The sequence below is a fragment of the Hemitrygon akajei genome, unplaced genomic scaffold (genome assembly GCF_048418815.1).
Source record: "Hemitrygon akajei unplaced genomic scaffold, sHemAka1.3 Scf000086, whole genome shotgun sequence".
Classification (NCBI taxonomy): domain Eukaryota; kingdom Metazoa; phylum Chordata; class Chondrichthyes; order Myliobatiformes; family Dasyatidae; genus Hemitrygon; species Hemitrygon akajei.
This window is the reverse complement of record NW_027331972.1, coordinates 2,544,658-2,616,746: the sequence shown is the minus strand read 5'-3', so window position 1 is coordinate 2,616,746 and position 72,089 is coordinate 2,544,658. Positions and strand designations below refer to the sequence as shown.

The 72,089-nt window shown below is 42.5% G+C and overlaps 1 non-coding gene across 1 annotated transcript; it reads right to left on the bottom strand.

Annotated features, from left to right (window-relative positions):
- Nucleotides 1-25,388: 25,388 nt before the first annotated feature.
- Nucleotides 25,389-25,461, bottom strand: trnav-cac (transfer RNA valine (anticodon CAC)). Its single transcript has one exon. It is a non-coding gene; the product is annotated as a tRNA-Val (tRNA).
- Between the last annotated feature and the right edge of the window lie 46,628 nt (nt 25,462-72,089).

Here is a 72,089-nt window from a genome sequence, read left to right as displayed (position 1 = left end):
TTCTCAATTCCCTTTGTAATAAAGGCCAACATTCCATTAGCCTTCTTCACTGCCTGCTGCACTTGCTCATTCACCTCCAGTGACTGATGAACAAGGACTCCGAGATCTCTTTGTATTACTCCCTTACCCAACTCTATACCGTTCAGATAATAATCTGCCTTCCTGTTCTTACTCCCAAAGTGGATAACCTCACAGTTATTCACATTAAACGCCATTTGCCAAGTATCTGCCCACTCACCCAGCCTATCCAATCACCCTGAATTCTCCTAACATCCTTATCACATGTCACACTGCCACCCAGCTTAGTATCATCAGCAAATTTGCTGATGTTATTTTCTATGCCTTCATCCAAATCGTTAACGTAAATGTTAACGTTGCTCTTTGAAATATCTGTGCAAATGCCAAGTGTTTTAGAGTCATAAAACACTATTGCATATAACTATACACTTTATCTTACCTAGAACCTGCCAAAATATTAATCTGTCAATTCTTATCAACTGGAGCCTAACCAACAATCTCTGAAATGTTGGAATAATATCGCAATTCACCACTTCCTTTGGCAGCTTGCTCCAGAATCTCGCCACCCTCTGATTAAAGAATATACCTCTCATGTTGCATTTAAATATTTCACCTTTTTCTCTCAAACTCTAGCTCTAGACTCACGCTTCTTCAATGGAGATGTGCGAATGCATTTTCCCTTCGTACACCAGTCATAAATTTGAGTAGCTCCATCAAATCTCCTCTTGTTCTCCTGTGTTCTAGGGAATCGTCACAAGACATTAAACTTTTCCTATAAATCAGGTTCTCAAGTCCTGGCATCATCTTTGTAAATTGTGTTTGCAATCGTTAAATCTTCTTGATATATTTCTTGTATATAGTTGACTATAAATGGTCATGAGACCTTAAATTAGACCTCAGCAATGTCTCATAAAATGTCAAAGCAAAACCAACTCCCCAAGTCCCTCACTAAATACTTTGATTGATCAAGTCTTAAGTACTAAAAGTTATCTTTAAAACTTCTTCTTCCTCTTATGATATTATGGATCGTATTCCCAAATACCTCTTGTCTTCCACACGTTTCAGTGCCCTACGGTGCACGTTGCAAGTTCTATCCATGATTGTCTATCCAAACACCACACGCATTTCTATATTAAATTCCACCTGCATGTTTACAGCTGGTCCAGATCCCATTACAAGCTTTGATAACCTTTCTTTCTGTCCACCATACGCCCATTCTTGGTGTCATCCACAAATACGTTAATGAAAAATATCGATTTGTCATCCAAATCATTGACACAGCTGCCAAAGAACAGCAGACCAATGATCGATTCCTCGAGTCAGAGAGACACTTCTACTGACAGTGTGCGGCTTATTCAGTAAAGCCAATGTCTATTTCAACTTACTACCTCATCTTGAATTGTCAATTGTCTTGATAATGTTCATGTAGAGAACATAATTAGCTACCCTTCATTCATATTATCTACGTCCAAGCAAATGCTCCCCTTTTTATTCGTAGGTAGATCTACACTCTAGTAATCTTCTTGCTCTTAATGTATGTATAGATAATCATGAGGTTTTCATAGCCCGTTTTGGCATTCATAGTTCCCTTCGTTAGTTCTTTGTGGCTTCTTTATAAGACTTACACTTATTTGATCCTAACTTCAGAAATTTGACATACTTCCTTTTTTTTTATTGGCTGAATTCATTGATGGACTTGTGGACATTGTTGCTCAACTGCTCACACACAGAAATTCACATTATGCAACCCCATGTAGCAGTAGTACATCTCATCAGTTTGAATGGACCTATCGCATTCTTGAGTTTCACTCAAATGTCTCAGTAACTGAACCCTGTATTATGTTGTCCCTGACTTTAGCTCTGATAGTCTCCAGGATTAGTTGTGTCACCATCCCGCTCCCCACTTTACGTTCGTCTTTATCTCTTCTGGAATTCGCAGACGTAATGCTGCATTTTCACACTTTATCACAGATTGACAGGTGTAGAATGAAACCCACACATAATATTGCATCATAGACACACAAGTACAAAATGACCCCGCCTTTCGCACACGGCCTCAGAGACTGGGAGATACAGAAGGAGCGTCACCACCATAATGTGTGTGTGTGTGTGAGTGTGTGTGTGAGTGTGAGTGTGAGTGTGTGTGTGTGTGTGTGTGTGTGTGTGTGTGTGTGTGTGTGTGTGTGTCTGTGTCTGTGTGTGACTGTGTGTGTGTGTGTGTGTGTGTGTGTGTGTGTGTGTGTGTGTGTGTGTGTGTGTTCAGGAGGGAGCTGAAAGACTCAAGGAGAGTTGAAAATGGGAAACTGCGGGGACAGAAATTAGGGGTCGTTCGCTGTCGGTTAACGTCCTTTTACAGATGAATAATTAGCCGTAAAAACGTGAAATCTGTAGTCGTGACAGCTCTGCGACAAAACATAGTTTGTAACCAAAGCTCCGGGATTATTTCCACCAGATGAATCACTGCTGAGGTAATGGCCAAGGATTTTGATGTACTTATTTTCAATCGGCTGCTACTAACATTAGAGACAAGGGTAGTGAATTGAATGTTTGTTCAAGTAACTGTAACTAAGAAAGTTAGTCAGGGGTACAACCGTCTCTGGAGACTGATGCTCTGTATAAATCACGGCCGATTGGAATGCATTAGCTCAGAGTGTCTGCTGCAGCTGTGAATTCAGGAGCAACTGAAGTCACAGATTCTAACTGAAATGGTGTATTCAGTCATCAGGCGGATACGAGAAGTTTACTATCCTTTTATTTCTGTCTTTGGAATTCCCGGTAAGCCACAGTGTCAAATGCCGTTGGTGGGTATTGCAGTTGAATTCCAATGCTGTGATTTTTTCTTTCGCTGATTTTACTGCCGCGTGTCCAGTCCCAGTATTCTGCATTTCAGGAACGGAATGGAAACACGGACTGTGGATTCCTACATCTGGATATAAAAACAAACGGCAGCAGAAAGGCGCAGGTAGAACATTTCCATCTAGTACTGACTCTTAAGAGGTAGATACTAAGTTTTATCTTTCGGGTCCCCCATCACATTTCTTTCCTCACTAAGGTACCTGTATTCAGATAATATTGAATTTCCTTTGCTGTTCAAACACCTCTGATTCCGCTATCTCTACGTCCTATCTTGATCATTCCAACGCTACATGCAACAATAACAATGGACATATTACAGGGTCCACTCAAACTGCGGCATAGACATTTGCTCAGTATGTGCTTAACTTGCTGTTTGCTGTGTCTCTTCCAGCGAACCTGATGGCGATTGTGATCCTGTCCCGGGGAAGGTGCGGTCTCTCCAAATGTGTAACTCTCTATCTGGTGGGAATGGCAGCGGCCGATCTCCTGGTCGTTATCTCCGATCCGCTGCTGAGGTGGACTGCTCGGATTTATTTTCCCCGATCATTCCTGGACATCACTCCTGTGTGCAGACTCAATATGTGGTTGGTTTTTGCCAGCACGGCGACCTCTGTCTGGCTGACTGTCGCTTTCACCGTCGATCGATTTGTGGCTATTTGCTGTGAGAAGCTGAAAGCAAAATATTGCTCCGAGAGAACGGCGGCTGTGGTTATCGGGACAGTGAGTGTGCTGGCCTGTTTGGAGTGTGTCCCCTGGGGCTTTGTATACGAGCGTAGAGAAATAATTGATGGTGCTCCCTGGTTTTGTGTTCGTACATCGAGCTACAAAAGCTCTCCCTCATGGGCTGCTTTTGCGATATTTCACCGTACTTTAACCCCTTGTGTTCCATTTTTTCTGATTTTGCTGCTCAACGCTCTGACTGTCAGGCGGATTCTAGCGGCCAGTCGAGCCCGTAGGGGGCTCCGGGGACAAAAGAGTGGAGAGAATGACAAGGACCGGGTGATGGAGAACAGACGCAAATCTATCGTTTTGCTCCTCAGCATAACCGGGAGTTTCATATTATTGTGGGTAACACAGGTGTTATTTTATATCTATCAACGTATCTCAATGCGTTTTGTTTATTCTGTCACGGATCCCCGTTACATCACAGGAAGGACAGCGGGAATGCTGCAGGTTCTCAGTTCCTGCACCAACACGTGTATTTACGTCCTAACCCAGAGCAAATTCCGAGAGGAACTAAAGAAGGCGGTGAAATACCCACTGAATTGGATTTTGAAACTCAAGAAATGTTAAAAATAAATGCTGTAAAGAATTGCAATTCTGCTGCTTTCGTGCTCTCTATTTTGTATCCCCAGATTTGGAAAACTGAAAACAATGCAACGAACACGGTTACAAAACCGTAAGAGAAAATAGGTCGATACTCGAAATGTAAAACAACACACACAATCAGCGTCCTGACGAAGGGCAGCGGCCCAAAACTTCAAATGTTTACTCTTCCACTTTTGTTGCCTGTTCTGCTGGGTAGCTCCAGCATCATGTATGTGTTGCCTTAATGTTACAGAACAAGGCAGTGAATGCTGTCTACATGGACTTCAGTAATGGCAATGTCCCGCATGGGAGGTTAGTCAGGAAGATTTAGTCGCTAGGTTTACATGGTGGGATATTAAATTGGATTAGGCAATGGCTCAATGGGAGAAGTCAGAGAATGGTAGTGGAGGATTGCTTATCTGAGTGCAGGGTTGTGACTAGTGGTGTGCCACAGGGATTAGTGCTGGGTCCATTGTTATTTGTCATCCATATCAGTGATCTGGATGTTAATGTGTTAAATTGGATCAGCAATCTTACTGATGATACAAAGTTTGGAGGTGTAGTGGACAATGAGGAAGGTTTTCAGAGCTTGCAGAGGGGCTTGAAATAACTGGAAAAATGGGCTAATAAATGGCAGATGGAGATTAACGCAGACAAGTGTGAGGTACTGCACTTTGGAAGGACAAACCAAGATCGAACATACAAGGTGTCACGTACCCCGTGACCGGGTTACCGAACCAGCAAAAATGGAAAACACATTAGAGTCTGGTATTACTGTAAACTAACAGTGTTTATTAGCAAACTAAGCAATTCAGTACTATAAATGCAAATATATGAAACAGGTTAGCAATGATATATAGAGAGGTGTGGAAATTGGAACCAAAACCAGGCTCTTTCAAAGCTAGGGGTACATGGATACAGTCTTACGATATCATGTAGAGTTCAGTTCAGTTCAGGTTGAGGTAGTCGTTTGAGTAATGACAGAGAGAGAGAAAATGCCGTTGTCGTCGATCTTCCCGTTGTCTTCCTGTTGTTGTCACCGACTATGACCATACCACGTATGACCGTTCTTCAGTGGTAGAACTATCACCCAGGCAAGGGAGGACACAGAAATAGTTCCCTACCGGTTGCAGCTTTTCACACTGTGAGCCACTGATCGATTTCCCCGAATCGATCCTCCAAAACCCCACCTTCACGTGGGTGCACAAAGCTCGTTCAGTGTCCCGTGGTGTGTCTGTCTCTGTCTCCGCAGACCTGCTTCTTATCTCCGCATGTTGGATACCGGCTGCCCATCAACCGGCTCATCCCTGCTCGTTCTGCAGGGATCTTAACAAGCAGGCAAAGTGTCCTTGGAGAAAGGTAAACGATCAGCCGAGGAACCATGATATTAAATCTTCTCTTTCTCTCTCTCATTTGCGTTGAACACCTCCCTCTCTCTATCTCTCAATAGCAGCACAGTTCATAGGGTCAATCCCGGACCCCGTTTCAAACTTGGTTTGCCCATCACGTATGTCACATCCTTCTACTGATTTGGTGCCTTTTCCTACCGGTAGAGCCACACCACCTCCTCTGCCTTCCTTCATATCCCTCCGTTATGAAGTGCAACCTTGGACATTCCGCTCCCAACTACAACCATCCTTCAATTCAGTTATGGCCAAAACATCATACCTGGTAATCTAGAATATTACAACAATATTATCCACCTTATTTCTTATACAATGCTCATTTAGATGCAACAACCTGAGCACCGTATTTACTATCCTTTCTGATTCTGCATCCTTAATGCTTTAATACTCAGCCTGTTGGCTGTAACTAAATCCCATCATGTGCCTGTCCTTCCGGACAGTCTGACTGCACGCTATCTTTAATTTTTACCATGTGTTTTATCCTGAGTCCTATCCCTCCTGTACGCACCACCTGCAAAACTGGTTTAATCACTCTTCCACAGCTCTAGAAACCTGATGCGGGAATTTTGTTTCCTCCTCGGGTTCAGGTGCAACCCATCACTTCTGAACACGTCATATCACCCCCAGAAGAAATCACAATGATCCAAGAACCTGAAGGTCTGTCCTCTGCTCCAGCATCTCAGACACGGATTTACCTGCAAATACTTCTGTTTCTACCCTCACAGACGTATGGTAAGTAAGAAAAACATTTGGGAAACAGCATCAAGATTCAGGAAATTGATTTAGGATTGAAGATGCTGAAAAGTTGCTTCTCGCAGAAAGTGCTGAACCTGTGGAATTCTCTGTCCGTGAAAGGAGTCGGGGGTACCACACTACAGATTTCTCAATAAAGTTTCCAGAAAACATAAGGAATAAAAGGCAATAGCTCTAAACATGGCAGATGGTATTTACTACATGCAATTGCCCGATGTTTCAGAGGACAAACTTGGGTCGAACATGTAGATTGAGAAGTGTGGAAGAACAGAGAAATGAGGGGTAAAGCAGGTTTAAAGAGTTGTTTTCGCACATAAACATTCATTAATTAAAGTATTGAGTGAAGGAGTTGGGGTGTTATGTTGAAGTTGCTTACGACATCGATGAGGTCCAGTTGGATATTGTGTCCATTTCCTGTTACCTATCTCAGGAGAGATATCAATAAGTTTGAGCGATAATAGACAAAATTCACAAGGATGTTGCCAGGACCTAATGACCTGAGTGATAGGGGAAAGTTAAATGGGTTATAACTTTCTGCGTTGAAAATGCTGTTCCTCATGTCCCGTTGCAAGCTGGGTCCACTTACCTGAAATCTATGCTCTCCATTTTTACACACTTTGTGCTTGGAAAGTCTCTTGCTATATACACTAGCGACGCACCTCATGATCTTTTCTCCTATTGAAGTTCAGCCTTCAACCTCCAGCGTGTAAAATTTTCCAGACAAGTTAGTCTCTCCTTGTAGCTCAGGACATCCCATAATGTGTAGGTGAACCTCTTCCTCAAAGCAATTTCGCCCTTTATATACTGTGGCACCAGAACCGAGCACACTTTTAAAACTGGCAGTATTGTTTTATTTTTTAATGCTGGTAAGACACATGTTCAGACACACCTACAAAAGACGGCATTCATTGGATACATTTTGATCAACCTGTTTCTACGCCTTCATGGATCTCTTCACCTGTCTGCCAAGGCTGTAAATGCTGCAAACAATTCAGAATCCACGGGATAGATATATCCCAAGGAAAAACTATTTTAAAGGTAAATTTTGCTTACAACGTTGAGATTGGTCTCCTTACAGGCAAGCACAAAACAAAGAAACCCAATGGAACTGATTAATAAAGTGAGATCGTCAAACACCCAATTTATAGAACACAAATATGTGCAGACAATAAAAGTAAGGAAATAAAATTCAGAACTGAAGGCATCGAAACGTTTCCAGAACAAAGCCAGTCATTAATGCATCTGATTCACGAGCCCGTTAGTTGTAGGGTAGCGCGGAGACGAGAAAACCTCGATAAACAGTAAGAAGAAGCAGTCCGTCCCTCACCTCCAGCCCCGACACATCTCAATCTGCACCGGCACTTACATTGTCGAAATCCTTGCTTTAGTTCATGTGCCGTGCCTCTTCGATACGTTCTCAGCTATCTGAATCTGGAATGCAGCGAAACTGTAGCAGTAAGAATAGAAGAGATGAAACATTAGTGTAATCTTGCCGGTAACATAAAACAGGGAAGCATTTTTCCAGATATAAAAAGTATGAACATTTCCAGTATGAAGGGTAGAACAGAGAGAAGAATGGATATCGGACCACTGGAAAATGACAGTAGAGAACAAGTAATGCAGAACAGAGAAATTGGCGGCCGAACGCAGTCAGTATTTTGCCTCAGTCTTCACTTTGGTAGACACCAGCACTGTGGCTGAAAGTCAGGATCGTCATAAGGCAGAAGTGTATGCAGTTGCTATTACTAATGAGAAGGTGCTTGGGTTGTTAAAAGTTTTAAAGTTATTTTAGCCACCTGGACGAGATTGTATTCTATATACGTTTCTGATGTAGGTAGCTGTAAGATTGTGCAGGCATTAGTAATGATAATTCAGTAATCACTAAATTCCAGGTTTGTACCCAAGAACTGGAAATAGGCAAATATCCTGCACTCTGTATGAAGAGGGAGACAAAAAAGGAAATTATAGGTTAAGTTGAGTTAGCCTGACTTTAGTGGTTCGAAAGTGTTGAAGCCAATGATTAAAGATGACATTTCTGGGTACTTGGAGGCTCATGATAAAATAGGCTGATCAGCATGAATTCAGTAGAATCAGGCGTGATTTGATTGAAAACTATCGAATATTGAAACGCTTATTTATCGTGGTCATAGGGAGAATGTGTGTTATAATGGGGATTCTAGGTCCTGTTACGTATTCGGGCAACAATAATATAGATGAGTTATGCAAGGGGTTTTATAACGATTAACACGTTTATTAAACACTGATAACAAACCCCCTTCAAATGTAAACAAACCCAAACAATGGTCCGAGCTCAGCTGCTGGCAGCTGGTCAGACAGTTCTTAATAGTTTTGCAGTCTCAAACAGTCTTTAAAGTAGTATTGAAAAAAACAGTTCTCCAAAGCAAATTGCCGAATGAAAACAGTTCAAAGAACGATATGCCGACAGTTCAAAAGCTCACGGTACTTTTAAAAGGAGAGACTTTTTAAAGCGATGTAAATTCTCTTCCACGTCGATGTCCTTCGATTCCCAGCGTCGAACTCCCACGTCGAATTTTATTAAATATAACAACTTAAAGTGACTGACCTCTCTTCCACACTATTCTCAAACCCTTTCTGGTCATCCCAGGGGTCAACAGCGAGAATAGTCAACGAAATCCTTCCGAATGAGGATCACACAAGGTCGAAGTCAATTCATCGAAAATCGATTTTTTCTTGATCTCCAAACTTCACTCTCCATTAGCAAAGAAACCGTTGGCTCTGACCTTTTAAACTTTAGGCATTATATAAAACTTCATTTTTAACTAAACTGCGTCATCACATTAAATCACACAGTAACATGAAGTCATCTTGGCAAATCCAGCCACGAACTGCCCCACCCGACAGGGTGGGTCTTCCTTTTATACCCTGTAGAAAAAACCTGTCACATGACCTCTACTGGCGGGAAAATGACATCACTCCACCATTACCTCATGTCCAGTATAACTTCAACCCCAGTCACGTGACAAGGGTACCACTGTCACGCGTCACGGGTACGTAACACCTCCCTCCAAAAAAAAACATTTTTGGTCTGACAAGAACAAAAATTTTAACAATTACTTACAAGAAAAACAAATATATAAATTATATAACATACACAATATACAATACAGTAGGAGTGTTACAATAAAAAAAACCACTCCAAAAAAAAACATTGTACATTCAATATCGAGATAGACAATCAGCAACCACATTATCTCTACCTTTAATATGAGTTATCACAATATTGTACTCTTGTAACATCAAACTCCAATTTAACAATCTTCTGTTTTTGCTTTTCATCTTACTCAGAAAAACTAACGGATTATGATCAGTGTAAACAATAAGTGGTTTTTGAGTTGTACCAACATAGACCTCAAAATATTCCAAAGCCAAAACAAGAGATAACAATTCTTTTTCTATTGTTGAATAGTTTCTTTGATGCTTATTAAATTTCTTAGAAAAGTAAGCTACTGGATGATCAACCTCATCACCCTCATTCCTTTGCATCAATACTGCTCCCGCAGCTTCATCACTAGCATCCACAGCTAATGAAAAAGGTTTTTCAAAGTCAGGTGCCTTAAGCACAGGTTGTTCACATATCATTGTTTTCAATTCTTCAAATGCTTCCTGACAAAACACTGTCCATACAAACTTTACATTCTTCTGCAGAAGATTAGTTAATGGAAGGGCAACATTAGCAAAATTCTTACAAAATTTTCGATAATATCCTACCATTCCCAAAAACCTTCTGAGAGTTTTTTCCCCGTTGGAGTGGGAATTTCCAAAATTGCCTGAACTTTTGCCTGAACAGGAGCTACCTTACCTTGACCCACAACATAACCAAGGTAAGTCACAGTAGCATGTCCAAATTCACTCTTGGCTAAATTAATAGTCAAGTTAGCTTTTGAAAGCTTTTCAAACAATTTCTCCACCGCAATTATGTGTGCTTCCCAAGTATCATTTCCTGTCACTAAATCATCAATATAAGCATCAGTATCTTTCAAACCCTGAATCACAGAATTAATCATCCTCTGAAAAGTACCTGGGGCATTCTTCATCCCAAATGGAAGAACATTATACTCATATAACCCAGATGGAGTTACAAATGCAGAAATCTCTCTACCTCTGTCCGTTAATGGAACACACCAATACCCTTTCAATAAATCAATCTTTGTAAGGAACTTTGCTTTTCCAACCTTATCTACACAATCATCTACTCTAGGAATTGGATATGCATCTGTTTTCGTTACAGCATTCACCTTCCTATAGTCCATACAAAACCTAATACTACCATCAGGTTTTGGCACCATAACACATGGCGAACTCCAATTCGAGTTAGAATGTCTAATAATATCATTCTCTAACATGTATTCAATTTCTTTCTCAGCAAGTTCACATTTTTCCATGTTCATCCTATATGGATGTTGTTTAATAGGTTTGGCATCTCCAACATCTACATCATGTGAAGCTATAGTAGTCCTTCTCGGAACATCTGGAAACAAATCCTTATACTTAAAAATCAATTCCTTCATCTGTTGTTTCTGCTCTAGCTGTAAATGTGCTAATTTCTCATCCATATTTTCCAAAATAGTCGAATTAGGTAACCTAACAGAAACAATGTTAGATTTAGAATGAAAGTCAGATGAATCATCTATCATGTTCCCAGTTAAATCCAACTCATTCTCACTAACCACAACAGTCACAGTATCAGATTGTTTCTCAAAATATGGTTTAATCATATTTACGTGGCAAAGTTGTGTTGACCTTTTACGATCTGGAGTTTTTATTACATAATCCACATCATTAACTCTAGACACAATTTCATAAGGTCCATGAAATCTAGCTTGTAAAGGATTTGTCTGCACTGGGAAAAGAACCAACACCTTATCTCCAGGCTTAAACATCCTCATCCTAGCTTCCTTATCATACCAAGTCTTCATTTTCTCCTGAGCCAACTTTAAATTTTCCTTGGCTAAGCTACAAGCTCTATGTAACCTGTCCTTAAATTTCAAAACATAGTCCAACAAATTAGTATGCACTTCCTTACTAATCCACTGTTCCTTCAATAAAGCTAAAGGTCCTCTAACTCTATGTCCAAACACAAGTTCAAATGGACTAAACCCTAAAGATTCCTGTACCGATTCCCTTACTGCAAATAAAAGTAAGTTTATACTCTCATCCCAGTCACTTTCATTCTCCACACAATATGTCCTAATCATATTCTTGAGAGTAGAATGAAACCTCTCCAAGGCACCTTGCGATTCTGGATGGTATGCAGACGAAGTAATTTGCTTAGCTCCCAATTTATAAACTATCTGTTGAAACAATCCAGACATAAAATTACTACCTTGATCAGTTTGTATTTCCTTAGGCAATCCAAAATAAGTAAAGAATTTTATAAGAGCCTTCGTCACAGTTTTAGCTTTTATATTCCTAAGTGGTACTGCCTCTGGAAACCTAGACGAAGTACACATGATAGTCAACAAATACTGATAACCAGTTTTTGTCTTTGGTAATGGACCAACACAATCTACAATAACTTTAGAAAATGGTTCACCAAATGCTGGAATAGGTTGTAATGGAGCTACTGGTGTAACCTGATTTAGTTTACCCACAATTTGACAAGTATGGCACATCTTACAAAACATCGCCACATCTTTTCTTAAACCAGGCCAGTAAAAATGTTTTAAAATCTTGTCCACAGTTTTCCTTACCCCTTGATGTCCACCTAAAGGCACACTATGAGCTAAAGTCAAAATCTCATTCCGATAAACTTTAGGAACAACTGCCTGGTAAACAACATTCCATTCCTCACTTGCAGGAATTGTAGGCGACCTCCACTTCCTCATCAACACTCCTTTTTCCAAGTAATATCCTACTGACACCTTCTCAATTTCACTACCTAGTAAAGCTTGTTCCCTTAATTTTATAATCTCAGGATCTCTATTCTGCTCTGCTATCATCTCCTTCCGTGGCAAAGATAAATCTTCATAGTCAGACTTACTCCCAGAATCTTGTTCAAACAACGAAGGTAAGAAAGTTTCTGACACATCCTCAAAACTCAAATCCTGAGTTGAACAGTCATGAGTAACAACCTCATTCTGCACATCAATCTTTTTAGCCATAGCTCTAGTCACAACACAAGAAAACTCTGTGTTAGAATTCACCTCAGGTACCTCTGACTCCATTGTCAAATGCACTTCAGGAAAAACTTGTCCACCTGCCAAGTCATTACCTAACAATAAAGAAATACCCTTCACAGGTAAGCTATGCTGTAATCCTACCTTAACAAACCCTGTAACTAACCCTGACTTTAAATTTACTTCATGTAAACGTACAGGCATAAAATCACTTCCAACACCTCTTATGTAATTTACCTCACCAGTATCACTCTCTTCATTAAACTTCAACACACTATCTAACATCAGTGATTGAGAAGCTCCAGTATCCCTAAGAATCTTTATTGGCACCAGAGTAGATCCTTCTTTCAAGGATACAAACCCTTCAGTTATAAAATGATCATATCCCTTTCTAACTTGGTCAGACTCTAACAAATCCTCATTTGTGTTCACCAAACCCTGTAACTTTACAGGTGCTTTAGTATGTTGCACACAAGCATCCGGAACTGCTTCCTTCTCTTTCTTTTTCAATTTGAAACAGTTAGCTATTACATGGCCAGGCTTCTTACAATAGTTACAAATAAGACCAAACTGTCTTTCCTTCACAGGTTTTCCTTCCTCCTTACCTCTCTCATTAACCACTAATTTAATTTCTGATTTACCTTGAGTCTCCATATTATTTTTCCTCTTAAAAATTCTACCCTGAGGAAATTTATTCTTATGGATTAAAACATACTCATCAGCTAATCTAGCACAGTCCTGCAATTTATCAGTATCCCTCTCATTTAAGTAGGTCCTTACTTCAACAGGAATGCTTCTTTTAAATTCCTCCATTAAAATCAGCTCTCTCAATGTATCATAGTCCTCATTTACATTTTTAGAAGAAACCCATCTCTCAAAACACATAGCTTTATCATAGGCAAATTCCACATAAGTCTTTTCCACAGACTTTTTCAAACTCCTGAATCTTTCCCTGTATGCTTCTGGGACCAATTCATACGATTTGAGAATATTTTCTTTCACAATATCATAATCTAATGCTTGCGCAGCAGTTAAAGCTGTGTAAACGTGTCTTGCCTTGCCTTTGATTACACTCTGTAATAACACTGACCATTTATCTTTCGGCCACTCTGACATCCGAGCAATAGTTTCAAAATGCTGAAAATATCTCTCCACTTCTGTTTCACTAAATGGAGGGACCAATTTAATTTCTTGGCTAGCAACAAACGGTTTTTTAGAATCAGCAGACTGTTCTACAAACCTTAACTTCTCCATTGCATATTCAAAATCTCTCTGCTTTTGCGCAGCTTCCAATTTACACCTTTCTAACATCATTTGTTCAATTTGCAACTGCATCTCCAGATTACTTATTGGAAACGATTCTAAAATCGATTCTTCAAAATGACCCGAAGCCACAAAATGTGATGCGATCTTTCTCTGTATTACAGCTTTTGATGTAGTTGGCAAGATCCCTTTAAGATGCAACCGATTAGCAAGTTCAGAGACTTCAGTTTTTTTCGCCTTCACTAACAAATCCGCGTCTGGCGAATCCAGAAACTCATCAATATTCATCGTTGCCGAATACCACTCACAAGCCAATTAAACAAAAAAAAATCGAGCAATCCCCGTTACCAAAACACCGATTCAAAATTCAAAAAGCTTATTAAACTCAAATAATTCAATTCCGGACGTACCCCCATATTTATGTTACGTATTCGGGCAACAATAATATAGATGAGTTAGGCAAGGGGTTTTATAACGATTAACACGTTTATTAAACACTGATAACAAACCCCCTTCAAATGTAAACAAACCCAAACAATGGTCCGAGCTCAGCTGCTGGCAGCTGGTCAGACAGTTCTTAATAGCTTTGCAGTCTCAAACAGTCTTTAAAGTAGTATTGAAAAAAACAGTTCTCCAAAGCAAATTGCCGAATGAAAACAGTTCAAAGAACGATATGCCGACAGTTCAAAAGCTCACGGTACTTTTAAAAGGAGAGACTTTTTAAAGCGATGTAAATTCTCTTCCACGTCGATGTCCTTCGATTCCCAGCGTCGAACTCCCACGTCGAATTTTATTAAATATAACAACTTAAAGTGACTGACCTCTCTTCCACACTATTCTCAAACCCTTTCTGGTCATCCCAGGGGTCAACAGCGAGAATAGTCAACGAAATCCTTCCGAATGAGGATCACACAAGGTCGAAGTCAATTCATCGAAAATCGATTTTTTCTTGATCTCCAAACTTCACTCTCCATTAGCAAAGAAACCGTTGGCTCTGACCTTTTAAACTTTAGGCATTATATAAAACTTCATTTTTAACTAAACTGCGTCATCACATTAAATCACACAGTAACATGAAGTCATCTTGGCAAATCCAGCCACGAACTGCCCCACCCGACAGGGTGGGTCTTCCTTTTATACCCTGTAGAAAAAACCTGTCACATGACCTCTACTGGCGGGAAAATGACATCACTCCACCATTACCTCATGTCCAGTATAACTTCAACCCCAGTCACGTGACAAGGGTACCACTGTCACGCGTCACGGGTACGTAACAGTCCAGATCATATAATCTATGGATCGGTGTTGGATGTGCAGAACTCATTGCCAAACACAGCCGTAGAAGCCACGTCACACGATATTTTTAAAGTGGAGGGTGATAGTTTCTCGATTAATAAGGGAGAAGGCTGAGGCATTGATTATGGGATAATAAACAGTCTAGGATAAAATGGTGAAGAAAACTCATAGTGCCAAATGGTCTAATTATGGTTCTATATCTTATTTTCTAAGCATCTTTCCTCAGACCCACAATTATTGGTGTGGCCTATCCATTTTTAACTCTCCATAATTAATTTTCTAAGTTTAAAAATATATTGAATTAAGCCGTATTGAGCTAATTTATCAAACGTCGTCCATCATGTCAAATCAAATGAAAAATTCCAAAACCTGTCAACAATTCATGAAATAATCAAAGTAACATTGTGAGATTGAAAATGTAATCTGTTCTATGTAACTACAACGTCAAATTTCCCCGGGGGCAGCTGCATTATCTGACCAATTCATCTAATTTGCTGATACAGGAAACTGGAGGATCCCCTGTGTTCAACTAATGTTGGCAGATCCTCTCTCCAGAGGGTCCACTGTTGTAGCTATTCAACAAACCAAACCAAGCTGAAGTTAACTGAACATTCCCGACAAGTCAGATAAACCATCATAGAGAAACACAGCTCTGAGTAAAGGCACAAGACCATCTCATGGGTATCGACGATACCTCAGAGATCAGTGCAGTTCATTGAGAGAAAAATAGTGGGAAACATACGAAGTCACAAGCACTTTACACGGGTCAGCACCCCCCCCCCCCCCCCGTAAACTTCATCAACAGAGAAGAATGGCACTTAATAGTGAGTTCTCGGTGACGATTATAGCCACTCCCAGTGAATTATAGAAGTAATTGCTGCAACGGGGAAAAATTTCGAGGCTCCATAATGTATTCATCTATTTTTCTATGGAATCCGGCAAGAAAGAACTTCTGGGAAGAACAAAGAACAAAAACAAACAACAAAAAAAAACATATCCTTGTCTGTAACGACTTTATAAAGCGTCACTTAGACTGCAGATCTAAGACTGCATATCAGCCAGGTAATACCATTCCCACTGTAAAATATGGTGGAGTCAGTGTCCTGCTTTGGGATACGTTTCCCGTGAAGCGAAAGGAGTTCTCTTCAGGATTGATGGGTAGATGAATGCTGCGACATACAGAGAGATCCACTATTAAAATATGCTATAAAGCTTACACCGGGGAAGAAATTTGTCTTTCAGCAGGAGAACAAACAAAAGCACACTGACAGAACACTTCACACATTCACAAATAAAGATTCTCAGTTAAATTACTCAACGTGCCTGGTTGTAATACTCAGGTATGAGAACAAATGTTTGGGGATTGAATACTTTTTGAAAGGGAATCTACCATCATCACATCTACACTTGTGGGATTCAGTCTATGGTAATGAAATGGAGGAACATTTCCAAACTATCCATCTCCCTATCCCAGATATGATTTGAAAAATCCTGAGTTCTGTCCTAAAGTTCTCATCCACTTTACCCACCTGCCCAATGTCCGGTGGAATGATTGATGTACTGCACAGGAAGCTTCTCTCTCTCTTTCAATATTTTTATTAATATTAATAATATGAACAAAATACAAATGATATATTAATAAAGGGATTACAAGCATACAAATTCCCATTACACATGAAAGAATACATAAGCAATGATTACAGTATAAATGAGTTTTCCCAAAACATGAACCATACAGTATATGTATGAACAAGGTAAATCTAGATATTTCATAATATATGATATAAAAAAAACAGAAAAAAGAAAAGAAAGTTTGCAAAATTAACTAAACTACTAATCTAATAGCCAATAAAGAAGAAAAAAGAAGCAAAGAAAGAAAAAAAGAAGAAAACCTAGAAAAAGAAAAAAAGGACTGTTTATAATATCCTACAAGAATACATAATCATCAGTGTCGTCAACTCCGATCCTCTCAGCATAAATAAGATTAAAGCTGAAAAATCAAATAAGCTTGGAACAGGGTCATATTACATCATATGAAAATATTGAATAAATGGTCTCCATATCTTTCAAATTTAACAGAAGTATCGAATACACCAGTTCTAATTTTTTCCAATGAAATACAGTGGGAGGATTAATTTCCTTCCAATTCAACAAAATAGATCTTCTAGCCATCAGAGTGAGAAATGCAATCATTCGACAGGCGGAAGAAGATAAATGAGTTGAGTCAATCATTGGTAAACCAAAAATTGCGGTAATAGGATGGGGTTGTAAATCGATGTTCAATACCGCAGAGATAACATCAAAAATATCTTTCCAATATTTTTTCAAAACCGGACATGACCAAAACATATGAGTTAAAGACGCGATTTCAAATTGGCATCTATCACAAATAGGGTTTATATAAGAATAAAAATGAGCTCATTTATCCTTGGACATATGGGCCCTATGTACGACCTTAAATTGTATTAATGAATGTTTGGCACATATAGATGATGTATTAACTAATTGAAGAATTCTATCCCAATTCTCAATAGGAATGATAAGATTAAGCTCTCTTTCCCAATCATTTTTTGTCTTATAAAGGGACTCTGAACGTATCTTCATAATTATATTATAAAGTTTTGATATAAGCCCTTTTTGAAAAGAGTTTAATTCAAACAAACTCTGCAAAATATCTGAAGACACAAAATTTGGAAACGTAAGAAGTACCGTACTTAAAAAATGCCTAATCTGTAAATATCTAAAAAAATGAAATCTAGGCAAATTATATTTATTAGATAATTGCTCAAAAGACATAAAACAATTGTCCGAAAATAAATCAGACAATCTTAGTAATCCCTTAGTTTTACAAGCCGAAAAAGCTTGATCTATAATTGAAGGGTGGAAAAAGCAATTAGATACAATAGGAATATTTAAAACGAATTGAGTCAACCCGAAAAATTTCCGAAATTGAAACCATATACGTAAAGTATGTTTAACTATCGGGTTGTCAATTCGTTTCGGCAATTTAGAAAGAGCAAAAGGGAGAGAAGTCCCTAAAATAGAACCCAGAGCATAACCTGGTACCGATTTAATTTCCAAACTCACCCAATGAGTGCCAGAAGATCCATCCCAGTCTTTCAACCAGCATAACAAATATCTAATATTAACTGCCCAATAATAAAATCTGAAATTAGGTAATGCCAACCCACCTTCCTTCTTTGTCTTCTGTAAGTATATTTTACCTAACCTGGGATTTTTATTCTGCCATATATATGAGGAAATTTTTGAATCAACATTAGTAAAAAAAGATTTCGGAATAAAAGTTGGTACCGCTTGAAAAATATATAAAAACTTAGGTAAAATAACCATCTTAATAGCATTAATCCTACCTATCAGAGATAAAGATAATGGTGACCACTTAGTAAACAAGCATTTAATCTGATCAATTAAGGGTAAAAAATTAAACCTAAATAATTCTTTATGGGTTTTTTTTGTGATTTTAATCCCTAAGTAAGTAAAAGTGTCATTAACTAATTTAAAAGGTAAATTTCCATAACTTGGGACCTGTCTATTCAAAGGAAACAATTCACTCTTATTAAGATTTAACTTATACCCAGAAAACTCACCAAATTGAGCCAACAATGATAGAACTGCTGGAATAGATTTCTCAGAGTTAGAAATGAATAATAATAAATCATCTGCATACAAAGATAACTTATGAATATCTGTCCCACGATTAATACCCGAAATATCCTGTGATTCTCTGATGGCAATTGCCAAAGGTTCTGAAGCAATGTTAAATAGTAATGGGCTAAGAGGACAGCCTTATCTAGTGCCCCGAACTAAACGAAAAAAGGGAGATCTTTGATTATTAGTAAACACCGAGGCTACTGGAGTGTGATAAATCAGTTTAATCCAAGATATGAATGTCGGACTAAAATTAAACTTCTCCAACACATAAAATAAGTAAGGCCATTCAACTCTATCAAATGCTTTCTCCGCATTTAATGAAATAACACATTCTGACGTGCTATGTGAAGGAGTATATACAATATTCAGTAATCTCCTAACATTGAAAAAAGAATAGCGATTTTTAATAAAACCGGTTTGATCTTCCGAAATAATTTGGGGTAATACCTTCTCCAGCCTGGAAGCCAGTAACTTGGAAAATATCTTGGAGTCTACATTCAATAAAGATATTGGTCTATAGGATGCACAGTCAGTAGGGTCTTTATCTTTCTTCAGTATTAAAGAAATGGAAGCTCTATAAAAGGATTGTGGCAAATTCCCCAATCTAATTGCTTCTTCAAAAACCCTGCATAACCAAGGAGAAAGAGTAGCATAAAAACATTTAAAAAATTCTACAGTATACCCATCTGGACCTGGTGCTTAACCCAGAATTCATTGAGTAAATAACCCCTTTAATTTCTGCTTCCGTAATAGGAGTATCTAATATTGAAAGATCATCGGATGATAATTTTGGAAAATTCAATTTCCCAAGAAAATCACACATGGTATTATGATCCTGAGAGAATTCAAATTGATACAGGGAGGTATAAAAGTCTTGAAATGACTTATTTATCTCATCATGGTTAACTGTCAAATCCTCATTCTGCTGACGAATCTTAGTGATTTGACGTTTAACCAAAACATTCTTCAACTGACTAGCTAACAGTTTACCCGATTTATCACTATGTATATAAAAATCAGATCTGGTTTTCAATAATTGATTTTCAATCGGAGATGCAAGTAATAAACTATGTTCCGTTTGAAGTTCAACCCTTTGTTTGTAAAACTCCTTACTAGGAGTGATCGAATATTTCTTGTCAATCTCTTTAATTTTTTCAACCAATAAAAGAGTTTCCTTCTTAATGCGTTTTCTCAGACCAACAGAGTAAGAGATAATCTGTCCACATATATACGCTTTAAAAGTGTCCCAAAGTATTCCGCAAGAAATATCATCCGTGGAATTAGTTGTAAAGAAGAAATCGATCTGTTCCTTCATAAATGTAATAAAGTCCGGAACTTGCAATAAGGTAGAGTCAAATCGCCATTGTCTAACATTAGAAGCAGTATCCGTAAAATTAATAGAAAGTTTTAATGGAGCATGGTCAGAGATAGCTATAATATCATAATTACAACCAATTACCGATGGAATAAAACAAGAGTCAATAAAAAAATAATCAATTCTCGAATAAGAATGATAAACATGTGAGAAAAAAGAAAACTCTTTGTCGTTAGGATGCCGAAATCTCCAAATATCAAAAACTCCATTATCAGTCAAAAATGAGTTAATACAAGTGGCCGACTTATTGGGTAAAGTCTGAATAGATATAGATTTGTCCATCAAAGGATTTAAACAACAATTAAAGTCACCACCCATTATTAACTTATATTCATTTATATTAGGTAAAGAAGTAAATAAGCACTTAAAAAATCCGGACAATCCACATTTGGAGCATAAACATTAACCATAGCAACCTTTTTATTACAAAGTAAACCCGTAATTAACATAAATCTACCATTCGGATCCGAAAGGATATCGTGTTGAACAAATGCAATAGAGGAGTCAATAAAAATTGAAACTCTCTTTACTTTGGCATTCGAATTGGAATGATACTGTTGATCCCACCAAGACCTAAAAAAACGATATTTGTCCTCCTTCCTCACATGAGTTTCTTGTACAAAAATGATATGAGCATTGTCCTTGGAATACTTTGAAGATCTTCTTTCGTTTAATCGGATGGTTTAAACCATTAGTATTCCAAGACACAAAATTAATGGTCTGAGCCATGCTTCTAAAATCAACCCTTTGGTATAAAAAGGGTTAACCAAATTATAAACTCATGCACCCGGAAGAGGAACAAAAATAAAGAGCGGACCCGTATGTGACGACATCGTAGACATATTTGAAGTTCAAAAACAGCCCAAATGAAAAAACTAAAATAAACTGGCAAAAGAAAAATAAAATTTCAAAACAGACCATCCCCCACCCTCACAGGAAAAAGAAAAAAAGCCAAAATATGGCTAGAAAAAGGAAAAAATGAGACTTTCTACCCCCCTATCAGCGGAAGACCACTCCGTATATAAAGGATATATATATAAAAATCACCCTAACGTTAAAAATTATAATCACTATACTAAAAACCACACTTCTTAATATAGTTAGTTGTAAAAAAAAGAATATAATCACTAAAAGCTTATAAATCGGGTTATAACCCAAACAAATCAAGAAATATTTAATCTATGATAAGCGATGCATTATAGGAAGAAGACATGAAGAAAAAATAACGCCATCTTAAACAAAACCAAGAATATTTTTCCAAAAAACCACCATCTTAATAACAAAAAAAAATTTCCCTTCGAAAGGTTAAAAATATACCTTCAAGAGAACAGAAATAATAGTCAAAAATATAGTATAATGGTTAAAGTGTATAAAACAGAGCGATTAATATAACGAAAACACACTTTAACTTAAATATGAAGTATAGGATAAACCTACACCAATAACCAGAGACTAACTCTGGTTTGAGGAGCCGAAAACCATCTTACACGATCAGAATCACTCATTTATTAGAGAGTAGTGTCTATGGCAGTAGGGAAGTTCTCCTCCAGATACTTTCTCGCTTCAGATGTAGAAAGGAAAACCTGGCGTGGAGCATTCGACGGAGAGATTCTAAGCTTCGCAGGGTATAAGAGCGCAGGTTTTAGATTTTTCTCATAACATTCAGACATCAGAGGGTTAAAAAGAAGCCTTTTTTTCATTACTTCAGGACTAAAATCATCAACCAAACGGAAATAATAATCTTGAAATTTAATCATCCCAGCCCGCCGAGCCACACGAATAAGTAGTTCTTTGTCGTGTACATAATGAAACCGGACAATTACAACCGAAGGTTTAGCTGGAACACTCGATGATCGACGCCAAATTCTATGAGCTCGATCAAGTAACGGGGGGTTCTCTGGGAAAACCGACGGGAACGCATCTTTTAAAAGTTGAGCAAAATATTTCGAAGGATCACCTTTTTCTATGCCGTCTGGGAGACCAAATATACGCAGGTTCTGTCTTCTGAACCGATTCTCAAAGTCGACACTCTTGGCTTTAAGTGTTTCCACCAATTTAATGGTCGAAATTAAATCCTGTTGCAATTTTTCAATTGTCAAATCTCGTTTCCGAGCTTCTTCTTGCAGAGACGCGATAAGAGCTTGCTGCTGGTTAATTACTGAATCCGTCTTAACCATATAATCTTGAAAAGCCTTTATATCTTGTTTAAAAACTTGTTGTAGTTCATCGAATTTTTTATCCAAAACCTCCATAAACAGTTCATAAGTTAACTCAGTGCGTTGTGGTTGAGCTTGCTTCTTTCCATTACCGTTCGGGTTGCGCCCCGGTTCTCGTCCTTTGGATCTAAGAGCCATTTCTGTTTGCATATCTTCAAAAATTCACAAAAAACTCTTAACGATAAGCCCAAGAAAATAGCAAGAATCTTTTGGTGTAGGTAAAAATAAGTTGGATAAGGGTGATCAAAGGTTAAAAAAAGTAAAGTTTATGGAGCGGATCTAAAACAGTATTCACTCCATGAGCGTCTCCCGCTGACCTCCCTTTATGAATAAACTTGTCATTTGTCACCATTTACATTACCCTGTAATTGAATCGTGACAGTGGGGCCTGCTGTGGCTGAGGAGAGAGTCAGTGTTGCATGAGTTTTGAGATCAGTGCACCGTCACCTCCCAGACTCCATTTGACTCGAGCCCTCCCGTGCCGGTAACAAAGCCCATGCATCCTTCCTGAGGCGGACGATCAGAGATGCACACAGCACTCCGGCTGTGATATCGCACCAAGAACAACACGTGAACAGGCCCTTCTGCTCACTGCGTTGTTCTGAAGCAATTGACCTGGTAATTTCATGCTTTACTAAATCAATCCCATCTGCCCTCACAAGGTCTACTTCCCTCTATTCTCCTCATATTCGTGTGGTATCTAATATCGCGCATGGCATCTACCTCCGCCATCACCCCTGGCATTCATTCCAGGCACTCAAAAATGTGAATCTGAAAGGAGATTGCAAGGCACATCTCCTTTAAACATTCTGAGACAGGTTTACAATACTCTGTAGTGCAAGTAGTTTCATTTACAGCGGCAGTGTCAGGAAAAAAATACAAAATTACACTAAATTACAAAATGATTTCTTAATTACATTACGAACTGAGAAAACAGCTACCTGAAAAAGCTTTGCTATCTTCTTATAGCCTTCTTCTGCTTTGTTGGGATCATTTATTTTTTTATTTTCAGAGTGCTAAGCAGCTGAATAGAGCAGCGCATGACTGCTGATTGTTGGGACAAGATTTGAGGAGGCAGATTATTTATAAAACTTTGAAATTTACATCACTTGGCCTTTCCTAACGACGATTATGAAGAAGCCATAGCCTTAACGAGCTAATTAAGGTCTAAGACCTTGGTAAAAGTTATCTGAGAGCTCAAATCTTTGGAGTGCCCAAACTCTTGCATGGTGCTCTTATCCTTTTCTTCACTCTAAAATTGTACAAAACAAAATGTATGCACTAATCGTGCTTAAAATGTTGAAAAGAATGTTTCATCTTTAACTTTATGACTTTTGGAGTTCAGTTCCTCTTCTACTCACTGAACTATTCACAGTAACACAATCTTTGACCAGGGCTGCCGGAACATTTGCATGCCACTGGACATGAGGCAGTGGAAAAGCGCCACAATATCCGGACCGAAAAAACACAAAACCTCAAATGTTGCCATGGAATTTTGCATGCAAACTCGTGACTGCTGAGCAGGACAAATTGCCACTGTCAATATACCATCCATCTGTTCCGTGACGTCCAAAGACGAGGTGTTATTTTTCTCCTGGACTCCACTGATATCCCAGGATACATTTTCACTGATCATTTTTCAGTGGCATACATATCAAACGTTTCACATCACTGTGGGGATCCTGGAGTAAAGCATCACTGGTCATTATGTTGCCGAAATGTTAAACAATATAATTGTGGCTAGTTTGATTAGAATGACAGACCGTAAGGTTTTAATAAGGTGTTAGAGTTAAGAGCGTAATCGAGGAATGATCGGGATTTATTTCGGAGTAACTCTACACGGGCTGCGCGTTCAGTCAGGGGCGGAGCGTATTCCGAGATAAGTATTTATTCTTGACGTTCACGTTTGCGGAAGAACCTCCACGGCCAGTCACTGACCTTTATGCAGGCGTGGGATATTTCGCCCATGTATGAATTTTACATGGAATCACAACAGCTTCGATATATTGAAAAGGGCCGTGATCCCAACTCTGTACCGATATGCGATCTCCCACCGTCACCTCGTCCCAAAATAAATAGTGCCACAGTACCCCATTTCCTTGCGCTACATTACTGTTATTATACAGGAAGGTTTTAACCAGACTTTTCGACATTCCCTCAGAAACCCGATTTCAGCGTTGTGATCAGACCTTCCTCATTGGATCTTTAACAGGAATGGAATGTGCGATACCAATAGTAAGAAATTTGACTCCTGTCTGCGCTGCAATATCACGGGAAGATCGCAAATTCGAATCCTGAAAGTATTAGGTGTTGATGTTACCAACTGTTTCCACCGCGGCGTAAACAACATGGAGTGGCTGTGATGCTCCTCGCGACGGAGAAAACAAAGAGAAGCAGAGAGATTGAATGCGTGCTTGTGTGTGTGTGTGTGTGTGTGTGTGTGTGTGTGTGTGTGTGTGTGTGAGTGAGAGAGAGAGAGAGAGAGAGAGAGAGAGAGAGAGAGAGAGAGAGAGAGAGAGAGAGAGAGAGAGAGAGAGAGAGAGAGAGAGAGAGTTGGGGGAGGCAGACTGAAAATTTGAAACCTAGAATATTGTGGTGGAGAATATGAACAGATGTCTGTATGGTGAGACGAGGAAGGAGTGGAATACAGGGAGGAGGGAAAAAGAATGCGATTTAACATTTTACGGTAGGTTTGAAATTTTGCAGCACACGGTTATTCTTCCTGATGTTTCTCTGGATGGGAACATTGAAATGTGAGCTCCGTTGAAACCACAATGCATCGTCATGCGACAATACATGACAATAGGTTTGAAGGCTAATTCTCCCGTTACGCAGTGTACGTTATCCACGAACCTCCTTAGGTTTAAATCCGTTTATGTTCTCCGGTAAATTATATATAATTACTGTTAATTCTTCTTTCTTTCATTTACCTTTCCCAGTTTTGAAATACAATGCGCTACTGATAGAAAACCGAACGTTCATTATAATTACACATGGATACAACACACTTGAACACAAACTGAAAAGTTGAGTGCCAAGTTCATTTGAAGCACTGAAGCCCAAACAAAGTTTCTGCCCGGGATTGAACTGGGGACCTTTCGCGTGTGAAGCGAACGTGATAACCACTACACCACAGAAACCCTGCAAAGCGCTCAATGCTTTGCGCTCTTGAGCAATGATCCGAAGCTCCCCCTCCAAGACATGCTCTGAAGTACAGCAATAAGTACAAAGCATTGCCCATCGTTCCTTTCCGTTTTCAGTAACAAGTATTACATTTATGCGCCATATAGAGAGATAGGTATTAACTATTTCCTGTGTGGTGTTGGTTCAAGCGCGACATGTATCAGTTAACTGAACTATGTTGCATATATGAGGCAAGGAATTAACACAACTTCGGTACTCGAGCTTCCGGCAGTCTCCACTAGGTGGTGATCCGGCCCACGTGATAAATTTAACAGTACCTTTGAGATTTCTCACCCTGTCTCTCTCATCCGTTCTCATCACCTCAGATTACAATTAATTGAAGCAAGTGAGTGAACCATGTGCCGATACATTTATAAGCAACAGGACGCGTTACAAGCCAGGGTTACTTGTGAGATGATGCCAGCTGTGAAGTTAAGACCAGTAGCGTATGCATCACGCATGCTCTCACCATTAGAACATGGGTATACTGTATGTGAGAAACACTTGTTAGCGGGTTTCTGGGCAGTACAACATTTCAACTACATAGTGGGACTTAATTCACTTACGACATTGACAGAACATACCCCCATACAATTATTGTTATATGGAAGGATAAAAGATGGCTCAGTAAGCAAAAACAGAATTGCCAGGTGGACATTGCTGTTGCAAGGGAGAAATATAACTGTAAAACGAGTAAGTGCCACCACTATGTTAGCTGACAACCTGGTGTACCAAGGTGGTGAACATGAGTGTCAGGTTCTGAGAGCAAATGATCCCAAGGGATCATTTGTATCAAAACAAACAGGAGGGGGTAGAGACAAATCAGACAAAATAATGCTTGAGACCAAAGACACAAAGGATAAGGGTAAACCCTATTTTAAAATTTTTGTGAATGGCTCCTCATCAGTACAGGATGGTGAGAGGAGAACTGGGTGTGGCATTTACGTAGAGGATGAACAGGGACAGGAAAGGTATAGCATAACTTTAAAGCTACCCAAAACCATAAGCGCACAAGCAGCAGAATTGGCAGCTGTAGCATATGTGGTTAGCCACCCAGAATATTTTCTACCTGGATCAGTCATACACTCTGATAGTATGTATGTTTGTAACAGTCTTACAGAACATTTGCTTCTGTGGGAAGCAAGAGGGTTTGTTTCAGCTGACGGAAAGCCCCTTCCATCTGCTGCTCTGCTGCAATATATATTTGAAGAAGCAAAGCGGAAAGAATATGGAGTTGTAAAGGTGAAAGCTTACTCTAAATTGTCCCCTGAGGGGAATAAAAAGGCTGATGAGTTAGCAAATGGGCAGGAATGGCAACCACGGATTGGGGAGATGGGAAGGCAGAAGGAACAGCAGATTAAGATTATGGATTTATCCGAGGAGCTGAAGAAGGATAAAGAATTTAAATAAAATAATAGAAGGAGTAAGGTTAAAAATGTATGAAGAATACAAGGGTGTACATGTTAAAGATGGAGTAGTCCTATATGAAGGAAAGTTGGTGGTTCCATAGTTAGGAAGAAATCAGATGACCCATGATTTATGGGGACACCTGGGAGCTGAAAGAACCCTGGAAAAAATCAAGGAGGTGTGTTGGTGGCCTGGGATGAAGGAGGATGTGGAACACTGTCAAGAATTGCTTGGTTTGTGCACAATATAATCCTGACGGAAATGTAAAGAAAGGAGCCCTCCGACATACCAGACCAGTGGAAGGACCTTGGACTAATTTGCAGATAGATTATGTTGGACCCCTGCCACCCACCACAGGAGGGTGCAAATATATCCTTGTAGTAGTAGGCACTTTCACCAAATGGGTGGATGCTTTCCCAACTAAAACTAACACAGCCAAAGCTACTGCAAAAATCTTACTGGAAAGGGTTTTCACTCGTTGGGGATTACCTCGGAGTATAGAGTCAGATAGAGGCACACATTTTACAGCCCAGATAATGCAAGATGCCATGGCACTTTTAGGAATTAAGCAGAGATTTCATATACCCTATAGACCACAGTCTAGTGGAATTGTGGAAAGAATGAACCGAACTTTAAACAAACATGATGGCCAAAAAGGTACAACAACATGGAACAACATGGCAAGCAGTTCTGCCTTCTGTGTTGATGGTAATAAGGAATACAGTGGCATCTTCAACAGGTTACACCCCTTATAAACTCATGACTGGAAGAAACATGAGAGGGTTAGAGGAGTTGTTAGGGTTAGCTTTGTCAGAACCTGAAATAGATGGGATTGTGTCAGAAAAGTGGGTACAACAGTTGGTAGAGACAGTGAAAGAGGCCAATTATGTGGCGGCTCATCAAATAGAAAAGAAGAAGCAGCAGAGTGAAGCCTACTTTCACTCAAAAGTGAGTCCCATAGAATTAAGCCCAGGACAAACAGTGATGATTAGAATACACCAACCCACTTCAATTTTAAATCCAAGGTTTGCAGGGCCCTATGAAATCATAGACAAAGCAAGTCCATCAGTATACAGGGTGCTAACCTCTCCAGATAAAAGTGGATGGTACCACATCAACCAGTTGAAATTGGTGGGGAAGAAACAGGAAAACTATCATCATCGACATGTAACTATTGATGTACATGATAGTCCCAATTTTGGAGACTTGACAATTGATGTACACAGTAGTTCTGATTTGGAAGATCTGAACTTGGAACAGTTATTCCAAGAAGATGGCAACAGATCTGACCAAGGAGGAGTTTTTTCCATTTTCTCAGTTTGAAAAACAGGGGAGAGGTGTAAATAAAACAAGGGGGAGAAATACATTGGTTGCTGCCTCCCCTGGCTTGAAACGAAATTGGGTGAGAAAAGAAGAACGACTTGAGTCCAGAGATGATTGGGAGCTTAGATTGCATGGGTTGGAAAAACAGATAGGAAACATGGATTTAAAGAAATACAAGGTTGAAACTGGAAATAAGAGCAGATATTACCCTTTGTGTATTTACAGATTTAATTCAAATGAAGAGAATAATGCATTTTATGGTGATGGAATTGACCATGACTGGGGTCATGTTTGGTTGTGCTTCCGAAACATTACTGCCGATGAACTTGTCAACAACAACGTCATTATATGAAGACTATTCGGTGATCAAAAGAAACGTTTCTCAACGGATACGGGTAATACGGGCGCATGTGGAAGAAATGGAAGACTCAAATTTGTATTATGCTGGGGTAGATGGTTTGATATGTGTGGATAACACATTAAATATTCCAGAGGGTACAAAGGTACAATTCCTATGTAATAAAATTTTGGAAGTGACATTGTTTAGTAACCCAGAGGGGATAATTATTAGTCGGTCTTTAGGTCCAATTATTGAGCAATCTTCAGGTGACGATGGCCACTGTAAGATTACAGTTCTGTTGGATCACTCTCATGTGAATATCGAGTGGGGTAGTAATCTGCACAAGAGATTCATCGATTGGGGTGGCCACATCAAGCGTTTCTCAAAGATAGCTTCTATTTTTATAAACTGTACACAGGAGGGTGTAGTACACAGGGAGAGTAGACTGGAGAGGACACTAAGGGACACGGGTAAGAGTTTCTGTCAGGGCCCAGGTCCTTTCATAGTTTTCAAAACTAATAAGAAATTGACCACTCACAACCCCAGTTAACTGAAACTACACCAGAGCCTAAACGTAGTGAGACTCGACGTAATACAAATGGGGTAGGGCTAGTGTTAGAGGATACAGGGGAATTTGACAACCTGGTACCAGGGTAGCAGCATATGAGGGTAATTTTTAATTTAACTGGAATAATGGTGCCTGAATGGTGCTCATCCGCAACAAAACAATTATTTACTCACCCTCTTGGGAGACAACTAGGCAGGAGTGAATTTGGGTCAGTTAAAACTAGAAAGAAGTGAGAACTATTGGAGTTACTGGGAGCAGGTTACGCATCAGGGATAGCAACGGTCAATACCTTAGATATAGCAGAACTGGAAAATCAGATACAGTCTCTTCAGCAAAAAAATGTGGGAGATTACTGGGGAGAATTATCAGGGTCAGATGCAAACTAGTCAGATAGGTGGGACTGCATCACAGGTAACACTGGATTCACTTAAAATTTTGAAACCACTTCAGGATACAACAAATTTGATAATTGACCGTATAGATTTCCTGTCTAAAGGAGCACATGAAGCAGAGATCTGTGCTACAGATACTAGTTGGTTGCTCACCGTGGTTGGTAGAAATATATTACAACTTGATGCACGTCAAGTACCAGATTGGATATCGGATGAGCAGTTACAAGAACTGGTTGGAGAAGAAGTTCCCTTATGTCACATTAGAAGTCTTACACTGACCAATAGGGTACTGGGTACTTGTGATGATGATAAAGGGAGGTTTCATGTGGGTGCAGTATTCCACATAATTTAACTTATTCCTTGAAAAGGGTTCACAATGTAGGTAAATATCATGACAATACTTGGATATCCTTAAGCAACCCACCAAAACATGCTATTGTTATTAATGGTATCAGAAAAGGAATAGATTTATCGAAATGCCATCGAGGGGGAAATCACTGGGCTTGTCCAGAAGAGATGACTAGACAAAACCTTGTGGATTGTGGATTTAATACCTATGAAAATTGCTCATTATCTATTTTGCCTGTGGATAATGATTCTTTTCTGCAGTATGCACTGGTGGAACAAACATGTAGCAAAATCAGCTATGAGGTATACCAAAAAATGGAAAGAGTGTCTTTTGGAAAGTCACAATATTGCACTTGAGGATGTGACTTTAAATTTGACTATTGGGGGACAAACTTTGCCTAAACCAGCAGTGGAGAAGGTAGTGGAGGAAAGTCTTTCAATCCAACGAACTGATACAGATCGATATTTGTGGGATTATGTTGTAACTGAGTTGCCACCGATTCCTCATTTGACTGCAGACTGGACACGAGTGGTGGAGGAGGCAAAGGAAATAATTCATCAGTGGGCTGAACATACAAATGATATTAAGACACATGCAGAGAAGGCAAATGAAGTGTTGAGCAAGTTCGACTTTTGGGGTAAATTTTGGAATTGAGGATCAAATGTTCAAATAAATCCATGGGTGAGAATAATCTCACATGTTGCAGTATAATTAATTTATTGTACACTGATGATTGTATTTCTGGACAGAAAGAATGACTATCTTCAAATCAGTGAATTCAAATGAATCAAGGACAATGGAAGCAGTCTTTGTTCTTGCCGTGTGCTTGGGGGATGGAGGCTGCCATTTTGTGAAGACACTCGATTCTCCATTTTGTGAGTTTGACATGCTGGGCTTGGTTAGTGTTTTAAAGAAGACACAAAGACCAGGTAATCTGATGGACTGGAGGTCATTTCCAAATAAGGAGTTCTTTGTGAGGTGTTCTTTGGTTGGCTATAAGATGCAGACTTGTGAATGCCAGAGGTGATTCAAGCTCATTGCTGACTGAGAACAAAGAGCCATGAGTCAGCAACTGTCCCTTGATGGGAAGAGGACAATAGATGGAGGCTGCTTGGACTAGAGCCAAAGACCAGGTGTTAAAGGCCAGACACATGACCTGCGGCCAATGACACGGGAATGCGACATTTGAATTGATAAGCAATGGATATAAAAGTGGATGCTTTGTGTGCGCCGGAGGCGGTAACTTCGAAGAATAACCATCGCAGTCACAAGCGAGAAGAACCCTGCGTGAAACACGTGGAGAGTGAGTCGGGACCACGAAGAACAAGGAACGCCTGGCCAGCGTAAATTCATCCGCCCTGGCAATACCTCTGCTATTCTTTGACTATCCAGGAGAGTCAGGGGTACTGAGCAGATGCGCGCACAAGGTATGTAATGTATACATTCACGTATTTGTTAGTTTGAACAATAAAGGTAATTGTCAGTAAATACAGATCTCTCTGTGCCTCACTCAGAATCGTTGGAAGAGGTAGAAGCGGTATATCTCTCTCCTCTCCTTTCCAACAGAAACGTTAACCAATGGATGTACATGACCCTCTACGGAAACGTTAACCAATGGATGTACATGACCCTCCATGGAAACGTTAACCAATGGATGTACATGATCCTCCATGGAAACGTTAACCAATGGATGTACGTGACCCTCCACGGAAACGTTAACCAATGGATGTACATGACCCTCCACGGAAACGTTAACCAATGGATGTACATGATCCTCCACGGAAACGTTAACCAATGGATGTACGTGACCCTCCACGGAAACGTTAACCAATGGATGTACATGATCCTCCACGGAAACGTTAACCAATGGATGTACATGATCCTCCACGGAAACGTTAGCCAATGGATGTACATGACCCTCCATGGAAACGTTAACCAATGGATGTACATGATCCTCCACGGAAACGTTAGCCAATGGATGTACATGACCCTCCATGGAAACGTTAACCAATGGATGTACATGACCCTCCATGGAAACGTTAACCAATGGATGTACGTGACCCTCCACGGAAACGTTAACCAATGGATGTACGTGACCCTCCACGGAAACGTTAACCAATGGATGTACATGACCCTCCATGGAAACGTTAACCAATGGACGTACATGATCCTCCCCGGAAACGTTAACCAATGGATGTACGTGACCCTCCACGGAAGACATCCCGACAATCGGAGCAGATTGGTTGTCGACAAGAAAGCGGCCTACGCCACGCTTAAAGTTGGAGACCGCCTCCCGGAAACAGAGTGGCTCCTTGGGCAAAACTGACATGGTGGTGCATTAAAAACATCAAAAATGGAAAATGAAAGGCCAGCAAATTCAAAAAGAGGCAGAAAATACCAACAGAAACCAGAAACTCTCCAACACCTTACAGAATCCTGCAACAGTTTAATTCAATCCGATTACTTACGTGGGCGCCATCAAGTGGCAAACATCATTCACCAAAATTATGCTTTAAATACAAATTCATGAAAGATACCATACATCACTATAAATACAGTCCTTATCCACTTTTAAATTCAGAGTCTATGACGGCGGATCCATGAATAGAATAAAACAATACCTGATATCCGACCTGATATAATATTGCAGGATAAAGAAGCAAGAACAGTGTAATGAATACATTACGAACAACACATAACTTACAGAAATCAATAAGGATAATGCCAGAAATATGCTGACTTAAAAGAGGAATTGGAAGTCCATGGTACATTAACAGGGTAAACATTGTCCACAATTGTTATCATCTCAAAATCAGTACACAATGACATTAAACAATTAGGCCCGCCTAGCAATATTTATGTAAATCTCAATAAAGCCACAACACTAAACACCACCAGAATGGTCTGAATGTTTATAACAATTGAGAAATCGTTGTGCTTACCACTGTCAATATTTGAGGTTTACTCTAAGTTCGTGCAGACAGTTGATGGTCCTTTTTTATTTCATTATAGTGCAAAAGACTGAACTAACGAACGAGTTGCATTTTCGCCGAGTTCGTCTTCAATGTTCTCAGATCAGGAACAGCTCCATCATTTTGGAAACAGGTGTGGCAGTAAGGAAAGCAGGGTTGTAGTGAAACAAATAAAATATTAATTAGGACGAGTTTAATCATTGGTAGAAGGTGGATGTCTCGGGCAGCGGGTGCCGTAGGGTTTGTTCCTGTGCTGTGTTTCTCTGGGGCTCTAAACCAGCTTTATTCTCCCCGCTGCCACGTTCTCCGATGACTTGTGAAGATGGACAGCACTCCGACCCCCACTGAGAAGAACTTAGATATTCTGTTTATTAATTAGTTGAATAATTGACGTGAGCGGATATTTCGCTGCGCTGATGAACTGCACTCTGAACTTGGACTGAGTCACTGCATAAATAAACGTGTTTGTGCAGCAACTTAATATCATCAGCATGTATCCGGTGTGTTTAAATATGTATTCTGTAACATTGTAATTACTTTGATCCAATCCCGCAATGGTGTAGTAAAGGAATTCAGCAAGTGTTACCGACCACAGGATGATGAAGCTTCCGGAGATGGTGAGAAGTAAGATCACAGACCTCCTCCTGCTCTCCATCTCTGGGTCACTGTGGTCCTCCGCCTTGCTCTGACCCCTCAGCCCCTTACGAACTCGACTAGTCACTAAAATGTGTCTGATTGTCAGAGCATTCAACAGTAGTACCAATACGAACGGGAGTAATGGCGTTAGAACAGTAGAAAGCCAGTTATATCCCACCCAGCCGGGATCCGTATAGTAGCCCGGCTTTATAACACAGTCCCAGGGTACGTTGTCAATCACTTTCAGAGGACGGTATCTGAAGAATTCGGGCACATTTTTAACACAGATCAGAACGCCAGTTGTTGTGAGAACCACAGCCGCAGTTTTCCCGGTGCAATATTTTGCTTTCAGCTTCTGGCAACAGATGGCGACAAACCGATCAACGGTGAAAGTGACAGTGAAGCAGACAGAACAGTCAGTGGCTGCAAATCCCAGAGCGGAGATCACACTGCATGCGGGGGTGATGTCCAGGAAAGTCCCGGGGAAATAATAATAACTGATCCGCCACAGTATGACATCAAAGATGATGGTTAGTAGATCCGCCGTTGCCATGGCCACCAGGTAGCGAGTGGTGCAGGTGGAAAGGCCGCACTTTCCTCGAGACAGTATCACTATTGCTGCTAAATTCACTGGGGAGAGGGAACAAAAAGAATGAGTAAATTACTGTCTCAACACGCCCTGCGTCACTGAGCAAAGATAAGCTGGAAACTGAGAAGAATCAAACTTTACAGACAGCTCATTTTTGGAGGTTTAAAAGGCGTAAAGCGCGAGTCACAGATGCCTGAATCGCGTGCACGTTGGGTGAAAGAGAGCGGTGATTCGCTACTGGAAGAGGAGCAGTATTTGGAAAGCACACATTGTCAACTGGTTGCCGAGGGCGTTTTGGACAAATCAGTTAAACTCTCCTTAGCCTCAGGTTTCGACTGATGTGTAAAAAGGCTGCATATATCGGCATCTTTTTCAGCGATTGTTATGGCCGCGTTCCCGACACTTACGTGTTGTCATACACCCATACAGCGAAGCCCTGCCTCTGCCCATTTACAAAGTTCAACTTTCAAAACTATTATTTCTTTCATTCGCCTGCCTCGTCTCCTTCTGGACTCCTCGTTCTTCACCCGCCCACGGAGGTCCCATTTGCTCATATTTTAAATTCTGAAACCACTTTGGACCTGAGTCCTTCGCAGTTTGTTAAAGCATTCGATCAGAAACTTCCAATTTTCGCTCCAAAAAATTTTTCCTGATCCGCAGAATGTTTCATGTATTATGCACGTTAGTGCTTAACCTTTCCAATTTCCAGAGGAAATACGATGCAGGTACTTCAAATTATCTGCCTTTTAGAGGTTGTGCCAAACCTCTGCACCGTTTTCTCTGAATGGTTTCATGCCTAGTACTCCACGGTGTAGTATCGCATAGAACTTATCCCGCTCATCTGACCTCCATTTTGTTTGTTGAATTAGTTGAATAATTGACAGGAGCGGATATTTCGCTTCGCTGATGAACTGCTCTCTGTATTTGGACTGAAAGTGTTTATGCAGCAACTTAATATCATCAGCATGTATCCGGAGTGTTGAAGTATGTATTCTGAATCATTGTAATTATTGTGATACAGCCCAATAAAGGAATTCGGCAACATTTACCGACCTCAGGATGATGAAGCTCCCGGAGATGGTGAGAAGTTGAGATCACAGACCTCCTCCTGCTCTCCATCTCCGGGTCACAGCGGTTCTCCGCCTTGCTCTGACCCCTCAGCCCCTTACGGACGCGACTCGTCACTAAAATGTGTCTGACTATCAGAGCGTTCAACAGTAGTATTAACAGGAACGGGAGTAACGGCGTTAGAACAGCAGAAAAATATCTAAATCCCATCCACCCAGGGTCGGTATAGTAGCTTGGTTTTCGAATACAGTCTCAGGGTATATTGTCGCTCACTTTCAAACGATGATAACTCAAGCAGGAGGGCACATTTTTAAACAGAGCGGAGCACCAGTTGTTGTCAGAACCACTGTGGTAGTTTTCCCGGTGCAATATTTTGTTTTCCGCTTCTGGCAACAGATGGCGACAAACCGATCAAATCTAAAAGAGATAGCGAACCAGACAAAACTTTCTATGCCTGCCCTTTTATGACAGGGGTCGCACCACACACGGGGATAATGACAGAAAGGTTGCAGGGAAGTAGTAATAACTGATCCGTCACAGTAGGACATTAAAGATGATGGTTAGTAGATCCGCCGTTGCCATGGCCACCAGGTAGCGAGTGGTGCAGGTGGAGAGGCCGCACTTTCCCCGGGACAGGATCACTATCGCCACTAAATTCACTGGGGAAACAGCAGAAAGAATGAGTGAATTACAGTCTCGCGGCTCCGTGCGTCTCAGGGCACAGATAAAATTTTGCTTATTTCTCTTTTCTGGAGGTTTAAACGCTGTAAAGCGGGAGTCCCCGATGCCTCACACGAGAGCATGCTGGGTGAAAGGGTGCAGTACGTCGATAGTGGAAGAGGAACAGTATTTGTGGAGAGGGCATTGTCAACTGATCGCCGAGGACGCTTTGGAAATATCAGTAAAAGTGTCACACCATCAAGTTTTCGACAGATGTGTCAAGCCTGGAAATTTCAGCAACTTTCTCAACGATGGTTATTGCTACGTTCCTGTCACTTCCTAACAGTCTCTCCATAGAGCGAGGCCCCACTCGCTTAGGTTCTGTTCATGAACCTTACCCTGTCTGGCCTCTACCGTCATATCTGAGTTGACTCTTAACTTTTTCTTCACTACACAGATAACAGGGCGTGGAAACAAACACTGGTACACCAAAACCCACACAAAAACACGGTCAGATGTTTCGAAGCCTAACACGCAAGTGATGTCTACCACTCTGCCCTGAAACTCCTCTGGGATTTGCTTTACGTGTTCCCTTCAAACCGGCAGCAGATTCTTCAAGCACAGCGCAATACCTTCCAAACGGAGTTTAAAGCTTGTTGCATTATTGATGCGCAATAATGCCAAGTTGTTGAGCGCGCTGGGTTATCGGAATTTCCTTTGACAGCGGCTTTGCATTGATAAATCCAAGCTGCCTGCCATGAATGCGCAAAATGAATCGATCTCCCCGATCTTCGACATAACATCTGTTTCAACTGCCGGTTTATTTACAGCGGAGCGGGGGGGGGGGGGGGGGCACGAATTAAAATGAAAGGGCAGTTCCAAACGAGCACAGAGTTTTGCCACAACGTCTGCACCGCACTCTCTGATACATCGGGATCACAACGCTGTCGGTCACTGAACGAGTCCGAAGACCTCGCACACGGAAAGACAAATGTTCGTCGCCTGTGCTCCTACCTGGAACGCCAATAACGGCAATGATCATGAACCATATCTTTCTGACAGTGTATATTGTTTCACGCATGCTGTGTTAGATTCAGCCTGTCTTCCAGCTGCCCGCGATCTCTCTGAGGAAACTCTCCACGGTGATTTATTTATATTCGCTCCAGAACACTGAATATTTAACAATACACAAGGCTGACGTGTCCTCCAACAGCTGTGGATAAAAAAAACATGATGTAATTCAATTAAAATCCCAGTTGTCATGAGGCATGGATAGATTGACACGAAATTGCAAAATCTCGAAGACGAAGAAACGATGACTCGACTAGTCAGTGAATGTTGTTGCGAGACACTCTCAGGATCACCTCTCGAGTTCGTGATTGTTATTGTTGATCTTGTCCATTCCAAGACTCCATGGACTGTGTTGTCACAGACCAGTGCTGCACGGTTATTGGTCTGCTGTGTTTCACTCTGCGAATTGTCTCGGTTATACATCTTGCAAAAGAAATTTCTTTAAAAATTGCTGTTTGCACGTTACTGGAAAATCGTGAGAGGCTGAAACTAACACCACATCCAAATTGCTGATTAAATTAATTACAACACACACAAAATAATAGACGAACTCAACAGGTCAGGCAACATGTCTGGAAATGATAAACTGTCGAAGTCTCTGGCCGAGACCATTCATCACGTGAATTAACGCTTCGTCGAGCTCCACGGCTCCACCAACAAAAAGTAGATATTTGCAGTGGCCAAACATTTCAAATCATATCCCCATTCTCTTTTCGGACGTCGGTCCATAGCCGCCCTTTCTGGCACGACGAGGCCACTCTCCGGCTCGGGAATTAACACCTTCCATTTCTGCTCGGTTGCAGGCACAGTTGTGTCTTTTTCACCACACAGCTGGTATGTGCAGGCTACGTGACATCCTCGGTGATGCCGAGGAACTTGAATCTGTTTACCCTCTCAAACCCAAATCCATTGATATCAAATGGCCCGTCTCCATTCCTCCATGTAATCCACACCCAGGTCCTTTGGTTTTGCGACATTTATGGAGAGTTGTTGTTTTTCTTTTCTTGGCACCACTTTATCAATGAGGTGACTTCTTCCCCGTATGCCACCTCGTTATTTTTTGAGATAATGCCAATCAATGTTGCGTTGTCGGCAAATTTAATTCGCAGATTGGAGCGGAGGGGCGAAACCATCATGGGTGTACAGGGAGTGAAGGAGGTGACCCAGTACGTAGCCCTGAGGGGCACCTGTGTTGATAGTCAGAGGGTTGGAGGTGAGGAAGCCCACACTTACAACCTGCTGGCCATCTGATAGGAAGTCCAGGATCCAGCTGCCCAGGGCAGGGTCAAGGCCGAGATCTCTGAGCCTGGATGGAGCGATGCTTTCCTTATTTGGCGATCCTGCATTTGTCTGAACCAGGGCACTGCGGAGGTTACCACAGGTACACAGGTATTTTATGTTAAACCGGCTGATGAGGACAATTGTTTACGGAGTTGAATGTATAAATGACAGAAAATATCATGCCAGTATTTACAACGGACAGAATTGTGTTGATGGTTGTGCTCGTCACAGCAGGGCAATGAATGGAGGCCTTATCAGCCCATTCACGCACGCACACACGCACACACACACACACACACACACACACACACACACACACACACACACACACATACAGATACTACAGATGTAGGGAAGATAATTAAAGAGATGGAGCGAACCGAGGACAGCGCTGGACTTTAAGGTGTCGAAAATAAATATTATACAGTCAAGGCTGATCAAAATGACGAAAACATTGATGTCATCTAGGTCTGATGTACTCAGCGGGTAAGCTTTATATCTGTTGGCACATAGTCGGGCGGGGGGGGGGGGGGAGGGGGGGTTGGGTTTGTTGCCTGAGCGGTGACGCCAGTTTCTCAGTAATTTATCAGTCAGCCGCGTGCTGCAATGTGGATCATTGGATTATTCCAAATGTGAAACCTGAGCTTCCCTCACATTCCTACTCAAAACCACTTTCAATGCTACACAGATTTAGGCTGTCACTATATTATCAGTGAACATGGATGGGGAGATACAGACCAGTCTGAAGCTCACACAAGAAAACAGAAATGAATGAGATATTATTTATGAGTGGGACATTACTCGAATAAGCCCACTCTCTGGTGCACATTCTGGAGCAGATAAAAGAATCGGCAAAGAGTGCAGCGATACGCGGTGAAGGTAGCAACTTGGAATGGTTGAGGGAAATATATTCATATAAATGCTGCTGGAACATGAAACGCGCTGCCTCGCTGTCTTTTATTTCTATAATTTTATGAATTTACCTACGCACTTAGGTATTTAAATTAAATAATTTATTTAATTACTTCATATTCAATCAACATTGAAATTGTTGTGTTGGCAAGCCTCAGGAAGTGACTTGTCAGGTGCTGTTCGACTGGCTCAATGTAATGGAGTAAAGAGTAGCGTGCAGAATGATGCCGGGCCATACGGGTTGTTTGCAGCTGATTTGAGCGTCCTGTGGACCACAGGGTAGGCTTATTCAGAAAGTCAGAAGACACGTGATCCAGGGGGGTTTGGCCGGGTGGATTCAGAATTAGCTTTCCTGCAGAAATCAGAGGCTCGTGGTGGAGGGAGCACATTCGAATTGGAGGGTTGTGATTAGTGGTGTCCCACAAGGGTCAGTTCTAGAGCCTCTAATTTTCGTGATTTTTATTAACGACCTGGACGTGGGGGTAGAAGAGTTGGTTGGCAAGTTTGCAGACGACACAAAGGTAGAAAGTGTTGTGGATAGGGTTGAGGATTGTCGACGATTGCAGAGAGACATTGATAGGATGCAGACGTGGGTTGAGAAGTGGCAGATGGATTTCAACACGGAGAAGTGTGAGGTGGTACACTTTGGAAGTACAAAGTCCAAGACAGAGTACAAAGTAAATGGCAGGATGCTTGGGAGTGTGGAGGAGCAGAGGGATCCGGGGGTACATGCCCACAGATTCCTGAAAGTTGCCTCACAGGTAGATAAAGTAGTTAAGAAAGCTTATGGAGTTTTAGCTTTCATATGTCGAGGGGAAGAGTTTAAGAGTCGCGGGGTAATGATGCAGTTCTATAAAACTCTGGTTAGGCCACACTTGGAGTACTGTGTCCAGTTCTGGTCGCCTCACTATAGAAAGTACGTGGAAGCATTGGAAAGGGTACAGCGGTGTTTTACCAGGATGCTGCCTGCTTTAGAGAGTATGGATTATGATCAGAGATTAAGGGAGCTGGAGCTTTACTCTCCAGATAGAAGGAGGATAAGAGGAGACATGATAGAGGTATACAAGATTTTAAGATGAATAGATAGAGTGGACAGCCATCGCCTCTTCCCCAGGGCACCACTGCCCAATACAAGAGGACATGACTTTAAGTTCAGGGGAGGAAAGTTCAAGGGGCATATTAGAGGAAGGTTTTTTGCTCAGAGAGTGTTTGGTGCGTGGAATGCACTGCCTGAGTCACTGGTGGAGGCAGATGCATTAGTGAAATGTAAAAGACTACTGGACAGGTATATGGAAGAATTTAAGGTGGGGTTTATATGGGAGGTAGGGTTTAAAGGTCGGCCAAGCATTGTGGGCCGAAGGGACTACACTGTGCTGTATTGGTCCATGTTCTATGACTCGGAACACAAGATCCCTCTGATCCTCCACACCACCATGAATCTTATTATTAATACAATATTCTTCCCTCATATTTGACCTATCAAGATGAACCACTTCACCCTTAACTGGGTTCAACTCCATCTGCCACTTCTCAGCCGAGGTTTGTATCCTATCAATGTCCCTCTGTAGCACCTACAGCCCTGTGAAGGGCTATCTTCACACTACCCAGAATACCCCCAAAATTTGTGTCATCAGCAAACTTACTAACCAATCCTTCCACTTCCTCATATAGGTCATTTATAAAAATCACGAAGAGTAATTTTCCCAGAAAGGATTCCTGTGTCACACCACTGGTCACCGACCACCATACAGAATGTGACCCGTCTACAACCACATTTTGCCTTCCTGGGCAAGCCAGTTCTAGATCCAGAATGCAAAGTCTCCTTACTTTCCTCAATAACCTTTGCATGGGGTACCTTATCAAATGCCTTGCTGAAATCTATATACCAACATCTACTGTTCTTCCTTCATCAATGTGTTTAGTGTCATCCTCAAAAAATTTGATCGGGCTCCTAAGGCGCGACCAGCTCTTAACAACCCCATGCTGACTATTCCTGATCATATTATACCTCTCCAAATGTTCATAAATCCGGCCTCTCAGGATATTCCCCAACAACTTACCAACCACAGAATTAAGAATCACTGGTGTATAATTTTCTGGGCTATCTCTGCTCCCTTTCTTGAATAAGGGAACAACATGCGCAATCCTTCAATACTATGGAAGCTCTCCCGCACCCATTGATGATGCAAAGATCATCGCCAGAGGCTCAGCAATCTCCTCCCTCGTCTCCCACAGTAGCCTGGGTTACACCTCATTAAGTCACGGCGACTTATCCAACTTGATGCTTTCCAAATGCTCCAGCACATCCTCTTTCTTAATATGTACATATTCAAGCTTTTTCAATCTGCTGTACGTCATCACTACAATCACCAAGATGCTCTTCCATAGTGAATATTGAAGTAGAATAATCATTAAGTACCTCTGCTATTTCTTCCGGTTCCATTCACACTTTCCCACTTTCACACTTGCTAAGTCCTATTCTTTCACGTCTTGTCCTATTTCTCTTCACATACTTGTACAATGCCTTAGGGGTTTCCTTAAACCTGCCCGCCAAGGCCTTCTCACGGCCCCTCTGGCTCTCCTAATTTCTTTCGTAAATTCCTTCATGTTAGCCTTATAATCTTCCATATAACCGTATATAACCATAAAACCATATAACAATTATAGCACGGAAACAGGCCATCTCGGCCCTTCTAGTCCATGCCGAACGCTTACTCTCACCTAATCGCACTGACCCGCACTCAGCCCATAACCCTCCATTACTTTCCTGTCCATATACCTATCCAATTTTACTTTAAATGGCAAAACCGAACCTGCCTCTAGCACTTCTACTGGAAGCTCATTCCACACACTACCACTCTCTGAGTAAAGAAATTCCCCTTCGTGTTACCCTTAAACTTTTGCCCCCAAACTCTCAAATCATGTCCTCTTTTTTGAATCTCTCCTACTCTCAATAAAAAAAGCCTATCCACGTCAACTCGATCTGTCCCCCTCACAATTTAAAAAACCTCTATCAAGTTCCCCCTCAACCTTGTACGCTCCAAAGAATAAAGACCTAACTTGTTCAACCTTTCCCTGTAACTTAGGTGCTGAAACCCAGGTAACATCCCAGTAAATCTTAAATATGCTGAAATAAAGGAAGAAATTGAAAGACTATGGTACATGAACAGAGTATAAATTTTCCTGAGTTTAATATCTACAACTGGTTCCATCCTAATGTTACTGCACAATAACAGTAAGCAATTGCATCTGCATTAACGTTTATCTAAATTTCCAGAAAGCCACAATACTAAACACCACTGGAATAGTCCGCAAGTTCCTAGCGATTGAGAAAGAGTGTGCTTGTCAATGTCGACAGCTCAGGTTTTACAGGTTTAGACGAGAAACAATAAATAAATAATAATAAATATGCTATTGTAATGGAGTAAATGCAGAGGAGATTCCACATGCAGTTTGCTCAGATGGAAATTTATTAGAAATCAGGAGGCGAGATGACATTCTTTCCCACAAGCAGAGAACGCACTGAGTTTTTCCATAGAAGTCTGCAAAGACTATTATCAGAATTCCCGAGGTCTGCAGTGTTAAAAGCTTCTCCATAGCCGGCCTATCCAAAGCGAAGGACATGCGCAAGGTTTACTGCAGGTTTCGGTAGACTGTTAACTTTATTTTTTTTTTCATTTCCTTCTTCTGCAAAATGACTGCAGTAACGAATGAGTTGCATTTCTGCCGATTTGGTCTCGAATGTCCTCAGATCTTGAGCCGCTGTGTTGTTATCGAAAGGGATGTGGCGGTGACGAGAGCGGGAACTTGGTGTAAATAAGTAGGAGGTGGATGTTTCAGACCGCGGGAGCCCATTTGGTCCGCTGCACTCTCAGTGTTCATACGTTAGTGAAACCAAAGGCAGCTTGGGCAGTCGGTCTGAGGAACGCTTGTGCTCAATACAAACCGGTAGGCGAGAACCCGTAAAGGATGGCCAAGTTAATGCTACTTCCATCTCTCTGAATCAATAGCCAAGCCGTGTTTGTCTTCCACACACCCTCATTCTCTGAATTTCAATTTAGTACCGCTGTCTCTTGTCCCAGTTCCGAGGGTGAGTATTGGCATAGTAAGACAAGTAACTGGTTGGTAGTTGCAGCAATGTGGCTGGAAATTAGAGACGCAGAAATAATATTATATATGTACTGTATTTAGGTACGAAAAGCGGCAGGTAATTAATGGATTATATTTACGGTATCGTACGTTCTGCTCAATTCATAAATCCTCTGAGAAATGTATAATATTTTTTGGACCAGGCTTATGCTGGTTGCTAATCTGATGCAATGTACTTTAATGGCTTCTTTAACAAATACACTTCTCGGATGACAAGAAAATTTTTCGACGTGGGAACTCTTGCATATGATCTAACAAAGAGGCAGGCTTGTTCAGTAACGTTACGTGTTCCGGCTAATCCTGAGTGCAAAAAAAAACACAATTTGTATGTATATTCCTCGTTGCGATCTCTCAGTTACAGAAAGGAGGAAATGCACTGCAATCCAAAATTGATGCGGAAAGGGCAAAAGGTCTACCAATGCGCAACTTGGCGTGAGAACGAACGGCAATGATTTTGCACAGTCCTGTGCATACTGCATCTGTGTGGTAAATGGGTGCACGGTGTTTGTGTGGAATAGACACCGCTAGCCTCAACGGTGATCTATGTGAATTGAATGTTCGCAGAGTTAAATGAATACATCAAATCTACACCTACTTGTGAGACGGACAGAGTTTCTGAGTCACTGCAGGGACTGTGTTATCTGAAGCATATCATTGTTAGAATGGATGGAGTGTTTGAGTTCTTCATGAATATCCTCAGATCCTGGCCAGCTGCATCACAGGATGTTATAGGAAACAAGAGAAGAGATTGTTGTGAACTCGACAGAGAACTTTGTGCCCTCCTTAGCAAAAGATAATGTTTCTAAAGTCTGGGAGATAGCTGAAGTTTTGTCATGGTATATACGCCAGGGTAGATGCGCTTTTCAATGGTGGGGAGTCAGCTAATGGTGGGATTCAGATGGGCAGGATTTGCCCGCAGATACATATAAAGTCGCCGGCAGGGGGGCAGTTTGACAGAGTGGAAAAAGAAGTGACAGGTTGAATACAGCGTCTGGATGTGTGGAGGATGCACTTTAGAACCATAAGACCGTAAGACAAAAGAGCAGAAGTCGGCCATTCGGCCCATCAAGTCTTCTCCGCCATTTCATCATGAGCTGATCCAATCTCCCGTTTAGTCCCATTCCCCCGCCTTCTCACCATATCCTTTGATGCCCTGACTACACAGATACCTATCGATCTCTGCTTTAAATGCACCCAATGACTTGGCCTTCACTGCCGCCTTTGGCTACAAATTCCAGAGATTCACCACCCTCTGGCTAAAAAAAAATCTCCGTATCTCTGTTCTGAATGGGCGCCCTTCAATGTTTAAGTCATGCCCTCTCGTACTAGACTCCCCCACCATGGGAAACAACTTTGCCACATTCACTCTGTCCATGCCTTTCAACATTGGAAATGTTTCTATGAAGTCCCCGCTCATTCTTCTAAACTCCAAGGAGTACAGTCCAAAAGCTGTCAAACCCTCTCGTTCCCGGAATCATTCTAGTGAATATTCTCTGAACCCTCTCCTACGTCAACACATCCTTTCTTATATAAGGAGCCCAAACGAACGAACGGCTAATGTGTAGAAAGTCGGAAATAAGAGATGCATATGGAGTTATGTCCTTGTTCTGGAGTTCTTGATAACCTTGCAGGTTATTTCAGTATTAAAGAGGGCAAATGCAGTTTTGACATTTATTTCTGGAAGCCTCGAATTTGACGACAGAGAAGATGTGGCAGCATTGGGTGTAGTGAAGAAAAATAGAGGGTTAAAAATTCTAACTGATTCTAAGGCAAGGAAAGAGATTGTGGTTGAGTAATAATCTCCCAAGAGAGAAAGCCAGAAGAGTTCGATAGAACGAATGGCACAATTCTTCTGCTATTTTAACTGATGTAATGCTCTTATACCATGGAATTTGACCGTCTGAATTAACCATCTGGCCTGCGCACAAAGCCCTTCTGAAGTGCCTGTTGAGTGATTCTTCGTTGACATTCTCTTGAAAACACCCAGGGAAATGAGGAATAAAGGCGGGTTGCTCACAACTTCATGCAATACACCTTTAGAAATGGACTTTCGGCAGACGATAATTGTGGCATGTTGAGCCATTCTCTTTGTCAACGCAGTATTTCCGCTAGTTGTTCTGTTTCTTTCTGTCACCGAGAAATAACGGCTTGGTAGTTCACCTGAACAATGGCCAATCACGCTGGGGTGCGGGATCCATTGTCGAAAGTAGTGTGGCGATGATGAGCGGAAATGCGATGAAATAAAAATAAGAGAAATGTGAGCTTAATCACTGGTAGCAAGTGCACGTTGGGGCTGCAGGTGACGAAGGGTTTGTCCTGTGCTCTGTTTCTCTCGGGCTCTAAACCTGTTTCATGCTCCCCGCTGACGTGTTCTCCGATGACCGTCTGAGGGAAAACACCGCAACCACCTCCGAGAAGAACTTAGATATTTTGTTTATCAATTAGTTGAATAATCGATGTGAGCGGATATTTCCCTGCGCTGATGAACTATTCTCTGAATTTGGACTGAGTTATAAATAAACATGTTTGTGCAGCAATTTAATATCAACAGCATATATCCCGACTGTTGAAATATTAATTCAGAATTGCTGTAATTATTTGGATCCAATCCAGCAATGGTGTAATAAAGGAATTCGGCAACTTTCACCGACAACTCTGACCCCTCAGCCCCTTACGGACGCGACTACTCACTAAAATGCGACTAACTGTCAGAACATTCAACAGTAGTATTAACACGAACGGGGGTGACGGCGTTAGAATGATAGAAAACCATCTTTTTGCCACCAACGCGAGATCCGTATAGTATCCGGGCTTGGGAATACAGTCACAGGTTATGTTCTCAACCACTTTCACTGGATGATATCTAAAGAAGACAGGCAGAATTTTTTTTAAAAAAAGGAGAACGCCGGTTGTTGTCAGAACCACAACCGCAGTTTTCCAGGTGCAATTCTTTGCTCTCTGACTCTGACAACAGATGGCGACAAACTGATCAAATGTAAAGCCGACGGTGAACCAAACAGAACAGTCAGGAGGGACTATGACGTCAGTAACAGGCTGTCGCAGTCTGCTCCAGAATGGGTGAAGTCTAAGGCTTTTCGATTTCCAAAAGTTTGGATTACTCGTGGATATTGGGCACGACGAATGTGTGACTGTCACTTCCTATCATCCATCGGTGGATTTTGGGATATCCCGTGGGACCACGTGTGTTACCCCTTGGCTGGGAATGTTGGGTGGTAAACGCTTGAAGACGATATTCCAGCGACAGGTCACTTTTGGTGATAATTCATCTGTAGATTTGGAACGACTCGACTGACAAGATCCTCGACGACAGATATTTCGTTTTACCATCGTAGAACCTGTGGATTTTGACGTGAATCGCCCTCACTCTACATTCCACTCCGGATTATATATCTCTCTCCTAATATTCATTCCGTGGATAACTGAACCTTACTAATTTGCCATCTTAAAACTTTAATTACTATTCCTAAGCTTGACAGTTACACATATAGACACATAACCCCGTTAACTTTCGTTTATCTCGTTAAGTTGCTATATTATAAGTAGATTCTAATGAAGATAGAGGTTTTGAACATTAAAACGGGACTCAGTGTGAAATCTCTTGCTGCTGGTTTGTTTCTAAAACGTTACAGTTCGTAACACCTCAAAGCATCTACCTCTTTTGTGGTTTCTCCAATATGCTGCAGCATGATTCTAAGTGCTTCGAGACTCATTGTTGCAGAGCTGGATATCGCATAAGCTTTATCCCGACTGATCTCTATCGGACACCGTAGGGTTTGCTCTTATTTCCCTCGACACTTCGCGGATAATCGGGCGTAGAAACAAAACCTGATACATTAAAGAAGGGCACAGACCCTTGTTTTAAATTGCGAAGGTCGGAGTTCAACACGCAAATGACGTTTACAAATTTCCCCTGAATGTCACCGAGGTTTCGCATTCAGTGCCGCCGTCACACTTCCAGCAATTTCGGGAAACGCAGCGCCAAATGCTGATGAAACTCCGCGATCATTCATTTATACTCGCTCCAGCACACTGAATATTCAATATTACACAAGGCTGACGTATCCCTCAGTATCTCCGGTAAAAATAAACCTGATATTATTCCAGTAAAAATCCCAATCGTGATGAAGTATGGATAACCGGAGACGAAATTGCAGAAGTTAACCATATTGGGATGGGCTGGGCAGCCTCGTGCATCATAGTCGAAGACAAACGGATCCAGACAACAACTGGAGCCGAGGGGGAGGACGGTGAACTAATCGTCTTCAATGGTCAGCATCTGGACGTGGAAGGATGGGGTGGGGGGTTGGCATTCAGTATTTGAAATTAGAATTGGTCGGGGTTTGCCCTTTCCCAGTGGACTGTACCAGATATCCGATGGCCTCTATAACATTCCCATTGCCTCCGTCGCAAGTCCATTGGCAACTGCCCCATTCCTGATAGATTATTCCCTTTTCGTACGAGCTCTCCCAATATCGAGTTGCCTCCATTACCCTTCCCAAAAACAGCCCCATTCCTGATGACCACTTCCCATTCCCAATGTTATCTGGACCAATCATTTCGTGTCTGCCATATCTCAAAGGCCTCATCCAGCTACCCAATGACCTCTGACACCGTTCCTGATTTTCCATGCCCCTTCACTAATGACTTTTGACATTCCCAAAGGTCACTTCCCATTCCCAATCAACTCTGTCACATTTCCCGTGCCCTCAGTCCCAAACCAAAGATTGATTTCTGACGGTCGTTGTCACATCACCAATGATCTTCCAATTCCCAAAGAAGCCATTCCTATTTTCAATGGGAATTTCCGATTAAAAAGTACCCTTTCCTATTCACGAATGACGGCTTCATTCCCAGTTTTGATCCTCTTATTCAGAACGAACATCCTCACACCCAATGGCCACTTCCCGTACCAAATACACATACTGCCCCAGCTCTCTGTTCTACTGTCCTCTGAGTCCTTCCATTCTACAATGAGACCCTCACCCTTCTCCCCGCCCCTTCCTGGAGTGTTTCCGGAATGGCGTTGCTCACCTGGAGACAACTCTCATTCACAACAGGTCAGAGGTCAAGTTGGTGAAGACAAACACCTTGGTGTTGTCAACAAATACACTCAAAATCTTCTGCAGACGTACCGTGCAGAGCATTCTGACAGGCTGCATCACTGTCTGGTATGGAGGCTACTGCACAGGACCGAAAGAGTCTGCAGTGGTTTGTAAATCTAGTCAGCTTCATCTTGGATACTAACCTACAATGTACCCAGACATCTTCAGAGAGCCGTGTCTCAGAAAGGTAGCGTCCATTATGAAGGACCCCCAGGACACAGGGCATGTCCTTTTGTCACAGTTACCATCAGGGAGGAGGTACAGAAGACTGAAGGCACACACTCAGCGATTCAGGAACAGTTCCTTCCCCTCTGCAATCCGATTCCTAAATGGACATATTCCTAAATACACAGTATTTCTGTTTTTGCACGCTTTTTAATATAATCAATATACGTATACTGTAATTATGTACTTATTTATTTTTTATTATTATTTAATTTATTTTTCTCTTCTATATTGTGCATTGCATTGAACTGCTGCTGCTAAGTTAACAAAATTCATGTCACATGCCGGCGATAATAAACCTGATTCTGATTCTGTTGTCAGCACGTGCACTTTGACTTCTGTGGTGCCCCTGGAGCCTAATATACAGTGAACTTTGATCCCCTAAATGTGACCAATGATCTCCACAATGAGGAGATCGCCTTTTACACGAACTGCCACCACCTCCAGCTGTCATTTGAAACCTCTGCCCTGTGACTCCTATCTTATATCGATAACCACTGACCCCAATCCCCCTATCAAGGTAATGGGAAGGTAGCTGAACATTGAACCCTTCACACTAGTGACATCAGCAAGCTGATTGACAAGGGGTGGCTGTGGCTGAACCCCAGGAGTACGTGATGAGACAATGTAGAGGGAGCTTTACTCTACCTGACCACGGGCATGTGAGATGGGAGAGTGTGGAGGGAACTTCACTATATATCTAATTGTGGAAGTGTGTGATGGTATAGTGCAGAGCAGCTTCACTGGGCCTGACACCGGCATTGTGTGATGGGACCTGTAGAAATAGCTTTACTCTGTCTGATCCCAGGAGTGTGTGATTGCATATTCTTCAGGGAGCCTTAGTCCATGTCGAACTCCTGGGATTGTGTGATTGGACATTGCGGAGGGTTCTTCGGGCGTGTGTGACGGGACCGTGTCGAAGCAGGAGCTCCAAACCTAGGTCCAGGGACCCCTCAGTTTATGGGAGAAAAACTGGGATTCCCTGCTAAAGGGTGTCTGAGTGTAGAAGTGTGATCAGAGGCAACTTTATTGTCACTAATGTGGATCCCAGCAGGGAGTGCGAAGACCCGGACACCTACTCACCCAAAAAAGGGACACGGAGACACGGAAGCTGGGCATCAAATTTAATCTATCTTCTAGTAACATCTCCCCTTTGGTGATCTCCGAGATCTCTCCAGCATTGATCGGGGAGCTCCGCCCACCGCGCGATCATCGCGCTCCGCCCTCTGCCATGAGTTAGGGATTCCCGCCGACCGCGCGAGTCCAATTTCTATCTCTCTCTGACTGATCAGGGAGCCCCGCCCACAGCGTGAGCTCCAATCGCTCTCCAGCGTTAGCCAGTGGCCCCACCCACGGCGCAAACTCAAATATCTCTCCACAATTGGTCAGGAATTCCCGTCGGTTGCCCGAGCTCCGCTCCACGCCTCTCAGTTTGACGGTGTCCGAGGAGCATCTGAGGTGAGGGAGCTTCCGGGGCTGCGTAAGGGTCTCGGGGGAGGAAAAGAGTCTGTAGTGAAGGAGGGGGTGGGGGGTGGAAGTGGTGAGAGAGACTGAAGTGAGGGAACGGCCGGTGTTTAGTGAAGGTCTGGGGTGAGGAAACATCATGGTCAGGTGGCTCCCGAGGGTGGACACTGACTGTGGGCCAGCCCTGAGGTAGAGGGATGGTCTGAAATGCGGGTCTATGGGAAGAGAGTGAGCGGAACTCAGGGAGAGTGAGGCACCAAATAGAGCTGGGAGACATCGTGGGGAGGGAAATGGAGGGGGAGAGAGGGCGGGATAGTGAAAACGGAGGAAATGAAGTGGGAGGGAAGGTGGTAGCTGGGAACGGAGGAGGGGAGAAGTTAGGAGAGTGGAAGCATGTGAAACAAAGTAGGAAAGAAAGAGAAAGGCAGAGAACGAGGAAGGAGAAAAAGCTGGAGGGATTGCGTAGGGAGAGATGTTGGGAGGGTGAGTGTCTGGGGAGAGAGATGAAAGGAGAGAAGGATTGTCTGGAGAGAGAGACGCAGGAGGAAAATGAAAAGGAAGGACTCAGGGAGGAGTTAGTCATTGGGATAAAATATTCCAAGCAGGGGGAGAGGGATGATTGGAGGGAGAAGGAGGCCCTTAGTAATTGGTCAGCTAACCTGCCCAGTGAGGGAGCGTCTGTGGTGAGGGAATTCCTTAAGATGTGATAGACTGACGGAGCCAAACTCCTCAACTCCTATAGGAGCTGAGAATTTGTAGGAACAGCTGGATTTTCGTTGTGGCCAAAGCTCACTAACCTCATGCTCTCCCTCATATCCACACCTACTCCAAGCTCATCGTCTAGGATGTCAGAGCTCCTGTGATGCAGTGAAGGACACAGGGCTGAGCGAGGGTTTGAGGGTGAGGGTCTAACTCTGGATTAATGAGGGAGCACATAGTAATCAAAGGAGGTCCTCAGGTAGAGGGATGGTCTGATAATGAGGGAGGTCCTGAGATTAAGGGAAGGTTTTTGAGGGATCCTCTTATGATGAGGGACTGACTGAATGAGCATTCTAAGGCTGAGGGATGGATTTCAGGATCTGAGTTGGGCAGAGCTCCAATGGTCAGAGTCCACTGATGATGAGTCTGTTACAGGAAGGTATCAGACCAAGAGCGATGGACTCTTGTCAGAGGCAGAGGCTACGTCTGGTGAAGAGCCACAGGGGAGCACTGAACAACAGATGGAAACCACGCTGAGGTGAGAGATGGAGCTGGGACTGGGAGGCTGAACAGTTCCTCTTGTCTTACTGTCCACTGAGATATCACTGCAGTCCCATCCCCTGTACTATTTTTGTGACTTAAATTCTACAACATCGTGTCCCTCTGCTCTGGAATTACATCACGGGACACCTGCATCTCCACTGGAACACACAACAGATCAGGAACTTAACTGGGTCAATGGCTCCTCAACCCTGACCCACTTCTGAAATCGATCCGGGTGACTGGCCTCAACTCCTCTCCTGAGCCAGGTCCACAAAGCTCTCAAATCTCCATTCCTTCACAATTGATCCATTTAATTCAATGACTTCAGTGTTTAAGTTTCTGGCTTTAACACTCAGAATAACAATGTACATCACTTTTAAATGACCACACAACTTGTTATCACATCCCCCTGATTTGAGTCATACCCACTGCTAGGAACTTCTCAACATCTACGCTATCCCGCTGGACCTTTCAAATCTCAATGAGATCATGTCTCATTACTCCAAGTTCCATACTGTACAGGTCTAAAGCTTTTAGCTCCTCAGGGAAGGACAGCTTTCTCATACTAGGAATTATCAGTAAATCTCTTCTCATCTACCTTCAATGCTGGTCTCTGCTTTTGTTTAAATAAGGGTACCAAAGGTGGACATAGTATTCCAGTTGTGTTCACACACCCACCTTTGTGTGACATTAGTCCTCTAAACTCTCACCCTTCACAATAATGACAAAATGCCCTTTACCTTTCTGATTGCTTGCTGCAGCTTCACACTCACTTTATAGAGTTTCATTCGAAAGAACACCTCAGTCCCTCTATTCATCGCAAATTCAACCTCAGTAGATTTTTCTAAAATCTGACATGTAAACCTTATTTGCAAAACATATCCAGGAAATATACTACAGTACACTGCATTCTTCACGTTTATAATGTCCAAGCAATACGCTTGTAGTGTCTTGTTTTCCACATACTTAGTGGCCACTTTATTAGGTACAGCTTTGCATCTGTTCATTAAAGCAAATATCTAATCAGCAAATAATTTTGCAGCAGCTTGCTGCATAAACACGTGCAAACAAGATTCATAGGTTCACTTGTTCAGACTAAACATCAGAATGGGGAAGAAAGTGATTGAAGTGACTTTGAACATGCAATGATTGATGGTGCCAGATGGGGTGGTTTGAGTATATCGGAAACCGCTCAGGTGCTACAATTTTCGTGTACAACAGTCAATAGAGTTTAGAGAGAATAGTCTGAAAATAAAGTTCAAAGAACATTTAATATCAAAATCTGTTGTACATCCTTGAGATTCGTCTGCAAAGGACAGCCCTGAAACAAAGAGCACTAATAAATCCTATGAAAAAAAAATCATTGAACAACCAATGTTCAAAGAAACTCAGAAATCATATAAACAATAAACACAAGCAAATATCATTATGACCTGACGTCCACGAATAGTCCATTGCCAGACCCTCAGTTCAGCACAGAGCCGAGTCAGTATCGTGGAGCAGCAAGCTGAACAAGTCTGTTCCTTTCCTCAGGCCCTGGACCTTTTCAATCTGGCCTGGCACTGAAATCATCATCCAAACCTCTGCCACCTCTATACAGCCTGTACCTAACCTTTCCAATTCAGCATGGCACTTAAATTGTCATCCAGTCATCAGGTTCAGTCACCTCAGCCCATCATGGGGCCTGGACATGATATTTTTAACTAGCACAGGACCTAAATTGTTGTCTAAATGATGTGCTCTATCACCTTAATCTGCTTTGAGGTCTGTAAGAAACCACCTTCAAATTGACCTGTACCCGACCTTTCCAATTCAACCCATTGTTTGATTCATTTGAATCTTGGGTCTCCTTCACTCTCAATTGCTCTGTCTCCACCAGTTCTGCTCTCAGGATGAGGTTTTTCATACTGAAATGAAGGAGATTCTCTTTCTCAAAGAAAGAGGATTCCCTTCCTCCACCATCAACTCTGCCTTCAACCGGTCTCTTCCATTTCACGTATGTCTGAACTTACCCCATTCTCCTGCTACGCTACCAGGGATAGGTTTCCACATGTCTTCACATTTCCACCCCACTAGCTTCCATGTCCAGCACAAAATTCTCCAAATCCTTTGCCACCTCCAAATGGATCCCGCCACCAAGCACATCTTTCCCTACCCTCACTTTCTGCTTTCCACAGGGATCGCAACTCCTTTATCCATTCATCCCTCCCCACTGATTTCCCTCTTAGCACTTATCCTTGCAAGCAGAACAAATGTTACACCTGCCCCTACACTTCCTCCCTCACTACCATTCAGGGACCCAAACAGTCCTTGCAGGTGAGGCGACACTTCAACTGTGAGTCTGTTGGGGTCACACGCTGTGTTCAGCCCTCCCGGTGTGGCCTCCTGTATATTGATGAGACAGGACGTAGTTTGGGAGACCACTTCACCGAGCATCTCCACTCAGTCCACCAGAACAAGCAGGATCTCCGAGTGGCCACCCAATTTAAATTCACTTCCCATTCCCATTCTGTTAAGTCCATCCATGGCATTTTCCACTGTTGTGATAAGGTCACACTTCAGTTGGAGGAACAATGGCTTGTATTCTGTCTCGGCAGCCTCTAAACTGATGGCATGAACATCAATTTCTCAAACTTCCAGTAAACCTCCATTTCCCATCCCCTTTTCATTCTCACATGTTATCTCATCACCTTCCTCTGGTGCTCCTCTCCACAATCTTCTTTTTTTTCTTCCGTGGCCTTCTGTCTCTTTCACTAATCAACTTTCCAGTTCTTTGCTTCATCCTTCCCCCTCCGTTTTACCTATTGCTTTGTGTCTCTCTCCCCCTTCCCCAACCTTTCAAATCTACTTCTCAGCTTTTTTTTCTCCAGTCCTGCCAAAGTTTTATGGGCCGAAATGTTGACTGTTTTTTTTTTTCCCTCGATGCTGCCTGGCCTGCTGAGTTCCTCCAGCATTCTGTGTGTGTTGCTCAGATTTCAAGCCTCTGCAGGTTTTCTCTTGTTTGTGGTTTCCGTGTAATGCATTCTATTTACAAAACACTAATGCCACTCAAGCACAAAGCAGTACAGCACAGGAACAGTCCATTTGGCCCATGATATCTGTAATTACCACATGGCCAGTCTGATCTAATCCCACGTTCCTGCACAAAGTGCATATCTGACAGTGTGCTGGTGTGGAAGGATCAAACCTGCAGTCTGTCTCTCACTCTCTGTCCATTACAATCCTATGTACAGTGTGAGAACATGGACACAGATACACTGCAGGGCTGGATTTATTCTGAGGATGTAATTGAGCATAGATTACTTAAAGGTCTCGACTCAGAACATTACCTGTTCATTTCCCTCTGCAGTTGCTGCCTGACCTGCTGAACACCTATATGCTGCTCCAGATTCCAGCCATCTCTGGTGCCACATACAACGTTGTGTTTGTGAAAGGATACTAGCAGAGAGTGAACAGTGGACTGTCCGTGTCACACGCAAAGACAACACCTGTGAAAAACCACAGGACGACACTGAGCAACAGTTGGAAACAAGACTGAGGTGAGAGATGGAGCTGGGAAACAGAATCAGGTTTATTATCACTGACCTATGTTGTGAAAATTGTTTTGACCTGGCAGTAAAGTGCAAGGCATTAACATTACTATAATTTACAAAATAAATAAATAATACCAGAGACAAATAATGAGGCAGTGGTCTTGGGAATGGGAGAAGGATTAATTTCCTCTGATCTTACAGAGATATTTTTGTTGTCTCATTCCACCTCCCCCACCCGCTCTATGCTGCATTGTAATCCTCCCATGCTGTCCACCTAGACCCTCTGCTCTACAATGATTTCCCGAGACCCCTCCACCTCTACACACCAATAAAAATCAATAAGCAGAAAAGATGAAATATAAAAGTTAATTTGACATGGACCAAAAGGTAGCTGAAAAGTTTTTAGAGGCATTGGTAGTGATCTTTCAACAATCACTGGAATCTGGAATGGTTTCATAGGAAAGGAAAATTACAAATGTCACTGCATTGTTTAAGAAGGGAGGGAGGCAAAAGACAGAAAATTAAAAGCTAGTTAGTCTGACTTCAGCAGTGGCTAAGATGTCCAGTATTAAAAATAAAGTTTGGTGTACTAGGAGGCACATGATAAATGAGGCCATAGTCAGCAAGGTCTTTCTTGCCTGACAAGTGTTGAAACTCTCTGAGGAAATGGCAGGCAGGGTAGACAAAGGATAGTCAGCAGTTGTTGTTTACTTGGATTTTCAGAAGGCACTTGACAAGGTACTGCACAAGAGGCTGCTTAGCAAGTTAACAGCCCAGGGTATTACAGGAAAGATACCAGCATGAATGGAAGAATGCCTGACTGACAGAAAGCTGAGAGTATGAATAAAGGAGACCTTTTCTGAATGACTGCCAGTGACTAGTTGTGTTTTACCCTGGCTGGTGTTGGGATCGCTTCACATAATACCGTATGTAAATGTTGACATAATATTGTATGACAATATTGATGGATGACAGAATTGATGGTTTTGTGGACGATACAAAGATAGGTAGAGGAGAGGTAGTGCTGAGGAAGCAGCGTGCCTGCAGAAGGACTTATATAGGTCAGGAGACAGTGCAAAGTGTAGCAGATAGAATCCAGTGTAGGGAAGTGTATGATCATGTACTTTGGTAGAAGGAATAAAGGTGTAGAATATTTTCTAAATGGGGAGAAAGTTCAGAAATCAGAGGTTCAAAGGAATTTAGGAGTCCTCCTGCAGGATTCACAAAGATTAACCTGCACGCTGAGTTGGTGGTCAGGAAGGCAAACGTGATGTTAGAATGGACAGGAATATAACAGCAAGAATGGAATGCTGAGGCTTTGTAAGGCAGGTGTCAGACTGTCTTTGGAGTATTGAGTAGTTTTGGGTCCCTTTTCCAAGAAAGGGTGTGTTGGAATTGGAGAATGTCCAGATGACGTTCACTGTAATGATCCTGTAAATGAAAGGGTTAATATATGTAGCACATTTGACGGTTCTGTGTAAGTACTTTGCTGGAGTTTACAATAATAAGGATGATTTAATTGAAACCTATTGGATGCTGAAAACCCTGGATACAGTGGACGCTGACAGAATACTTTCTGTAGTGGTGAAGCCTAGGACTGATGGTCACAGCCTCATGGACATCCATTTAGAATAGAGATGAAGAGGAATTTCTTTAGGCAGAGAGCGGTCATTGAAATTCATTCCCACAGATGGTTGTGGAAGCAAAGTCATTGGGTATATTTAAAGAGGAGTTTTTATTCCAAGTGACCTGTTTTTACCGATTCCTCCTGAATAATTTAATGTAACGCTGCAGCTGCTGAACTTCAAATAATAATATTGCATGTTTTAATCCTGTCTCTTTCTGACACCACATTCACAACAGGAAACACACAGACTGAGAACAAAGGGCTGTTCATTTCACTCATGCAGATATCATGTGTTGAAAGCCACAAATGCAAATTCACCCACCGAGAGAAGTGACAAAAGTTCCTGGAATAGGGTGGTAATGTGATAGAGAGTGAGGGAGGGTGAGATGCCATACAGTTTCCGGGCTGAATATTTTATTTTCCTGCAAAACTTTATAAATCTTATTCTTGCTTCTCTGGCCAGTATTACTCCAATGGGAAAATCCCTCTGGTTAATACTGCCCTGCTCTGTTCTCCTGTTTTGCCAACAGATGCAAACAGACTGAGAACAGGTGGGTTTCACATCACAGACATAGATAACATGTGATGACATATCACAGGGTGAGACATGAGGCATTAGTATAGTGTGAGGTGTTGAGGGGGTGATGGGGAGAGTGGGAAAGTGAAAGAGAGTGGAGGTGAGAGAGGAGGGAAAGAGTGTTGCAGAGTCATACAACACAGAAACAGGTTCGTTGACTCACTCAGTACACACCGACCATCAAACACCACTGGCACTGATCCTACGCTATTCCCAAGTTATTGTCTCCACCTTCCCTGGAAGCAGTTTTCTGTGGTCAGTCAATCTTCTGATCAGTGTGTGGAATGAAAGCAGGACATCCTGCTCTAGAGTCACCTCCTGAGTCCCCTCCATCACGTGATGCACGAGGACAACACACTGGGAGCAAGAGGTCTTTGGCCTGCCACTCACTGGCCGATCTGTCCCAGTCCCACACCATTACACAAGAATGGAGAAGTCTATAAAAAGTGGTGAATATAGCACACTAAATCTCAAGAGCCACTCTCCCCACCAATGGAAACATTTACAAGGAGTGTAAACACAAGAAAGCAGCATCAATCATCAAGGACCCCCACCATCCAGACCACGCTCTCTTCACACTGCTGCCATTATAACCATATAACAATTACAGAACGGAAACAGGCCATCTCGGCCCTTCTAGTCCATGCCGAACGCTAACTCACCTAGTCCCACTGGCCAGCACTCAGCCCATAACCCTCCATTCCTTTCCTGTCCATATACCTATCCAACTTTTATCCAGAGTCTCTCCGTGTTTAGCAGCATTCAACTTCCCAACAATACTGACCAGATTTCCAGTCCCTGCTCTTGAAAAACATCCCACAGCATGACGCAACCTCCACCAGTTTGTGTTTTGCACATTGGTTGTGTGTTGCTCTGTAGTTTTTTCGTTGCTTCTGTTGTAATTCTTTGTAACACTACGAGTGTCTACATGGAAATGAATCTCAGGTTAGTGTATGATGATATACAGTATACTGTATGTACATTGATAATTAAATTACTATCAACTTTCTAACCACTCTAGTCATAAAACTTGCAGCACATACGGGCCTTTTGGCCCTTCCAGACCATGCTGACCATGGTCTATACCTGTCTATACTAATCCCAATTGAATACACTTCATTCATCGCCTCCTACACCTTGTTGATTCAAGAGCTTATCTGGATATTACACTCTCAGGAACTGCATTCCAAACTCCGAGGAACATCTGGGTAAAAAATAAAGTCTTGAAACCTGCGGTGAACCTCTGACTACTGACTGTAAAACTGCACCCTCTGGTAACAATCTGGTCTGAGAATGGCCACTGGTGATATTTTGAGGGCAGCTGCTGGGCAGTGTGAATGGTGAGGGAGATCATCCACAGAATCCTCTGAATTCCCTGCCACATTCACCTCGTTTCACTGGTATCACAGAAGTGGTTCTATGTTCTTCTGTTTCACCTCGCTGATGGAGTGAAAAATGCAAGTTCTCGTTTCCCTGAGAGCTGTCATGTCCCCTGATCTGAAGGTAGCATCACGACCCCTCAGCCATGTACAGATCTCTGCGGTAAGCCATGGCTTCTGATTTGCTTTCATACAGATGTGTCTTTTGATGGTGACATCCTCAGTACACTTTTTTGTGTCGCTGGTCACAGAGTGCACATATTCCTGGATGTTAATGTGGTTGCCATAGGTAGCAGCCTTTCTGAACATTCTGAACATCAGTTCCTGTTTTCAAAGCCATTGTGCAATGCTAAGTTTGCTCCCTCAGAACTGGTTTGGCCAGTTTGATCACTGGTTGGCATGCTTCATTAACATAACAGAAAAGTGATCTGTAAGCCCAATGTGGGGCCAGGGAACTGCTTTATATGCTCCTGGTATGTAAGTATAAACCATGTTTAGTTTATTTCATCATTTCAACAGCTTAGAAGAGTGAGGATTGTTACGTAAACCCCGTAACCAGGTAACTTACCAGCAAAGATAGATGGATCAGCTGAGTCGGATGCTACTATTTTCAACCGTTTTATTCAACAAGGGCACAAACGTATGGTTAATACAAAACATTCAGATCATCAAAACTCAATCTAAAACACCGGTGTAATAATAATCATTCAAAACACAAGCTCGATCGTCGTCTAGGGGTAATGTAGATTTTATATCGTTCACTGGATATCTAAAAGTCTTTTAGATCACGGCAGTTTCACTTAGTTGCCGGCGGAAGTGTCGCGTTGGTGCACTTTTAGTTAGAAAGACAGAGAACATGAAGCATTTACCCGACAGGTTTTCCAACCTGTAGGAGGTAGTCGGAAGTCTCGTTGGGGGAATGGACTCTCATCTGTGGCTTCCCCTGTAGCTAGGCCGTCTTCCGTGGTGAAGTCGCCAATCCCAGGCAAGGGAAGGACGCACACGAACCCCACCACCGGCTGTAGTTATTAAAACGCTGTCGCAGGATTTCTAGCGTTTCTCCTTCGTGTGTTTCCTTGGTGCATCTGAGGGTCCTCCCCTCAGACCCGCCTTTATACTTCTTCACGGGATCGCAGGTGTCAATCAAATTGCAGGTAATGCGATCTCTCTCTCAACCAGCCCACTTTGCCCGAGGGCTTTTCAGGTGGTCTCTATGAGACAATAGTCAAAGTCACTTTTATTCTGCTTCTTGGGAGAACGTGGTCTTTCGCACGTCTCTCTCTCTTGGGTCAGTTGACCCCCCTTAACTAGAGTTCTTGCGATTTTCACAAAGGAGGGGGCCAACGGCATAACACCTCCCCCCATAATGGGTTTTTAACCAGCAGTTAAAAACAGGTTGACACAGGAATTTATTTATTTTTTTTTTGAATCTACATACTGCACAAGCTTTTCTCTTCACAGAGTACTACTGTTATACATTCAAGTCAGTATCTAAACAGGTAACAAGTACAGTGCCCCTTTTCTTTAATACCTTAACCTCATGTGCCCTACTAACGCCTGGTAGCATCAAACTTCAGCTCAATAACCACCTTATTTATTTGCTTTCTTCAGCAACATAACTAAGGAGGTGTGATCTTAGCTTACATACATCTACAAAGGTTCATGCAAAAGACAAATTTTTATGCTACTTTCAAACTTAACAGTCAAGCTTCCATGGGTGTTGTCTTTATTATTCACATACTTGGTCAAAATCCCTTAAAACCGGCTTCTGCTATTTTAAAAATCGCGTCCCCATTAACCCTCGCCTTTTTTCCGGTTAATTCCCTCGTGGCGATCTTGGCCACCCTGGCGAAATAGGCTTTCGCCCGCTCCTTTCATAGGAGTTATTTTATCAGCGTGTTCCAAACTTAGACCACCCAATTCCTTAATTTTAGGCAATTTGTCGTTTTTCTCTTCAGGACCCGTCATGCTATTAGTTTCCAATTTAAGATCCGCAAGCGATCTCGCTTTGTTCAGACAGCCTTTCAAATTCTGCCTTTTCACACCACACTCTGGAATAACAATAGCGTGTGGGGCCCCTTTACCTTCCAACTCAACCTGTAATTGATTCACAGGCTTTGTGGTACCAAGCCATTGTCTCTGTAGCCTGGTTGCTGCTTTTGATATCAGTCCAGCCTTTAAATTTTCTTCATTCAATTTGGGAACTACACATCCCCCTTTCCCTTGAGTTCCGTGACTAGGTTCAGCACCATGTGTATCCCCATCTTGGACACACTCAAACGGGACATTGGCCTCTTCCAGGTTTTCAACACCCGTACCTTTTTCAAATTCTAACGTCCCCCCCTCCTTCCAGTAACTCTCCAGGCAGCCCCCTGTTGGGGAAGGCGCAACCCTGCGAGCTGAAACAACCTCCTCGGCCATGTCAGCTGACTTCTCCACAGCAAGGATACCCTTCTCCTCTAAGACTGCCCTCATTTCACTCTCGGGACCATCAAGAACATCTTTAGAACTCTCAACTTCTCCAAACAATTCTGCCAAACCAGACAGATCAACCACGTCCAACTCTGGACGTTTTAACAGCTTTATCCGTTTCTCATCTTTATTTCCTACCTCTAGGACCTTTCTCTTCACTAAGGGGGGAGCTATCTCCTCGCCCTTACCCCCTTTTACTTTACTACCTTCCGTTTTACCACCCTCTGAACCCTCGTGGTGTAGGGTCGGTAAAAACGTCTGGGCCAATTTCAACCTGCGCGCTGTCCCAGCCGCCGCTCTCGACAGGCTGCGAGTGACCGCGCATGCGCGATAGCTCGGGGACTCCATGGGCGGGGCCTCAACTATCAGGGCGGTTCCCATCTTCCCACCCGCGAGGTCATTACCCAACAGGAGGTCCACGCCCTCCCCCGGTAACTCCGGCAGGACTCCTAGCTCCACAAGTCCCGACATCAACTCGCAATCGAGAAAGACCCTATGTAAAGGCACGACCACGGTCTGGTTCCCGATTCCTCTCAGGGCAACCTCCCCCGTCCGAGGGCCGAAATTTAACGCATTACGGCTAATTAACGATAGTTCCGCCCCCGTGTCTCTCCAAATTCGTACGGGGATGGGGGGGTCCCCTTCCCTCAAAGACACGGTTCCTTCGGAACTAAATGTCTCCCGCCCCTCCGGTACTCCATCTACCTGGGGCCCTCTTGTCAACTTCCTGATTACCACTGCACGCCCGATAGGGGTCGCTGCTCTCTCCCTCTCTGGCTCCTTTCTCGGAGCAAAGCATTTTGATGCAATATGTCCCACCTTTCCACAGTTAAAACAGTTTAAACCAGGAGATCTCCAGGTTTCCTGTCTGTTATCCTCACTTTTTGTGCTAGCTCCCGGCGGAGTTTCTCCCTTAGCCGGCGGACTTTCCCTACCAATCCGACGGTCTCTCGGGTAACTTTTTGGCGAGGAAAACTTTGTCTTGTGGGTTAGGGCATATTCATCTGCGAGCCTAGCCATCTCTGAGATGGACTGATTCGTCCTCTCATTTAAATACATTCGGATCTCTTCCGGAACGCAACCTTTAAATTCCTCAATCAAAACTAACTCCCTGAGACGCCCATAGTTCTCGGCCACCTTTTCAGCTGTGCACCAACGGTCCAAGAGCACACCCTTCTCATGGGCTAGCTCGGTATACGTTTGATTCCACCCTCTTTTTAAATTTCGGAACCTTTGTCTATACGCCTCAGGTACTAACTCGTAACCTCGGAGAATGGCCTCCTTTACTTGATCATAATTCCCGTCCCTTTCTGTGGGCAGCGCGGTATATACCCGCTGTGCTTTTCCTCGTAACACACTTTGTAACAACGCCACCCATTGCTCTCTGGGCCACTGCTGATTCCCTGCCACCTTTTCAAAAAGCAAGAAATAACTATCAACATCCGTCTCCTCGAACGGGGGGACCAACCTCAACGCCTGACTAATATCAAACCCCTCCTCTCTCTCTTCCCCTTGAGTTCTTCGCTCTTGCTTTCGCCTGTCCAGCTCCAATTCATGGTTCCTTTGTTTCTCTTTCTCTTCTGCTTCTGCTTCTAGCTGCTTTAGTTTGAACACATGCTCTCTTTCCACAGCCCTTTCCTTTGCGGCTCTCTCGGCTTCTTTTTCCCTCTCAGCTCTCTCGGCTTCTCTTTCCCTCTCAGCTCTCTCGGCTTCTCTTTCCCTCTCAGCTCTCTCGGCTTCTCTTTCCCTCTCAGCTGCTTCTACTTCTAGCTGCTTTATTTTAAACTCATGTTCCAGCCTTGCTTTCTCCAACTCTGCCTGATTTGTCCCACTCACTAATCTCCTTTCGGGAATATTTTCCAACTCCTCAGCTGCAAACACCTTCTTCCCAACGTAATGCTGTTGTATGACCCTTCGCACTTCCTGCTTTTTCATTGCTGGCTTCACCGCTGTGAGGTCTAATGCCTGCACCAAATTTACCAATTCTGATTTTGTAGCCTTCCCTAGCGCCTCTACCGTCGGGTTTCTCCAAAATTCCTGCACATCCATCTTTGCTGGTTTCCCGTCTGGCTACCTGCGTAACCAGATTTAAGTTTGGACTTACAGCCCGATTCACTGACCCTCCCGTTTGGTTTCAAATCCGGGACGAGAACCCCACTTGTTACGTAAACCCCGTAACCAGGTAACTTACCAGCAAAGATAGATGGATCAGCTGAGTCGGATGCTACTATTTTCAACCGTTTTATTCAACAAGGGCACAAACGTATGGTTAATACAAAACATTCAGATCATCAAAACTCAATCTAAAACACCGGTGTAATAATAATCATTCAAAACACAAGCTCGATCGTCGTCTAGGGGTAATGTAGATTTTATATCGTTCACTGGATATCTAAAAGTCTTTTAGATCACGGCAGTTTCACTTAGTTGCCGGCGGAAGTGTCGCGTTGGTGCACTTTTAGTTAGAAAGACAGAGAACATGAAGCATTTACCCGACAGGTTTTCCAACCTGTAGGAGGTAGTCGGAAGTCTCGTTGGGGGAATGGACTCTCATCTGTGGCTTCCCCTGTAGCTAGGCCGTCTTCCGTGGTGAAGTCGCCAATCCCAGGCAAGGGAAGGACGCACACGAACCCCACCACCGGCTGTAGCTATTAAAACGCTGTCGCAGGATTTCTAGCGTTTCTCCTTCGTGTGTTTCCTTGGTGCATCTGAGGGTCCTCCCCTCAGACCCGCCTTTATACTTCTTCACGGGATCGCAGGTGTCAATCAAGTTGCAGGTAATGCGATCTCTCTCTCAACCAGCCCACTTTGCCCGAGGGCTTTTCAGGTGGTCTCTATGAGACAATAGTCAAAGTCACTTTTATTCTGCTTCTTGGGAGAATGTGGTCTTTCGCACGTCTCTCTCTCTTGGGTCAGTTGACCCCCCTTAACTAGAGTTCTTGCGATTTTCACAAAGGAGGGGGCCAACGGCATAACAGGATAAAGTAAAAGGGAAGGAGAGTACATGAGAGGTCACAAAACTTTCCTGAATGAATACAAGACAAAAAGCTTAGAAAGGGATATAATTCATTTTTTTACAACCCACAGTACATCAGGATGCTGTTCATTGACTATAGCTTAGCATTTAATACCATCTTTCCCACAATCCTGACTGAGAAATTGCAGAACCTGGGCCTCTGTACCTCCCTCTGCAATTGGAGCCCTGTCTTCTTAACCAGAAGACCACAATCTGTGCCAATTGGTGATAATGTATCCTCCTTGCTGATGACAAACACTGGCACAAACTGGGTGTGTGTTTAGCCCACTGTTTTACTCTCCGTATACACATGATTGTATGGTTAGGTGTAACTCAAATATCATCTATAAATTTGCTGCTGATACCACCATTATTGGTAGAATCTGAGGTGGTGATGAGAGGGCATGCAGGAGTGAGATAAGCCAACTAGTGGAGTCGTGTGGCAGCAACAACCTGGCACTCAACGTCAGTAAATCTTCAGGAAGGGTAAGCTGAAGGAACACATACCAATCCTGATAGAGGGATCAGAAGTGGAGAGAGTGAGCAGTTTCAAGTTCCTAGGTGTCAAGATCTCTGAGGAACTAACCTGGTTCCAATATACGGATGCAATTATAAAGATGGCAAGACAGTGGCGATACTTCATTAAGAGTTTGAAGAGATTTGGTGTGTCAACAAATACACACAAAAATTTCTATACATGTACCATGGAGAGCATTCTGTCAGGCTGCATCACTGATTTGGGGGGGATGGGGGTCTACTGCACAGGAGCAAAAGAAGCAGCAGACGGTTGTAAACATAGTCAGCTCTATCTTGGGTACTAGCCTACAAAGTACCCAGGACATCGTCAGGGAGCGATGTCTCAGAAAGGCAGTGTCCATTATTAAGGATCGCCAGCACCCACTGCATGTCCTTTTATCACTGTTATCATCAGGTGGGAGGTACAGAAGCCTGATGGCACACACTCAGCAATTCAGGTACAGCTTCTTCCCATCTGCCATATGATTCCTAAATAGACGTTGAACCCTTGGACACAACCTCACTTCTTTTTGTATAATTTCTGTTTTTTGCTCTATTTTTAATCTATTCAATATATGTATACTGTAATTGATTTTTTATTATTATTATTATTCCATTTTTCTGCTATATTGTGTATTGCATTGAACTCCTGCTGCTAAGATAACAAATTTCACATCACAGGCTAGTGATAATAAATCTGATTCCCATTCTGATTCTGAACATTAACGGATTTGAATTTAATTTATTACTTACATCCTTCATATACCTAAGGAGAAATTTTTTTAACGTTATATCCATATCTAAATGTGCAACGTGCTATTTATAGCAATTTAAATTAAATATTATGTACAGCAGGATAGTCAATATAACAGAAATACAGATGTGTCAGCATGAATTAAGCAGTTTGTTGGCCTGGTGGAAGAAGCTGTCCTGGCACCTGTTGGTCCTGGATTTTATGCTGAAGTACAGTTACCCAGATGGCAGCAGCTGGAACAGGTTGTGTCTGGGTTCCCTTGGGTCCCCGATGATCCTTCAGGTGTTTTTTACACATCTGTTTGTAAATGTCCTGGATAGTTGTAAGTTCACATCTACAAATGCACTGGACTGTCCGCACCACTCTCTGCAGAGTCCTGCGATTGAGGGAAGTACAGTTCCCATGTCAGGCAGTGATGCAGCCAGTCAGGATGCTGTCAAGTGTGCCCCTATAGAAAGTTCTTAGAATTTTGGTGGTCCATACCAATCTTCTTCAACTGTCTGAGGTGAAAGAGATGCTGTTGTGCCTTTTTCACCACACAGTCAGTCAGTCTGTACGTGAGATCCTCAGCGATGTTTATGTTGAGGAACTTAAAGCTATTCACCCACTCAACCCCAGATCCATTGGTGTCAATAGGGGTAGCCTGTCTCCATTCCTCATGTAATCCACAACCAGCTCCTTTGTTTTTACGACATTGAGGAAGAGATTGCTTTCTTGACACCACTGTATCAGGGTGATGACTTCTTCTCTGTAGGCTGCCTCATTATTTCAGATTTGGCCAATCATTGTAGTGTCGTTGGCAAATTTATTTAGCAGATTGGAGCTGTGGGTGACGCCACAGTCGTGGGTAGTCAGAGTGTAAAGGAGGGGCATCTGTGTTGAGGGTCAGAGAGGCAGAAGTGTGAGAGCCCATCTTGCCACTTGCCGGCAATCTGACAGGAAATCCAGGATCCAGCTACACAAGGCAAGGTGAAAGCTGAGGTCTCTGAGCTTCTTGTCGACCCTGAGGGAATTATGCAGTTGATTGCTGACCTGTAGTCCAAGAACAGAATTCTCACATACACATCCCTCTTCTTCAGCTGTCTAATGCCGATGTGTAGAGCTGTGGCTATTTCATCATCTTCGACCAGTTGTGTTGGCAGCCAAATTGTAGAGGGGTCCTGGGTCATAGCATGCTGCAGATGTGGTCGTTGACCAGATGGATCGTAATGTGGGATTAAAACTGAAAAGGAGAATGAATACTGAACTGAATGTGTTTATCTTTGAATGCTAACACTGAATGAATAATGTCAAAAATCTTGTAGCAGAGTTACAAAGTTAGACATTAGCAGAGTTAGAAATTGACAGGTTTGACAACATGGAAAACACACAAACTGCTGGAGGAGATAAGCAGGCCAGGCAACATCTGTGGAAATAAGTGCAGGTGGTATTTTAGGCTGCCAAAGGGTCTCAGCTCAAAATGTTTATTGGACATATTTTTTTCCCATAGATCCTGCCTCGCCTGCTGAGTTCCTCCACCAGAGGTATCAATGCGAAAGAGTACAGCTGACATTTTGTGCCGAGAAAATTCATCAGGACTGTTGCTTAAATTTCCAGCATCTACAGTTTCTCTTATTTGCAGTGGAAATCAAGGTAAGTTTAAAATAAAAAAAATTATTATCAGAGTACATATGTGTCAGCATATAGAACCCTGAGATTCTTTCTCTGCAGGCATACTTATAAAATCTATGGAACAGTAACTGTAAAGTGTAAACATCAGGAACTGTAAACTGTGAACAACGAACTGTACAAATGCATAAGAAAATAAATAAATAGCAATAAATAACGAGCATCAAATAATAATATAACAGAGTCCTTAAAGTATAGTTATCCTTTTTTTTTCAAGAGCTTGATGATTGTGGGGTGGTAACTGCTCTTGAACCTGGTGGTGGGAGTCCTGATGCTCCTGTACCTTCTACCTGATTGCAGCAGCAAGAAAACAGCATGGCCTGGGTAGTGAGGATCTTTAATGATGGGTGCTGCTTCTCTACAGCAACGTTTCATGTAGATGTCCTCAGTGATTGGGAGCGTTTTTTTCCATGATGTACTGGGCCAAACCCACTACCTTTTGTAGGATTTTCCACTCAAAGGCATTGGTGTTCCCATACCAGGCCGTGATGCAGCCAGTCAGCACACTTTGCATAACACATCTACAGAGCAGGATCCCCAGTGGCCACACATTTTAATTTCACGTCCCATTCCCATTCCCATGGCCTCCTCTACTGTCAAGATGAAACCACACTCGGGTTGGAGGAACAACACCTTATATTCCGTCTGGATAGCCTCCGACCTGATGGCATGAACATTGATTTCTCTAACTTCCATTAAAGCCCCTTCTCATCCCATCCCTTATTTATTTATTCACCCCCTATTTTTCTCTCCCCCTTTTTTTCTCTCTCTCTGCCCCTCTCACAATCATTCCTTGCCTGTTCTCCATCTCCCTCAGGTGCTCCCTTACCCCTTTCATTCTCCCTAGGCCCGCTGTCCCATGATCCTCTCCCTTCTCCAGCTGTGTATTCATTTTGCCAATCACCTTTCCAGCTCTTAGCTTCACCCCTCCCTCTCCTGTCTTCTATCATTTTGGATTTCCCCCTCCCCCTCCTACTTTCAAATCTCTTACTAACTCTTCTTTCAGTTAGTCCTGATGAAGGGTCTCAGCCTGAAACATCAACAGTGCTTCTCCCTATAGATGCTGCCTGGCCTGCTGCGTTCCACCAGCTTTTTGTGTGTGTTGCTTGAATTTCCAGCATCTGAGATTTCCTTGAGTTACAGAGGTTTGCCAAGGTTTTTGATGACATGCTGAATCTCAGCAGACTCCTGAGGAAGTAGCGACGTTGCTGTGCTTTCTTCACAATTATATTCATATCTACACCTCTGATCTTCTGATGATTACTGGCTCATGGACCTCTGCTTTCCCTCTAATGGTCTACTATCTGTTCCTCGGTTTATTGACACTGAGTGAAGGGTTGTTGTCATTACACCACACAGCCGATATTCAGTCTCCCTCTTGAATGCTGATTCTTGACCAACTTTGATACAGCTCACAACAGTGGTGCCATCAGCAAACTTGTATATGGTGTTGGAGCTGTACTTCACCACACAGTCATAGAATTCTGAGAGAGAGTTAGCATAGGAGTTCACAATGTATCACTGCAAATGGATGCTGATGAAGGACTAATCGGGAATAAAGAAATGGCAGATGAACTTAATGGGTACAATACACAACGCTGGAAGAACTCAGCAGATCAGGCAGATCCGTGAGAAAAGAGTAGCCAACGTTTCGGGCTGGGACCCTTCATCAGGAATGGGGGAAGAGAGGGCCAAAGACCAGTAATAGGGGAGGGGGTAGGGCCTAGATGCACCAGGTGGAAAACCAATGAGAGGAAAGATAAAGGGGGAAGGGGGAGGGGATAAGCATGAAAGAACTGTAGAGATAAAGAAGCAGAAAGTTGAAAGGGGAGAGAGGCAGAGAAGGACCTGGGATAGGGGAAGGGGGAGGGGGAGGGAATTACCGGAAATTGGAGAATTCAATGTTCATATTTACCCCTGCAAGCGCAAATGCTACACCTGTCCCCACACCTCCCCCCTTACCACCATTCCGGGCCACAGACAGTCCTTCCAGGTGAGGCAACACTTCACCTGCAAGTCTGTTGGAGTCGTCTATTGCATCCGGTGCTCCCGGTGTGGCCTCCTCTACATCGGCGAGCCCCGACGCAGATTGGGGGACCGCTTCGTCCAGCACCTACGCTCCGTCCGTCACAATAGACAGGACCTCCCGGTTGCCACCCACTTCAACTCTGCCTCTCATTCCCATCTAGATATGTCCATACATGGCCCCCTCTACTGCCATGATGAGGCCAAACTCAGGTTGGAGGAGCAACACCTCATATACCGTCTGAGTAGCCTCCAGCCTGGTGGTATGAACATTGAGTTCTCCAGTTTCCGGTAATTCCCTCCCCATCCCCCTTCTCCTATCCCAGGTCCCTCTCTGCCTCTCTCCCCTTTCAACTTCCTGCTTCTTTATCTCTACAGTTCTTTCGTGCTTCTCCCCTCCCCCTCCCCCTTTAAATTTCCTCTGATTGGTTTTCCACCTTGCGCCTCTAGGCCCTACTCCCTCCCCTATCTCAATTACTGGTCTTCGGCCCTCTCTTCCCCCCATTCCTGATGAAGGGTCCCGGCCCAAAACGTTGGCTGCTCTTTTCTCACGAATGCTGCCTGACCTGCTGAGTTCTTCCAGCATTGAGTACGTATTCTTTGATCCACAGCATCTGCAGTTGTATTTTTGAACTTAATGGGTACTTTGCATCATTCTTCACTGTGGAAGAAACTGGCAGTGTGCCAGAGTTCTGTGAGTGTCAGAGAGCAGGAGTGAGTATCATTGTGATTACAGAGGAAAAAGTGTTTTGCAAAATTAAAGGTCTTCAGATGGTTAAGTCACCTGGACTATATGGACTACATCCCAGAGCCTTGACAGAGGTTGCTGAACAGATAATGGATGCATTGATCATGATCTTTCAAGAATCACTTGATTCTGGCATGGTCCCAGAGGACGGGAAGATTGCAAATATCTCTTCACTCTTTAAGAAGGGAGGAAGGCATAAAAAAGGAAATTATAGGCCAGCTAGCCTAACCACTGTGTCTGGGAAAGTGTTGGAGTGGAGCAGGCTTGATGACTGAATTCTGCCAAATTCTGCTCCTATGTCTTATGGACTTATAGGATTGGGAAGATGTAGAATCCTTGTGGGTAAAGTTAAGGAACTACAATTCTAAAAAAGAGGCTGACGGGTGTTATGTACAGACCTCTGAATAGTAACTAGGATGTGGGCTACAAATTATAACAGGGGATAGAAAGGTAATGTAAAAAGGCAATGTAATGATAGCCATGGGGGTTTCAATTTGCAGGAAGACTGGGAAAATCAGGTTGGTGTTTGATTCCAAAAGAAGGAATTCGTAGGATGCCTGCAAGATGACTTTTAAAAATAGCTTGTGGTTGAGTCCACCAGGGGAAAGACAAGCCTGGATTTGGTGTTGCATAGTCAGATCGATCATAATATGATCGAATTCACCCTACAGTTTGAGAAGAAGAAGCTAGCATCCGGTGCATCAGTATTACAGTGGCGTAAAGGGAACTACAGAGGCATGAGAGTGGACCTGGTCAAAGTTGATTGGAAGTGGAAATTAGCAGCGATGAGGTCAGAGAAGCAATGGCTGGAATATCGGGGAGCAGTTCAGAAGGCACAAGATAAAAGAAATATTGTGAAGGGAATATGAGACAGGTATGCCTGAAAAGGGGAAGTCAAAGACAGAATCAAAAGAGTATATTGAAAAAATCAATAAGTAATGCAAACGAGAGGACTTTAAAAACCAAGTGAAAGTAATGAAAAATCAGAAAAGATGAAAACAGAATGTTAATTAGCCTATAATATAAAATATACCAAAAGCTTTTTCAGATATACGAAGGGTAAATAGAGGCAGGAGTGGAAAATGATGCTGGAGAAGTCGTAATGGGGAATAAAGAAAGGCGGACAGACTTCATAAGTACTTTGTGTTGATCTTAACTGTGAAAGACACCATCCGTATGCCAGAATTTTGAGCATTGGGGCAGAAGTGAGTGTAGTTGCTATTACGAAGAAGTTGCTGCTTGGGTTGCTGAAGTAGTTGCAGAAGAATCAGTAGTTAATTTTCAGCAATCACTAGTTTCTGGAATGGTTAAAGAGGAATGGAAAATTGCAAATGTCACTGCACTCTTTAAGAAGGGAATGAGGCAAAAGGCAGGAAGTTATAGGCAACATCAAACACACAGATTATGAACAATGGACTGTTCATTTCATGCACGTAGGTATCATGTGTTGAAAGCCACAAATGCAAATTCACCCACAGAGAGAAGTAAGCGGAGTTTCTGAGATAGGGTGGGGAGCTGGTACAAGGAGAGAAAAAGATAAACAGAAAGGTGGGAGGGGTTGGATATGAAGGAGAGAGTCAGAGAGATGTCATGTCGTTTGTGGGGCTGAATATTTTGTTTCTCTGCAAAACATTCCAAAGTATTCGTGCTTGCTTCTGTGGCCATTACAGATCTAATAGGAACATCCCTCTGGTTAATTCTGTTGTGTTCTCCTATTTGTCGCTGGATATGAACAGACTACAAACAAAGGGGTTTTCACATCATAGAACAAATGTTGAAACAGGGAAATCAGGAGGACATGAGGGTTCTCTGTCAAACATTGTGAAAGAGAATCCCGAAGGTTTCTGCAGATATATAAGAGCAAAAGGAGAGCCAAGGATAAAATGGGTCTTCTTGAAGATCACTGTAGTCATCTTTGAATGGAGCCGGACACAGACACAGACTCTACAGAATTGAGGACTAAGAGTAGTGAGGTCATGGATCATATCCAGATTACAGAGGAGGAAGTGTTTGCTGTTCTGAGGCAAATTCAGATGGATAAATCCCCAGGGCCTGACATGATGTCCCCTCAGTCCTTGTGGGAGGTTAGTGCAGAAATTGCAGGCACCCTGTTGGAGAGATTTCAAATATCCTTAGTCAAGCACATAGTGCCAAAGGGTTGGAGGATAGCTAAAGTTGTTCTGCTGTTCGATAAAGACTAAGAATAAGCCTGGAAATTATAGGCCATCAGTAGTGGGTGAATTATTAGAAGGTATTGCAGAGGACACAATGTGTAGATATTTGGATATGGGGGGTTAATTAGAGATAGTCAATAAGTCATTGTGCAGGGCAGGTCAAGTTTTTCAAGTAGGTTTCCAAGAGGTTGATAAACAAAGGTGTTGGATGTTTACAAGTCTTTTGATTGATTCCCACATAAGAAGCTGGTCAGAACTTTAATTTGCTTGGCATTGAGGTTGAAGTAGTCCATTAGATTTGACAGTGGCTTAGTGGGAGAGGCCA